This window comes from Canis lupus, unplaced genomic scaffold, assembly GCF_011100685.1.
Source record: "Canis lupus familiaris isolate Mischka breed German Shepherd unplaced genomic scaffold, alternate assembly UU_Cfam_GSD_1.0 chrUn_S1991H2190, whole genome shotgun sequence".
NCBI classification, from domain to species: domain Eukaryota; kingdom Metazoa; phylum Chordata; class Mammalia; order Carnivora; family Canidae; genus Canis; species Canis lupus.
In genome coordinates this window covers 1-58149 of record NW_023330863.1, presented here as the reverse complement: position 1 = coordinate 58149, position 58149 = coordinate 1, and the positions used below count along the sequence as shown (strand labels likewise).

General features: G+C 48.2%; 2 long non-coding RNA genes and 1 pseudogene across 5 annotated transcripts; 1 reads left to right on the top strand and 2 right to left on the bottom strand.

Moving 5' to 3' along the window:
* Window positions 1–1436: 1436 nt before the first annotated feature.
* Window positions 1437–3003, top strand: LOC119878853. Its single transcript, XR_005387190.1, has 3 exons — window positions 1437–1526; window positions 2110–2166; window positions 2876–3003. It is a non-coding gene; the product is annotated as an uncharacterized LOC119878853 (long non-coding RNA).
* Window positions 3004–25079: 22076 nt separating this feature from the next.
* Window positions 25080–55766, bottom strand: LOC119878854. 4 transcript variants are annotated; one of them, XR_005387191.1, is made up of 5 exons: window positions 55713–55766; window positions 53358–53434; window positions 45393–45469; window positions 31649–31807; window positions 25082–25102 (listed from the first exon to the last, which is right to left on the bottom strand). It is a non-coding gene; the product is annotated as an uncharacterized LOC119878854 (long non-coding RNA). The 4 variants fall into 4 exon arrangements; XR_005387193.1 differs by having other exon boundaries at window positions 31649–31798; XR_005387194.1 differs by lacking the exon at window positions 31649–31807 and having other exon boundaries at window positions 25080–25102.
* Window positions 39994–43237, bottom strand: LOC119864447 (annotated as a pseudogene).
* Window positions 55767–58149: the final 2383 nt, after the last annotated feature.

The following is a 58149-nucleotide window of genomic DNA, read 5'->3' as shown; positions in this document are numbered from 1 at the left end:
TGTGCACAGATTTGTAGGAATATCAGAATAGAGCCTTCAGGGGATGCCTGGTCGCCCAGTGGTTTAGCGCCTGCCTTCCGCCAGGCCCTGATCCTGGAGACCCAGGATCGAGTTCTGCCTGGGCTCTCTGAATGGGGACTGCTTCTACCTCTGTCTGTGTCTGCCCCCCCACCCGTGTGTGTGTGTCTCTCATGATAAATATAAAAACTTTTTTTATAATGCTTTCTTTTAAAATTTTATTTATTTATTCACGAGAGACAAAGAGAGAGAGGCAGAGACACAAGCAGAGGGAGAAGCAGGCTCCATGCAGGGAGCCTGATGTCAGACTGGATCCTGGGTCCCCAGGATCACGCCCTGGGCTGAAGGCAGTGCTAAACCACGACCCACCGGGCTGCCCATAAAAACTTTTTAAGAAGAGACATACCATGTCTCATCGCATGCGGTCTCCAGTAGTTTGCACTGTGCTATGCTTTCTCCTAACTGGTGCTCCCAGGAGGCCCCATTGGCCTGACGTCCTTCCCCACCTTCTCCAAGGCTTGAGCATGGTCCTGGTGAGTTGGGAGACTTTTCCCCAAAGGGACACGGGGCTCACTGTACTATGTCTATCGCTCTGCAGTTAGGTTTTGAAGGAGCGCATCCCTGCCCCGCTCCCGGGGTCGGGCACAGGGGCCTCGTGTGCTGCACAACATGTCAGAAGGCCAGTTGGTTCCCACAGCCACTGAGCCCTTCACTGATGCAGGACTTCGATGCGATTCCCTTCTGTTGCCAAATCACAGGGCGGTGCTGAACATCTGAGCCCTCACACCTGGGCCCTCCCACCCAAGGAAAGGTCTCGGTTGGCACCTCGAGAGAGGGGCGTGTGGTCAAATTCAAGGGGTGAAGCCGTTAATGCAGGGAGGTGCTGTCAAAACTCAGCTGACAAGCGGCCCTGGGATACTGACCCCTCCCATTTGAGATCCTTGTATTGATCCAAATTTTTTTGAAAATTTATCCTCTAAAAACTATTTCTTTATTGGATAGTCTGTCAGTTTAAGAGACAGACAGCAGGAAGCAGAAGAGGGAGACACAGGCTCCTCAAGCACACTCTGCCCCAAGCGCAGAGCCTGCCAGGGGTGGGATCTCAGGATGCTGAGACCATGACCTGAGCCACAACTGAGAGTCAGATGCTAAGTGACTGAGCCGCAGGCGTCAAGCCCCGTGTCCCTGCTGTGGGCACTCCTTCCCCCCCCCGCCCCCTGCAGCCACTGAGAGCTCGGGCTGTGGTCTGCGCTCCAACTCCCAGGTCTCCTGGAGGCTACAGTGCAGGCTGCACATCCCCTCTGTCCCACCTCAGGCTGAAAGGGCCTCAGCCCTGAGGAAGAATCGGATCTGCCCAACCACCCCCAGCCGGAGGGAGCTGCTGGAGCAGCAGGTAGAAGAACTGGTGCCCGCCTTGCTGCGCTTTGATAACTGTCCATATTTGAATTCCTTAACTATTTGGTGGAATATGGCACCCCTGAAGAGGTGCTGGACCTGCTGTTTGCAAAGTGAGCACTCTGACCCTCCACAGCCCAGTGGGATGGGCCACCTACTGGTTGGGAGTCTTGGGGAATGTTGCTTAACTTCCCGGCCCCTTGGGTGCTCCTCGACTGGAGGAGAGTCACACAGGGCCTAGTCGGGTCCTGTAGGGCAGCCCCGGTGCCTGGCCTGTGGCAGGTCGGCTAGAGGGGCTGTGCTTGTGCTCATCAGTCGTCTTCTCTCCCCATGACAAAGCCTGTGCCGCCTCCTCACCGTCACCAGGGTCTTGAGCTGGCCTGTTTTGCCATTGAAAGGGAGTTTTGAGTCCATCTGGGGTCTATATCCTGGGGCATTCGGAGTAGGGGTCCCTGGGGACACCTGGGCCCAGGCCCACTCGGATATCAGCCATGGGCCTGGCGGAGCCCTTTCATTCCTCAAGCATTCAGGAAGTGCCAGCAGGTGCAGGTGCTTTCCAGGAGCTGCCCGTGGCCACAGGCACAGAGCTGACGGCCCCCAGGGTTCTGGACTAGTTGGGGTTCAGAGGTGACAGCAGCTATGAGGAGAGATCGGGTCCACAGGACGATTCATGTGATGCCCCCTGCCCTCCTCTAGATATCGATACATCGTAGCTTCCTGCAAGAACGAAGGAATCCTGGACCAGTGGGAAATGTGAGTGAGCTCTGGACCATGCAGGGGAGCCTTCCCTCTCCAGGAGGGCCGCGAGGGGGCTGTGGGTTGGAGGGGCTGCTCGACCCTTCACCCCACACGTCTGCAATTCCTGTGACAGGGTAAGGGTCTAAGGCCCTTCAGGAAAAGAGCAAAGGAGCCGTGGGTGGGATGTGGGCTTTGTGGGAGAGCATGGGACACCAAAGGGTGACCTCCTCCATGCCCATCCCCCCAACCCTCTGTCTGCCCCACACCTGGGACCAGAGCAGAGGGTGTGGGGAGCATCGCACTCACCAATCTGGTGGCACCTGGACCCGGGTGCACGGCAGGTGCTCAGGAGAGCCAGTGAGGGCTCACGGACCAGACGGCCCCCGCCCCGTGGGAGATTAGAGTCAGTGGAAGGACACCCCTTGGGGGCCCCTCATGAGTGAGGCAGGGCAGACCCACGGGAGGGAAGTTTCCCCAGGAAAAACAGTGATGGTCACACTGCTGGTCATGGGCTCCCATGCACAGAGGCTTTGTGCCAGCCCCTCCTCAGCGAGCAGGGCTGTGGCAGACTGGACGCCAGGTGACAGGTGGACAAGGAGCAGCACTGGCCTCCGACAGCCCGCATGGGAGGCCGAGGGCCCCGGTTCCTGCAGGGCTTCCCCGGGACACCTCTGCGTGAGGGAGCTCTGTCTTCTGACGCCTCTGCCCACCTGTCCCTCCCCAGCACCATGTCCTCCTTCCTGACCATCTGGCTGGACTACTATGAGGAGGACTTCCACGATCCCCCAGAATTTCCTGCCCTGACAAAGCTGCTGAACTTCACGGGGCAGTACTTGCCAGGCTCAGTGCTCACTGTCGTGCCGTGTGTTACCTTTGGCGTTTCAAATCTCCATCAAGCGGAGTTTGTGGGTGGAGGTGAGGAGGACTGGGGTGGCCGAGTTGGGGACAGGGTGGGTCACACAGATCAAGCCTCCGTGTTGCTGGGCCGGAGCAGTGGGTAGGCTCACACCCCATCCCCACGGGCTGCAGTCTGGGGAGACCTCCCAGGGCTCTTGCACTCACACACATTGAGCGGTGGGAAGAGTGTCCTTGATTTGAGAGGGACGTGGAAAGTCCATCCTGGTGATGATACTTTGTCTTCTTGGAGATGATACTCTGTCTTTGGACCCTGAGCAACACCCTGAACCACCCCAGGAGCACGCCCGAGCTCCGACGGTGGGGCCTGCTGCACCTTAGGGTCTGAGGGGATGGAGCTGGTCCCAGCTGCTGGAGCTGAGGCTTGGCCCAAGCCATGATGCCAGCTGCTGTGTTCAAGCCAAGATACGTGGTCGGACCTCTGAATCACTGTCCTGACCTGGAAGAGCTACCTGCAACCCTAGGAGCCCTGGAGGCCAAATGGGCCCCACCACCGGCTATCGAGCTCATCGATGTGCCGGAGCAGCCGCCTCACTCAGTGGAGCAACCGGCTTCAGACCCCGAGCAACACCTGAACCACCCCAAGAGCCCGCCTGAGCCCTGACTGTGGGGGCTGCTGCACCTTCAGGGTCTGAGGTGATGGAGCTGGTCCCAGCTGCTGGAGCTGAGGGCTTGGCCCAAACCGTGATGCCAGCTGCTGTGTTCAGGCCAAGGTATGTGGTGGTCAGACCTCTGAATCCCTGTCCCGACCTGGAAGAGCCACCTGCACCCTTGGGAGCCCTGGAAGCCGAACGGGCCCCACCACCAGCTATCGAGGTCATTGATGTGCTGGAGCAGCCACCTCACTCAGGGGAGCAACCGGCTTCGGACCCCGAGCAACACCCTGAACCATCGTGGCAAGAGCCCCGCCCCGAGGCTGACTGTGGGGCCTGCTGAAGCTCCTGGGCCTGAGGTGATCGAGCCGGTCCCAGCTGCTGGTGCTGAAAGCTAAGCCTGGGCTGAGATGCCAGCTGCTGAGGTCAAGCCAAAGTACCTGGGGGTCATACCTTTGATTCACTGTCCCGACCTGGAGGAGCCACCTGCTTCTTGGCCACCCCAGAAGGAGGAGCATGTCCCGGTGCCGGCTCTCGAGTTCATCGAAGGGCCGGACTGCCACCTGCCTCAGTGGAGCCACCAGCCTTGGCCCCCGAGCAGCAGCTTGTGATGGCTGCAGCACAATTGAAGCCTTCCCCTCCCCTTTCATTGTGCTGTTTCTGTATTTTGTGTTTTTTGTAAACCTCTATAATTGCTTCATAAATTTTATTTGTAATAAAGGATAAGTTAACTTTGTAAAAATTGACTCTGTTGCTTTTAAATTATACATCGTGGTACTTTAGGTCCATTCATACTTCGAAACTCATTCTATGAGGCTAGCATCACCTTAATTCCAAAACCAAAGACCCCACCAAAAAGGAGAATTATAGACCTATATCCCCGATGAACATGGATGCAAACATTCTCAACAAGATATGAGCCAACAGGATCCAACAGTACATTAAGAAGATTACTGGCCATGACCAAGTGGGATTTATCCCCAGGATGCAAGGCTGGTTCAACACTCGTAAAGCAGTCAATGGGATGGATCACATCAACAAGAGAAGAAACAAGAACAGATGATCCTCTCAATAGATGCAGAGAAAGCATTTGACAAAATACAGCATCCATTCCTGATCAAAACTCTTGAGACTGTAGTGATAGACGGAACATTCCTCAACATCTTCAAAGCCAACTACGAAAAGCCCATAGCAAATATCATTCCCAATGGGGAAACACTGGGAGCCTTTCCACTAAGATCAGGAATACGACAGGGACGTACACTCTCACCATGGCTACTCAACATAGTACTAGAAGTCCTAGCTTCATCAATTGGGCAGCAAAAAGAAATAATAGGCATTCAAATTGGCAAAGAAGAGGTCAAACTCTCCCTCATTGCAGATGACATGATATTGTACCTAGAAAACCCAAAAGACTCCACCCCAAGATTGCTGGAACTCATACAGGAAATTCAGCGGCGTGGCAGGATACCAAATCAATGCCCAGAAATCAGTGGCATGTCTATACACTAACAATGAGACTGAAGAAAGAGTAATTAAGGAGTCATTCCCATTGACAATTGCACCCAAAAGGATGAGATACCTAGGAATACACCTAACCAAAGAGGTAAAGGATCCCCACTCGAAAAACTACAGAACACGTCTGAAAGAAATTGAGGAGGACACAAAGAGATGGAAAACTATTCCATACTCATGGATTTGAAGAATTCATTTATTGGGAAAATGTCAACGTGACCCAGGGCAATTTACACATTGAACGCAATCCCTATCAAAATACCATGGACTTTCTTCAGAGAGTTGGAACAAATCATCTGAAGATTAGTGTGGAATCAGAAAAGACCCCAAGTAGCCAGGGGAATATTAAAAAAGAAAACCAGAGCCGGGGCATCACAATGCTGGATGTCAAGTTGTACTACAAAGCTGTGGTCATCAAGACAGTGTGGTCCTGGCACAAAAACAGACACAGAGATCAATGGAACAGAACAGAGAATCCAGAAGTGGACCCTCAACTCTATGGTCAGCTAATATTCGACAAAGCAGGAAACACCATCCACTGGAACAAAGTCTCTTCAATAAATGCTGCTGGGAACATTGGACAGCCACACACAGAGGAATGAAACTGGACCATTCTCTCACACCACCGTACACAAAGAGAAACTCAAAGTGGATGAAAGATCTAAATGTGAGACAGGAAGCCATCAAAATCCTAGAGGAGAACACAGGCAGCACCCTTCTTGAACTTGGCCAGAGCAACTTCTTGCAAGATACATCCATGAAGGCCAGGGAAACAAGAGCCAAAATGAATCACTGGGACTTCATCAAGATGAGAAGCTTCTGCACAGCAAAAGAAACGCTCAACAAAACTAAAAGACAACCCACAGAATGGGAGAAGATATTTGTAAATGACCCATCAGATAAAGGGCCAGTGTCCAAGATCTCTAAAGAAACTTATTCAACTCTACAGCAAAGAAACCAACAATCCAATCATGAAATGGGCAAAAGACCTGAACGGAAATGTCACAGAGGAAGACATAGACATGGCCAACACGCACATGAGACAATGTTCCGCATCACTGGCCATCAGGGAAACACAACTCAAAAGCACAATGAGATCCCACCTCACACCAGTGAGAATGGTGAACATTAAGAAGACATGAAACAACAAATGTTGGAGACGATGTGGAGAAAGGGGAACCCTCCTGCACTGTGGGTGGGAGTGTGACCTGGTGCAGCCACTCTGGAAAACTGTGTGGAGCTTCCTCAAAGAGTTCAAAATAGAGCTGCCCTGCGACCCAGCAATTCCACTGCTCGGGATTTACTCCAAAGATACGGATGCAGTGAAACGCCAGGACACCTGCACCCCGATCATTATAGCGGCAATGTCCACAATAGCCACACTGTGGAAGGAGCCTCGGTGCCCATCGACAGATGAATGGATAAAGAGATGTGTTCTACCTATGTAATGGAGTATTACTCAGCCAATAGAAATGACAAATACCCACTATTTGCTTCGACGTGGAGGGACCTAGAGGGTATTATGTTGAATGAAATAAGTCAATGGGGAGAAGGACAAACATCATATGGTCTCATTCATTTGGGGAATATAAAAATTAGTGACAGGAAATAAAGAGAAAGGAGAGAAAATGAGTGAAAATATCGGTGAGGGTGACAAAACATGAGAGACACCTAACTCTGGGAAATGAACAAGGGGTAGTGGAAGGGGAAGTGGGTGGGGGGTTGGGGTGACTGGGTGATTGGAACTGAGGAGGGCACTTGGTGGGATGAGCACTGGGTGTTATGGTACATGGCAGCAAACTGAACTCCAATAAACAAAATCTTAAAAAAAAAAGGGTGAGGGATCCCTGGGCAGTTTGGCGCCTGCCTTTGGTCCAGGGCGCAACCCTGGAGACCGGGATCGAGTCCCACATCGGGCTCCTGGCGCATGGAGCCTGCTTCTCCCTCTGCTTGTGTCTCTGCCTCTATCTCTCTCTGTGACTATCATAAATAAATTAAAAAAAAAGGGTGAACCCACAGTGCCTGGCCCTGCATCTCCACAGTGTTGGGAGCAGCGTGGGGGGAGCGGGACACCGGCCACCCGCTCTCCTCCTGCTGCTACTGCGTGGGCTCTGCTTCCTTTCCTGTGCTGGGCCCGGGGAGCGGGTTCTGGGCCGGCTGCTTCGAGGAGCGGGGGGGGGGGGGGGGGCTCGGCTTCATCTCTCTTGCACACCCGCGCTTGTGCTCTCGCTTGGTGTGTGTGTGCGTCTGCCAGCTGCAAGGCCCTGTCGGGAAGACCAGACTGGGGCTCTTGGTCGGCGCTGCTGGATGTGGGGACACCTTCCCGAGTAGGCCACAGACGCAGCAGGAAACTGTCCTCCCACGTCCTCTGTGGGGCTGGTCCTTGTTGGGGAGCTGACCGGGTGCCCTCAGGAGACACAGCCACGGCCTTTCCTCCTGCCTCTCCTCTGCCTGTGGGGCCTGAGCCACCCCAGGCCCACAGGCCACATGCCCGCTGCTCTGTGGGGCTGTCAGCTGGCAGGTTTCCTGGGACCTTCCCTTGGTGGCTGTCCTGGAGGCTGAGGAGGACTCCTTTCTAGGCGATGGCCCCCTTCAAATGGCTTGAGTAGGTGGGAGCTGACTCGTCAGTCGTGTGGGGGCAGGTTTGTGGCTCGAGGTGGCCAGAAATGGGTGGGGATGCCCGAATATGTCCGAAGCAGCCCTGGGAAGCATTGGGTAGCTCTCGTGCGGTCGAAGGAGGTGCAGACACCAGATGGCTGGGAGGAGCGTCGCCAAGGGGGCCCAGAGATCTGCCCCATAGTTGGGCCGGAGCCTGTTGCTGGAGCTGCTGAGACCCATCCTCAGGGTCCCCAGGATTTGCACACCTGTCCCATGTCCCAGGGCTCTCATGGCATGCACGTGTGTGAGAACCGGTCTCGATGGTCTCGTCGGGGTCTCCTGGTGTGACGAGGTGGGGCATGCACCGTACCCCAGCTACTCGGGAGACTGGGGAGCCATGGACTCATGGTCCGTCATCTTCTCTGACGTCGTTTTCAGTGTTGTGTTTTGGCCCACTCCGCCTGCCGTGGCAGCGGCTCACCAGCGTCAGAGTGGCGGGCTGGGGCACTGGGCCATGCGGCCGATGGCAGGCCGTCCTCGTGGGTGTCCTCTGCCCATTGCTGCTGGCCTGGGCCCTGGAGCCGGTGCAGCCTGTGTGTTTTCTCTCTCCAGACGCGGCTGCCACAGATTGGCCAGTGAGCTCCATCAGCTGAGGTCCGCGGAGACCAGTGCCCACCCACGAAGTCCCCTCTCCAGTGTTGGTTTGCAATAAATCTGTATTTAAGCACTTAAGCATCTGTGTGTGTCTCTTGCTTCTGAGACTCTTCTCTGCATGTGTGCTTTTCCGGAACTCCAGCCATGAGGTCCCTGACTCACGGACAAAGCAGATGCCAAAGTAGGGGATTCCTCAGTGTCTTCTGAACTGTGTCTGCTCTAACCTGTGGTTTTCAGAAATCTGATGAGCTTTCAAGAAAAAAGAATTGTGGTTGCAGAGCTGACATGGGTTTCCAGCAGGTTCTGAAAAGCTGAAGTGAGCACAGGATCCCGAAGCTTCAGCCAGAGGACACCCCCACACCCCATGGAGCGAGTCTCGCCCTGCGGTGCTGGGCTCACCCATCTGCCTGCACCCTCCAGGGCACAGCACGTTGGCCGCACCCTAGTCCCGGGGACCGTGCTTGTGGTCAGGCTCTAGCGACGCTTCTCAAGTGAATGGAGGAGGGCGTGGTGGCATTAGCGCACAAGTGCCCAGGACCAGAGATTATCTGCCAGGGAGGAAAGGCCCCATCTTTCAACAGTTTGCCCCAAAACGTGTGGGAGGGAGAACAGTCTCCATGTTCTACGTAGAAAGGAAGTGTCCGGGAGGTGGCAGTTGCGGTGTGGAGAGGAGTGTGCCCAGGACTGCCCACCTGAGGACAGACCCACAGCCACCCGCGTCTGCCCCACTGGCAGGGTGGCGCTCCCGTGGGCCTCCCGCTGGCACCTGTCCCAGCTTCGGTGGGTGTGGGGGGGTAACACCAACATTTCAGGCTCTGCTCCCCACTCAGCTCAAGCCTCTGGTGCTCTCCCTGGGTGTGATTCTTTTTTATTTTTATTTTGGAACATCAATGGGAAAAATGTTATATCTTTAATTTTTGCTAATATCTAATTGGGATTTAGCCTTCCCATCAGTTAGGAAACATGTGTCAGTTCCTTTTTTTTCCTTTGTAAATTGACTTTTTATTGGTGTTCAATTTGCCAACATATAGAATAACACCCAGTGCTCACCCCATCAAGTGCCCCCATCAGTGCCCATCACCCAGTCACCCCCAACCCGCCCACCTCCACTTCCCCCACCCTAGTTCCTTTCCTGGATGTGATTCTTGAGGGCTGGCTGGCCTCCAGAGGTCAGCTTGTGTGCAGCCCGACAGCTGCCCTGGCCTGCCCTCTGCCGCTGAGCCCAGACATGGGTACGGCCTTGTGTGTTCCCTTGCCCTGAGGGGACCAGGCCCACGGACACTGGAGCCCAAGCTGGGGGGGCACATGGTGAGTCAGTGTCAACCCGCCTGTCCCGGCAGGCACAGCAGCCTGGCGGGGGGCTGTCCCGGCTGGGTGGCCTCCCATCTGGCTAGCATGGAGGACGAAACCAGGCCGGGCCTCCCGCCTTCTCTGTCATGCTGCTTCCCACGCTGTGTAGCCAGAGCCGGATGCACTCGGGGACGTTTCGATGCAAACACGGTGTGAGGGCCACAGAGGAAGGGATGACCCTGAGGCTGGAGCTGGACCGCCCACCCGCATGCTGCTCCAGTGGGGCCTCCCTGCCTCTGCCATCCGTGTGGCACAGGCCTGGTACTGGCAGACGCTCTGCAGGCGGGGGGTAGGCCCCTGGCGTCATTTGCCATCCTATCCCCAACAGCCCAGGTGTCTCCCCGAGGAGGAGTCCTGGTGTGGGTATAGCGGTGGGGCGGCTGGCAGTCTGGGGCAGGCTCTCCTGCAGGGCAGTGGTTGGGAAGCTGCCCAGGTCGGGGCCATCCTGTGGCCTGGGGCGGGGTCTCCTGGCAGCCCGCAGCAGGGGCCTAGGAGCCCTCCACCATGTGCCTGGCCTGCAGAGGGTCTGGGTTGGCAGGTGCCATGGAGGGGCTGCCAAACAGGAGCTCGTGCTTGAGCTCAAAGGCATAGGAGCCCCGGGGGCCACCTGTCAGCTGTCCGGTGGTCTGGGGGGCCTGGGACAGGAGACCTCAGGCTGGCGGGTCCCCAGTGAAGAGCTCTGCTGCAGAAGCAGCCACAGGGCTGCGGGGAGAGTGGCCAGGTGGGGCCCCACACAGTTCTGGGGTCCTCCTTCACCCAGGGTGCTCCGGATCCCTGCCATTTCAACCCCCAGGCAGTTGGGCATCTGGCGAACATGTTGCATGTAAGGTTTGGCGGAAGCCCGCTGTTGCATGTAGGGAGATGGCCTCTGGTGGGGAAGGTGCCAGCACTCGGCCCCGCCTCCTGACTCCCTGCACCCCTGACCTCAGCCTCCCACAGCAGCTGCTGTAAAGTCCAGGGGATACCTGCTGGCTCAGGGCTGCCCTGCGGCCGGGCGCCCTGTTTCTCTGGCTGGGTGTGTCAGCCCTCTGGGTCACTCATATGTGGAATTTAAGAAATGAAACTGATGGGCATGGGGAACAGAAGGAAAAATACAATGAGATAAAAACAGAGCAGGAGGCAAACCATAAGAGACTCTTAATCATAGGAAACAAAGTGACAGTCACTGGAGGGGAGGGTGGGTGGTGGATCAGGTACCTGGGGGATGGGCATTAAGGAGGGCATGTGAAGTGATGAGCACTAGGTGTTATATGCAACTGATGAATCACTACATTCTACCCAGTCTCATACTACACTATATGTTAACCAACTTGAATTTGAATACAATCTAAAAAAAAGAATGAAAAAAATCACACATTCTTGTGTACAGTGAAGAAAGAACTCTGCATCCAATTAAAAAAGCAGTAATGGGGCACTCGCTATGTGCATCATCAGTTACCAAGAACTTGCTCACCACCATCTTTCAGGTATTAACAAATCACAATTTCTAAGCTTTTTATTAAATCAGGGACTTCCACTTCCTGAGAAGATACATACATACATACATGGTGCAAGCCAAAGCCTCGATCCCAACAACCAGAAAAGATGTGCTCCTGGCGATAGTCAGGAAGCTGTCAGATGACCAGAGCTAGGTAAAGGATCCATGCAGAGGACAGAGAGCGCTTCACTGGGGAGGCTGATGATGGGGCACCATTTTGTCCCAGGCCACTTGCCGATTCAGGACATCAGCTCCACTGGGATAAGAGGACACCATCACCATACAGTGACACACTGGAAACTCAAGGAGGCCCAAATGCAAGGCTGACATTCCCACAGGACGTGTGCTTTGGGAAGGTGGGAGGTGAAGGGGACGGGACCGAGCGAAGCTTATCGTGGCCTCGCAGTACCTACGGGATGAGCCTCTGCTAGCGAGAACGGGTCTCCCACAAACACAGACCCACCCACGTGGGAGCTTCCAGATGACTAAGCTGCATGGGGCAGAAGAAGACCAAGTATGACACTCCAAATCCCTGAAAGGACTAGCGTAGTGCTTGTGAGGCCTTCCAGTGCTGAGGACAAAGAGCCTGCTTCTGACTAGTGGGTCTCAATCAAAACACAGAGTGTCCACAGGGGAAAAACAGGGAAAAATTACAGGGGCACTGAAGGCCAGCTCAATGCACCAAAGAGAAGAAGGGACTATCGACCAACTAAATAAACCATCTGGCCCTCGATGTTCTTTCATTCACTGTGTTATGCACACATCCAAAGAATTACCAGAAACATACACGGGAAGGAAAATGCAACCAATAATTCAGAATAAAAATAAGCAAAGACCGTGAAGTAAGTAAGATCATGCTGGTAAGAAAAACAGGTAACAAGATGGACAGAAGTGGATGCAACAAATGGAGAACTGAATGAGAAAAAGTGTAATTGCATATGAAGAAATCACATGGATATTCTAGACCTATAAATAACTATCTTTCACCAAGCATTCATCGATGGCTTAACAGAAAAACTCGGATGGCATAGGAAAGGACAAGATTGGTGAGTTCTGAGATAGAGCAAACAGACAATACCAAAACTGGAGAGCAAGCAGAAGAAGCAATGAAAAGAACAGAAGACACACGGTCCACAGCAAAAGGCCCATCATACTTGAACTTGAGGGTCCCAGGAAAAGAGGGACAGAGATAGAAGCAATATCCAGAGAGAGAACAGCCAAGGATCCCAAACTGCAGAAAGACACCAATTCCCACATTCAAGAGGCAGAATGAAAAACACATGTGCGCTTACAGGCACACACAGCACACGCGTGCACATATACACACAGGCACGCATCACACACAGGTCACGTGATCATCAAAATACAGAAAACAAAAACAAAAAGGAAATCCTAAAGCAGCTGTGGCTGGGGATGGGGGTTGGGAAGAGACACCCCCTTCAAAAGAACAATAGGTTGTGTAGAAACACAATAGGGGAAAATCAAGTTCTGGCCATTTGAGGTTTGGAGGGAGACTGGAGGAAAAGAGTATATTTGAATCAGATTTTTAAAAAAACCTTTTAGGTAACGTATTGAGTAGTTTGCTAAGTATTCAAAAATTTACAACATGTTATTTAAATTTCACAACTTTCTGAACTAAATATGATTACTTCCTTTTACACATAGAAAACTCTAAGCTTCTTGCCAAAGGCCTCACAATTCCCACGTCACAGAACAAAGACACAAGCCCAGAGCTGTCTGAAACGATGGTGATGCTCGCAGTTTGCTACCACAGTGCTTCATCCAAAGAGAAGGAGGCATGAGCATTAGTGGAATGATGTAAGAGTTATAATATGCAAAGATTAAGGAGCAGAAAATAAAGGGGTGGGGGCCAACTCAAAGTTGCAGGGGACAGAGAATAGAGCGGGTGTTGTTGTGTGTTGTAACAAAGTTAAAGTGACAAGTAAACAGGAAAACCGTGAACCACGCTTGCTTGACGCAGTGAGCGAGAGCGATGGAAACACGGCATTTGATCAAATCACACTATTTACTTTTTTTCTCACTCTGCTAACAGCTTAACCATGGATATAATGATACAATACGATTGAATTTTAAAACACGTATGGGGTTTCACTGCATAATCTTAATGAATTCTCAGAAGACAACTCAGTATATCAAGTGTGTGAAATCACTAATAGAAAAAATATAAATCTTTTTTTAATAGCTAAATTATACAACAAGAGAATAACTATGACAATTTCATCAACATTGCAATGGATTAAAAAACTACAAAACCATATACTGAAATACAAAAATTCTCAAATTCCCAAATGAGTAACTATGAAAGTTCATGATGCGCAAAATACCAACCGTGAAATTAGCATTTTTAAATACATAAAAGTAGAGGATAAATCATGGAATAAAGGCTTCATTATTTTAACCTACCTCCAAAGCCATAAACATGTAAGAATATGTTGGCAGGAAGAGACTGGAAAAACAGCTCTTACCGGGACCACCCAAGGGAAATAGTCCTGAAGTCACATAGCACGGCCTCAACCATCGGACCTAGGCACCGAACCGTCACAATACACAAGAGCAGGACACTGCAGGGGGTTCAAGATTCACTCGCACCCTAGTAACTCACGTGAGGAAACGTAAATGCGGCTGGTCCTGATTAACCTGCTCCATCCGAATGACCTGCAGACAGACTGGACAGAGGAGAGGACGGACACAGGGAAAGAGACTTTCGGGTTCCTCAGACCAGTAAAAGAAAAGTCCCAATGACCAAACCTCGTGGGACACGGCCCAGGCACCATCTGGACAGGTGGTTCTGACCATTACAGAACATCGGGGCTCAGGAGACGATGGAATCTCCCAAAACCATCCAGTTCAACAAACTCCAATTCAGACTCGCTACGAATGTGACAGCCTAAATCTGTCTTGATGTTACAGATAATCCTGGACACGAATATTAAGTCCCTCCTTGAAGCCCTTTGTTACTCAGAGTTAAGACGTCTGCAGTCCACCATTTGCCCTGACAAGCTGCCCTCTGGGATGCCACTGTGGCCTCTGTCCTTTTCACCTGACCTGCAGCAGGAGGACCGCCAAAGGCTTGCTCCTCTACCCCCGCACCCCCGTCTCCACACCCGCTGGAGGTGCAGGCGGCAGCTACAGGCCACCCCACCTCTCGAAGGAGTACCTTCAGGCCTGGCCTCTGTCTTTCCTTCTGCAAGTGCTTCCTTCCCCGTCACACCTCCACCTGGACATCTATCTGAGAGTATTGCCAACCCAACATCTCTCAGTTCCCGAAAGCTGTCTTCTCCACATCACTAAAGGTACCCGCATGCACTCAGCCCACTTCTTTCCTGATCCCTCCCCCTCTCCCATCCCACAATCCATCTTTCAGGCCGTGCCGTGGGCTCTGCCTTCAGGGGTTGACCGTCTGCCTGGCCACTCTTAGCACCCGGTTCCACACCACCATCATCTCTTCCTGGAACCAGATCTTTCAGCGCTCTCCCTGCTCCAGTGCGTTCCGTCTGCCACAACCTTCTGACTCAGACCATGACCTCCACACACTCTTAGGGCACGTGAAGAATTTTGAAAGACAGCAGTTAGGTCCAGATGGTTTATAGGTGTCGATTCCTGATCCCCTGGCTCAGCTAGTCCTTCCTGTCCCTGAAAGCTGACGGAAGCTCCTGAGGTAGCACCCGATGCCATTTCGCCTTCACCACATCCTACCCATCACTGCTTTTCTGTCACTTACCAGAACGAAGGCCTCCTCCTTGCTCCTCCTGTACTGTGCTCCAGAGTGAGTGGTAAAAGGCACTGGAACACCACAGAATCCCCTGTTAACCGCAAAGCCTTTCTAAAGTCAAGGCGTCACTAAGCCTGGGACAGAACATCCGGTCTTTCCTTCTTTGCGTTCATTTCCATAAAAAGAGAATGACATCAGACACACGCCACCTAGCCTAAATTCATCTGTCCTGAATTCAGGGACAGTGACGATGGGATCGTGAGAGGGGTGGCGGTTCCTGCTGATAGATCCTGCCTCCTCAATCCCGAAGGATCATCAGGGAAGGACGTCAAGCTGACTGGGAGCCACGCACAAAGAGAACAGGAAAGAAAGGCTGGAGACAGTGGAAACTCAACTCACTGAGGCAGAAAGCTCACGGGAAAGATCTATACTGTCTCTAAGCATGGAATTACCTCAGGTTTTGCTTTAAAAAAAAAGAAGAAATAATCCTGGGAAATAATTCACACACCCTATCTACAAAGTCACAATGCTGAGTCAGGAGCCAGAGCCCGCCCACTCACACATGCCTCGGTCTCAGTTATGTATTTTCTGTGATATTTCAAGGAGGAAGAGGTGAAAGATGCTACATGAATTTCCAGTAGACCAATTTTAAGTCAGTAAAAGAATCATTTCTCAGAACTGATATATGTATATATTATATATTATATAGTATATATATATATAAACACATATATATGTTCAATATTATATAACATAAGATATATCTTTTCTTAAACATTTATTCAAACTTAGAGGAACAGTATCATTAAGTTTTTACACAAAGAATATTGGGTACTATAAATTTTTACTAAGGACATATATCTACCCCCTCATCAGGAAGGTAAGCACCTTCCTGCTTATTCATTCCTAGCATGCCCTTGTTAACATTACATGAACTTCTAAAACAGTGTAATTCATCGACTGTAATGACATACTATAAACATATATAATATACAAACAACATACCTAATAATCATTCAAACGTCATTTCGAAGCCCCACAGCATATCATTTATGTTTACTATTAATTTCCACCAGACTTTACATCACCCTGGTCATAGTATTCATTCATGGGTACATGAACTGAAATTTTATAAACTCTCTCTCCATCTTGCTAAGAGAGGCATCCCAATGGCATTATATTTCATGTTTAAAAATTACCAATCATACTATTAATTTTGCCGTTTATATCAATTGTGCATCAGTACTATTTATAATAACAATTCTTTCTGACCGATTTTCACACTTAGAATACTGTAGCCAAAGACACTAAAACTTTAGAAACCTTACTTCCATGTGTGTATATACCAGTCTGTATATGTACACACATACACACAGAAAATGACAGAATACTTATTAAAACATCTTCCCATTATAAAAAGCATAAAATAAAATCTATGGAGGAAATGAAAGAGACAGGAGTTCAAGAAGAAAAGCAATATAATTGTTCTGACAGTGAAAAGAGAGAGCTCAGTCAGGTAAAGTTCAAAGGGATGATAGTGAGCATCAAATTATCATGGTAGTAACGTTCTATTGGATACATATTCAATAGTGAGATACAAAATACTTTTACAAGGTCAACTTTTCCCATACACTTGTAGAAAACCCCATCCTGTACTATTGATACTTGAGATGAAAATGTTTGAGGTCCAACTTAAAAATGGGGAGGGGGTGATAGTTTTGACAAATTATGGAGGGAGATCTTGAGCACTCTGCTGAAGCACAACTAGTGTGATTGCTTGCACAAGAACACAAGTGTCGCACCACCACCGTCATGGCCCTGCAAGACAGAGTGGCTGCTCAACCTTTCATAAAGCCCTCGTTCCCTCATGCAAGGGTCACAGCCACAGTGGCCCTGCTCAGTGAAGCCAACGTCCCCAATGTCTTCCCACTTCAGAATTGGCACCTCTGTATTCCCTCCACCTGGAATGCTCTTTGACATAACCCCTCTCATAATTCAAGATTCTACTCTAAATGCCTCAGAAAGAATGCTCGGACTTTTAGTTTGGTTATGTGTGTATTACGGTACTCTGCATGGTAATATTTTGTGTCATTTCTTACAACTGCATGGGAGTCTACAACTATCTCAAAGAAAAGTCTTTACAAAACCCTCTGGGGCTGCCTTCTGCAACAGATCTATCTGCAATGCTAACCTCTGCCATGACTCCCCCCACCCCTCGTCACTTCCTTGCCTGTCACCCAACATCATTCCTCCATAGTACCCACTGCTTTCTGAAATTACTGATTGGCTCACTCCTCTATTTCCTGAGACCCCACAAGGAAGTCATCTCCAGAAATACAGAGTCCTTGTCTTGCTCATCACTCTCTCCCAGGACTTAAAATGAGGCTGGGCCTCAGGAAGCTTTCACTAGATGAAAATGCACGAGGCAGAGGTGATACCCAGTGACAGGACAGGAAGACCTGACATCACTCTGCTGTGACATGTTACATACTTAACCTCATGTAGTTCACTCCTTAGGAGAATTCTGGAAGAAAGAGTAATTTTCCATATTTGTAGTTGAGTGAATGGAGCGTAAGAGGTTAAATAACTTGGCCGACGCTTGCATCGGCCATCAGGTTGGCCATTAGGAAGTACTGATGAAGTACTTCATCAGAAGTAATGGGTGTTTGTTCAAAGTCAGGTACTAGAGATTAATAAGCCTACACAGAGCTTTCCTCACCACAAGCCCCTCACAGGGCTTTCCATTTATTGCCTCAATTGATCCTCACGATAGTCTACATCTGATACATCAGGGGTTCAGACCACGAAACCAGGCTCGGAGAGTCAAGGAGGTTTGTTCAAGCAAGTACAGCTGCTTGTGGAACACAGGGAACTCAGGGGCTGCGACCCCAGCTCCAGCTCCCCCGGAATCCCACGCGTGCACAGACGACAGACAGAGATTTAAAGGAATGCACACAAGGTCACGCAGCTGGATGGACAAAAGGCTGAATTAAGAGTAGGCCAACGACCTATTAGGTCAAATGAGCATTTCCAGCCTGGCGTATCGTGCCACTGTCAAACACTTGAAAGTTTAATTTATTGCAGACTTTCAGAGTAAGATCAAGATTTTTATAATGAACATTAGCCATTGCTACTGAAAACATAAGTAGACCGAGGTAAGAGACAGCCGACACGGAATACATGTGCTTATGGCCACCGGTACACCATGCATACTCACTGCTCCAGAATATGACAAAAATCTAACTGCATGCATGTTGGTTGCTTTGATCTCTACAGGGTATAATCTTACTTAGGAATATTTAGTATTATTTCATAACATTTTCCTATCTATGGACAAACAGATCATTACAAATCAGGATGAAAACTGTTCATGACTCTGAAGCTCTACATCTCTAGGGGAAAGAAAATGCGTCAGAAACAGAAAAATCTTATACACTGTATGTATCCATGTGCTCTCTGATAAATACAAAAGATTTTCTCACCAAAAGAGCACGACACTTCAATATACTTGCACAAGGCTCACATATGTCTTAAAATAATGAACAATCAGAAACTGAAGAACAATAGTAAGTTCCAACAAAATAACAGATACAGCGGTGTATCTGACTTACTTTGTCTCTACCAATACTGGGGGGAACACTCTTTAATGGGGTGGCCGTTTCCCAGTTAACACTGTTCAAACCCGAACAGCAAAACTTTGGTTGAACAGCCAAAGTCAGGTCTCTACCCTAGAGGATCATACAATGTTAATGATAGGAAGTTTTCTATTTTCCTTCCCTCATCGCAGAAATAAAAGTTGTGAGGAAAAACAAAAGTTACCTTATGGTATCCAACACTCGGATAATGCTAGATTAACATATGTTTATGCTGCATTCTGCAACTAAAACAATTTGCATTGAAAATGTCGAGTAGGTATTTCTCTCTATCACTACAACTATAAACCGGACAGGATAAATCAGACCACTGTGACAGTTTCAAGTGGAGAATTTAGGAGCAGAAAAAAAGAAGATTTTCAGCAATATATGACAAGTTCAATTATTTTAGACTTAAATCTGGTAAAAAATGTAATTAAATTTAAAACATGCAATCACAATAGCATATATATATATTTTTTTCCCATATAGCACAAGATGATGAAAGATAAGATAATTTTCCTTATGGAGATTCCGATCTAAGCCCAAATGAAAAGAAAAAAAGAAACCTATCTCATCATGGCAGGGTGACTATGTCCTACAAAAAGATCCTTGCATCATACAAAAATGCAAACTCTATAACATAACAGAACTTTAACATGGGGGAAAACGAGGCATTTTTTAAAGTAAACTGCTGTTGCAAGGTAACTTTTAATTTGCGCACATAATGTAATTGCTACGGTCAGCGCACCTTGGGTCACGGAAACAACGGTAGCTGGATCCAGAGGTGCCCCGGCAGTCCGGGTGTTCAGGCAAAGTGCCGTGAACAGTGAGGATCGATGAGCTCCTCAAAGTGTCACGGCCAGATCCTCGGCAGGGTGGCTGGAGAATAATATTCAGAGAGCAGCACATGCTTAGTGTTACACTTTAAATTGATGCTGACATTTTGGATTGTGAAAAGAAAGTTTTTCCTAAGTAATATAGGAAACAACCCAGCTAACCTTCTGGAGGATATCAGATAATCATGGTAGGTTGTTGTGTAAGAGCTAACTTCTCAGAAATGTGAGCCCATGTGAAATACAAACAAGCAGCCGTTGCAGAGATTTACTATAGTGATCAACATTTTAATTACTTTCTGTTTCTTAGATGTACAGGACTATTGCGATGAATATTCGCTCCATCTACAAACAAAGCAGTATTTTTAGCCTGGTATTTGCATTTGGTGGCAAAAAAACTCCCACAAGGGTACGAATAACCACGAGTCATGTGCTGATTAATCCGAGACTCTCAAGTCACGGCATTAATTAAGGAATTACTATGATCTTTGCTGGTAACGCTACACATTTGTCACACGGCATGCAGAGAACGACTTATGGATGGTCAGATTTCAAACAAATCTCCAACCCTGCAAATACAGAGAGGATTTTTTCGAATCACTGCTGATGGTGACTCAATAAAAAACCGAGGGCCTAAGTATGAAAACAAACTCCTACCAGAAAATCGCTAGACCAGTCTACACATTGTGATGATTGACAAATAACTCGAGGTGTGCAAAGAAGGTTCTCCACATAAGAGAAAGGAGGACACAATGGAAGGTGTGCAATGCAGGCCAAGGCCACATCCTCAGCCGGCCCCGGCCCCCCGGCTCCAGGCCCCCCAGCCCCGAAAGGGGCGCGCCACCACTGCGGCCCTGCTGCTCCGTACTCCTGCCAATGCCCTACGCTCTGGACATGCAGCCTTACCTCAGAAGCCACGGACTATCTATCAAGTGGGTTAAATTGCTTCATGTTTTCAAGGCGTCTTATAAAGCATTCTCGGGAAAATGTTTTGCTCCGTCATTCCTGACCTTTTAGAAACGGTGCCCCAGCAAGTATTAATATGATGAAAACCACATGATCTCGGTCATTTACTGCCGACTGACACACACAGGCCCAAGGTAACACAACACAGCTTCCCTGGTTCTTAGAACGTATACATAGACCAAAGTTGAAATACTGAACTTTCTTTTTTCAGAAGAAGATCCTACATTTTTCTGGTTAAAACTGACCCATTGCTTAAACTCTGCCCTTTATTTTTATTTTTTTTATTTTTTATTTTTTTAGTTTCAGAAGCAGAATTTATTTATTTTTTTAAGTTTTTCTTTTTTTTGTTTATAATAAATGTATTTTTTATTGGTGTTCACTTTGCCAACATACAGAATAACACCCAGTGCTCATCCCCTCAAGTGCCCCCCTCAGTGCCCGTCACCCATAAACTCTGCCCTTTAAACATCTCTGATAAAATCGAAGATGTCAAAGAAACCACATAAGACATTTCAGAAAATCAATTTGAAAGGTGTTAATCTCTATATGGGAAATATTTTTCTGCCGCAAAGGAATCTATATGCATCCTTCCTTCCTTAACAAAACAAAGTGAATTTTGTCGTGTTCGGTTCTATAAAAAGAGAAGCCCCACAGCCCTATTCTGAATGTGTCAGCAGGTCTTCTCGTGTAGGGAGTCGAAGGGTACAAGTCTCCTCTTCCAGAAGTGGGCAGGCAGCAGCGCACTTACAAGCCACAGGCCAGAAGAAGAGGATTATTTCCACAACAGGCAAAACTGCCAGGAGGAACAAGCCACGACAACCGCGTGCATATTAAAGCCTTACAGTGGCTCCACAAGACCAAGGGAGCACCGAGAGCTCCCACTCATGCAGTTTAGCTCGAGATTCGGGGAAAGCATTTGACTATGGGGTTTGGAGGATGGAGCATGAACAGTACTTTTGTAAGACTTCTGCAGGTGGGAAAACTGGGCTGTGCTCACATAGCTATCACCCACCAAGACCAAGAAAGCCTCAAACGTTATTTTTAAACACTGGATTCTCACATCCATTCCTTATTTTTCATGCCTGAATTACAGATGTCATGATACCATGAGATACTTTAGGATGCCTACGCATTGCGAAGTAAAAACTTCTACCAGCAGCTGGCTGACCACTAACCCTAGGTCAGAACATGGGCTACTGTATTTATCACTAATCCTGATATGACAATTCACTATAAACTTAATTATTAAAGCTCTCCTAAAACATCAAGAGTCTGACACCATGTGTTTACATCAAAGCCAACAGACATATAAAGGTGAAATCGGAGTATATTAAGTATTACTCCTTTTTCCCCACTGGATAATCAGTATTTGATATTTCAAACACTCAGAATATTTCTCAATGTTTTTCTGTCAAAGTATTGTTAATGAAAGGAAAGAGGGAACGAGTTACAGAACTTTTAGAACTGAGCTGATGCAAAGAAAATTAGACATTTCTTTGAAATCTCACATTTTGTAACTGGCTACATAAAATATGGGTTTACTTTAATATAAAAATGACAATCTTCTCCATTCCTCACGTATACACAGTAAAGCAACTACCACGTTTGGTGGAAACATGAAGCGGAAGATGGGTCAGAGGGGAACGAGAGATGGATGCTTTAGCACCAGCTCTCAAGCTTAACAAGGAAAATAATAAGTTAGGAAAGATTTATCAACATAGCATTGTTTTCACAGTAAATATTTAGAAATATAAATTAAAGTAGCGTGAAATCGCAGTATCATGATAGGATAAACAACAGATTGTGAGGGTCATTAAATTATAATGTAAATCTGTTATCTATAAATATATGCAATGATGTCTATGATATATGGAGGAGACAGAGCATGCTGCAAAACATCATGATCAACAGATTCTCCTTTATACAAATCCTATATGTACATTTCTAAATATGCACGAGAACCACGTGGACCAGTGAGAGACATCAGCAAGAGCTAACAGGAGCTGCCTCTGAGTGACGAGATCTGCAATTCCGTTTACTTTTTGCACTTCTATATACTGATTGCATTTTTAACGATCATTTATCTGAAAAGTTCTTTCCAAAGTAAAATGTCTTTTTTTTTTTAAAGAGATTCTGACATGAAATGAGAAAAAAAACAAAGGGCTTTATTTTTAAAGAAGAAAAACTTCTAGCAAGGTCATGTGCTAGTCTACTACCCTGAAGGGACTGTGCACTTTGAAGACTTTGGGAATGTTCACTGTGCCTACAGAGTAGTCCCATGCTCATTCTGTCATTTCTGCAGTGAGTAGCACCAATAGAAGGAGGTATGGAGGGCAGCCCCGGTGGTGCAGCGGTTTAGCGACGCCTGCAGCCCAGGGCATGATCCCTGGAGACCCTGGATCGAGTCCCACGTTGGGCTCCTCTGAATGGAGCCTGCTTCTCCCTCTGCCTGTGTCTCTGCCTCTCTCTCTCTCTCTCTCTGTCTCTGTCTCTGTCTCTATGAATAAATAATAAATAAAAATCTTTAAAAAATAAAAGAGGTATCGAGAAAGAAGTGAAAGGTACTCACCCTCTGGTACAGAACGTGTTTTCATGTGAGGCTCAGGGACCAGTAGTGGGTTATTCTCGACTATACTGCTCTCAATGACATCAAGCACAAACCCACTAAGAGACTTAGGCGTGCCTCTGCTGTTATGACATTTTGGTCAAAATGGCAAAATGCATCTTAATTACAGTTTTGATAGGTATGTACTTATAGGTGTCATATATTCAACGACCTTTCAGGTTCAGGATATAACTGAGTACACTTAGGACATGTAAAGTTAACAAATTAAAACTCTGATAGATGATAGGAAAGAAAATTCTATCCAGAGTTTCACCGATACCATGAAATTATCATTTTGATGGCCCACATTTATGATGCTCTAAATATATGCACAGTGTAAAGTAGTCAATCTGGATTTCTACAAAAGGGACACTGAGCACAAAATGGAAACATAAAGACAGTTCTATGAAATGAATCTCATAAACTATCGACCGAAGACATTATATGTTTAAACTAACAGTTTTTGACTCCATGATCATTTATCATACTCAAGATAAAAATAGATAAAAATAGTTGATAATTGATGATTAAGACAAAATTCATATAACACTAGCATTATTCTTTCCAAGTATTCCAAGCAGAAATTCTTATAGGACACAACCAAAAGTATGGGCTATTTACTTGCTGTTATTTAATAAAAGAACAAAGAAAACTAAGACCTCACAAAATGTTGAAATAGCTATCTATCTACAGACATTGTGAATTTTTAGGAAGACACGCTGAAACATCAATACCATTGCAAACACACACGCATGCGCATATTCTGGTACGATGAACTTGAAAATTAACAAGCTATATTGGAGTTATGAATAATGGTCCTAATTATTCTTTTCCCAAAGTAGTAAACAGAAATACTATGTCAGAGTTTTCTGATCAGTGACAAAGTCATTAATAAATGAAATCAAAATGGCTAGCAATCAATAAAAAAACTGTATTTGTGAGGGAAACATTCACTGCTACACTAGGCTTCCATTCCGTATAGGCAACAGATTCATTTTAGTATGTAAAATGCTCTGGGTTGAAGAATGCTTTTGACAAGAAATGATAAAGATTTTTCCCTATCACAGTAACAAAAACATATATTCACGTTGTGTTTTTTGAACTGCTCATCTTCCTAAAAAAATTAAGTAATGAGGAAGGCCATAAGATGGCTAGGAAAACATAAACTGTAAGAAGCAAGAGGTTCATTTCCCTTAAACAAAATTCCCAGAAAGCAGGCAAGAAAAAAATAAAAGACCTCAACAATTGGAAAAGTTGGGGAAGGCGGGGAAAATCTGAAAGCAAGCAAGATGAAAATAATGAAAATACCAGCTGACATAAACAGGGATAGAATGCAGTCTAATCCCCAGACTCCTGAGCAAGGACATATGCAAATTAGCACGGGGAACACAAAACTACAACAGAAAGATGGTACGCGTAGCACCGGGACCAAGTATTAAACAAAGCATATCGAATTCAGAACTTGCTCATCAAACTGGATTAATTCTCCCTTTTGACGAAATGCATTTTGAGTTCAGGTTACGTCACAGGAATATTTTTATGGAATGACTTTAAAAATGTAGAGAAAGACTCTGATTCCTCTGACTCCCCTTAGTGAAAGAAAATCTTCGAATGCTGCTAAAGTTAATTAAAAACCATGAGGGAGGGATCCCTGGGTGGCGCAGCGGTTTAGCGCCTGCCTTTGGCCCAGGGCGCGATCCTGGAGACCCGGGATCGAGTCCCACATCGGGCTCCGGTGCATGGAGCCTGCTTCTCCCTCTGCCTGTGTCTCTGCCTCTCTCTCTCTCTGTAACTATCATAAATAAATAAAAATTAAAAAAAAAAAACCATGAGGGATCGATGAAATGAGAGATTCAATACAGACTGTGACATTCTGGGCCAAAACTGAAGTGTCATCAAAAAGTAATGGTTTTGGTAGACCCTGGCTAACAAACGAGAAGGATATCAAACACAAAGACTTTTTTTTGTCAAGAATGGTAACACTGATGAGAGAGAACCTCAAAGTGACATACATACATACGACAACTGAGTATGTATATTCAGCGTAAAGACTCACCAGAAGCAGGTGTCCATGCCTCTGTGGACAAAAAACAAAACAAAACAAAACAAAACAACTTTGGTTAACAGATCAACACACATATTAAAATCCAGACACTATAAGTTCTGGCACAGAGGCTGAAGCACACATTACATGAGAACACTGTTGCTGTCTCTATCTGGTGAAACACAAAGGAGTGTGAACCTCGTAAATGCGGTTTTGGGTATCAAAGTCCAACTGACTCTTTGTAATGTGCTCTGGCTTTGCAATTCTCAACATAGCAGGTGATAACCTGATATAGAAGCGAATACTACCGTGACTTCGGTTAGCTGCATGTGAGTTGTTTAAATATCAGAAGGTGAAGTACGACAAATTAGGAATAAAAACACAAATTTATGGAAAGGGTGCTTCAAAGAATGAAACCTGGATAAAACTCAAAAGCAGGAATCCTCCCAAGTGATCCTTTGCTACAAAATTAATTCACATTAGTGGAAGGCTTTGCTATGCCCAGTGCTGGGAATGTTTTTGTCCTGTCGGAAACTAGTTCACGCAAAATACCGAATTTCCAGTATTTCACCGTTATGTCCTGTTGTTTTGCTCAGAAAGAGCACCAAATCTCTGTGCTTAATTTAAAATGAATTACAATTTTGCTGGGGGTTTTAATTGCTAAGTAATTTGTTTGAACAGTTTAAACCACTTACAATTTTAGTCAACATAAAAATTTGTGGCAATCATACGGGAAAACTCATAAAACCACAGCTAAATTCCTAGGGATCAAAGTATTATAGACTGAAATAGCCTTTAACTAACAAATGATCATTATGATTGGATGTCAACTGCATTCCTATATTGTAATTCATTTCATATGTAAGAAAAAATAGAAAACCATTAGGCCAAGTAAAGGACTAAAAATTGCTTTTAAAGCAGCAACACTATGCAAATCTAAACAGAAATTCCAAACGTCCTGTTATTCTTCTGGGAGGTTCAGAGCAAAAGTCGTTCTTACGTAAAAACGGAATTAAGGTTGAGAGCCCACAAGACTTCCTGACGGTGCTTCGTAAGTTAGAAAATGAGCCCATAGATAGGAGATCGTAAAGACGCTTTTCTTCCAACAGAGACGGCTTCCTTACTGCTCACCCAGTTCCTGACCTCTGTCATGAGCTAGTGAACCCCCAGAACAAAGCTGAGAACAAAACCTGGGTTTCGGTACGACTCCACAGTTGAACTCAGAACCAGATTAAAACCAGGGCTTACGAGAGCTTTCCCGCTGTCAGATTCAACCGTGGGTCATCCCTAATCCGCCCCAGACCAGCGAGAAGACAGCAAGCTCCCATCCTTGCAGGAGTGTGCCGTGGAAGCGTCACAAGCCAGAGACAGAGGGGTTGTGTCCCTCAGAGTGAAGCTACAGGAAATGGTTTCCTTCTTTTCATTTTTTCGTTCTTAAGGAACTTTCATAAAACAGCTCTGAATCATGCAGTCTCCTTTAAAAATGTTCTCCTCATAAGGAAAACAGAAGAAAAATCAACCACCAAAGGTCACACTTGAAAACTGCAGAACTTCAGAACTTGTGGAAGAAACACCTGTAAGACCTCTTTCTTTGTACCACTTCATGCAAAGTTTCTCATGAGAAATTTATGTACTGGTTTGTGTTTTATGAATCAGACCTGAATAAAAAGAGAGACTTCTGCCATGAAACTTAAAGGGTAAGAAAATCTCCGTGTGCGTGCCACTCCCAGCATCATGAGTCAGGTTTTTCCCCTCCCCACGCAGACTGTTCCAGAGTCTCACCTCAATCCCCCCTACTGGTCCTTACAGATGCGCTAAATGGATTACCACTGCAGTGGTTTATCAGTCCTCCTCCGATATCCATAGAAAACTAAAGAAGACCAAGGAGGGTCCTCAAACTCCCATTCCCGACCTGGTGAAAATGGCATTTAAAGTCCTTAACACCCGAGAGGAAGTGGCTGAACTTAAGAGGCAGGCCAGGCTCCAGCAGAAGGTCCAACTCCAGACCCAAGCGTCGGTGGGAGCCCGCAGAAAGGGGGAACCAACCGAATCCCACCTGGGGCTTGCTTCAGATGTGGCACCGAGGGACAATGGGCCCGTCAATGTCCCAATCCCAAGGAGCCAACGCGGCAATTCCCTCAATGTGGAACGATGCGCCACTGGAAATCCGCCTGCTGGGTCTCGGGGGATCCTTGGCGCCTCCACACAGAGGAAACCCTGAGCCGGGAAGTCCAGCCTTTCAACTACTCGGATTGGATGATGACTGACGGGGCCCAGACTCAGACACCCCCTAAGCCAGGCCAAGCCAGGTCCTGCTCCAGGTAGCAGGGAAGCCCATCTCTTTCCTGTTGGGCACGGGGGCGACTGACTCCATTGTGCCTTCCTACTCGGGGGCCAGCTTCCCCTCTCCAGTAGCCGTGATGGGAACTGATGGCACCTCCTCTATTCCACGGACTGCCCCACTCCTCTCTTGCAGCCTGGATGGGTTCTCCTCCTCACACTCCTTCCTTAGAATCCCTTCCTGCCCAGCTCCTTTTCGTCGAAAATCCTGACATCTATCTATCAGCTTCTCCTCGGCTAAGTCCGGCTACCCTCCTACTTACCCCCTCTACTAACCCAGAACCCTCCCATTCCTGCTCTCAACTCCTGGAAGAGCTGCCCCCTCCACATCCAGGACTTTAGAATCAGCCCTTCCCTAACCCTGACCAAATTCTCTTTGTGGCCAGAGACACGCAGCATAGGCCATCGTTACCCTAGATGCCATCCTAGAGGCAGTTCCCCCCCTCCTCGGGACAAGCTCTCGGAAGGCAGAACTTAGAGCCCTCACCAGGGCTCTTCGCCTGTCCAAAGGGCAATGAGCTACCATATACACGGACTCCAAATGTGCCTCCATCATCACACATACACATTCTGTCCTCTGGCAAGAGCAAAGGTTTCTTACAACCAAGGGAAGCCCCATAATCTATGGGCCCCTCATTTCAAAACTACTAGAGGCCCTCAGCCTTCCCACTGAAGTAGCCATTGTCCACTGCCATGGACATCAATCCTCCATGGACCCGGTGTCCTGGGCCAACAACAAAGCTGACTCAACTGCCCAAGCCACTGCCTTAGGCTCCTCATCAGCTCCCCTCCTCTTCCTCAACACACCACATTCCCCCTCTTACACAGATGAGGAAACTCACACACTAAAAAAGATGGGAAGAATAGCCGGGGAGAAAGACTGGATATTCATTCAAAAGAAACTCGCTCTTCCAAACCATTTAGCTCCTGTGATCATTTCAGACATACGTCAATCCCTACACATTGGTCCCAAGGCCTTACACCAGTTCCCAGGATTCCACTATCCACATCTCCAAAAGGTAATTGGAGAGGTGTGTTAGTCTTACAAAACCTGCTCCACTGTAAATGCTCAAGGGGGAATTCGCAGGCCAGGACCCAATCACCAGCTCCATGGCTACCAACCTGGCAAGGACTGGCAGCTTGACTTTTCCCACATGCCGCGCCATAAATCCTTTCGCTACCTATTAACCTTAGTGGACACCTTTACAGGCTGGATAGAGGCTTTTCCCACAGCTCGGGAGATGGCGGATGTGGTGGCCACCATACTCATCGAACAGATCATTCTGAGATTCAGCCTCCTGGAGATCCTACAATCTGACAACAGCCCGGCTTTCATCTCCAGCATCACCCGGCAAGACTCCGAGAGCCTAAATATTACCTGGAAACTCCATATCCCATATCACCCCCAGTCTTCGGGTAAGGTAGAGTGGGCCAACGGCCTTCTCAAAGAACATCTCACCAAACTTACCCTTGAAACTCCACCTGTCCAGGCCAACCCTCCTCCCGCTGGCTTTAACAAGGCTCAGAGCCACCCCTAGAGGGCCATCGGGCCTAAGTCCCTTTGAGCTTCTCTACGGGGTGGCCCTTCCTGCTCACTTAAATCTTCCATCATCACCTCCTCCTCTCCTATCTTACTTACCTACCTTCCCTAACTCTTCTAAGAGCCCTCCTGTGGGCCCATGTGGATTCAGTCACCCCTACTCCAGGAGCACCCACCTACAGGCTAACCCAACTCCAGGACCAGGGCCCCTTCTCCTGGATAAAACTTATCCAACAAGGCACTTCCCTCGCCAGCCTTTCCTGCATGGGCAATCTGTCCCACTGTTTTATCTGTGCCGCTTTAGGCAAAACTCCCCTTGTGGCCATTCCCCTCCCCAAGTGCATTCAGCTGCACCAGCCCCGCACCCACACCTCCAGTGCCTGCCTCATCCCTCTCTCACTAATGTTGCCCTATTTACTGACCCTCTCAACCATCAATTCCCCTTCTGTTATTTCTGCCCCTAACTCATCCCTGTGCAACGTCACCCGGTCAAACGTCACCTCTCATCATGCTGCTATTGCCTGATTCTTTTGGTGCCATGGCACCCCTATCTCAATCTCTCAATACCTCTGCCTCGCTCCTGACTGTCTCCCTAGTTCCGCGATTAACTATCTATAGTCAGGCAGAAGTAGCCCTCCTCATCAGCCCCCTGGAAAAGCAGAAACGAGTGATCTTTCTCCCACTGGTTGTCAGGGTCTCCCTGGCCTCAACCCTGGTGACCACTGGGTAAGGGGCCCTTATTCTACTCTGTAGATTCCTCCAGGGACCTATCCGAGAGGCTTCAAATGGCTATCGAGGCTTTGGCAGAGTCTTTTGCTTCCCGACAACGCCAAATAAACCCGGTGGCCCAGGTAGCTCTTCAGAACCGACGTGTCTTGGACCTCCTCACGGCCAAGAAAGGAGGAACTTGTATGTGTCTCAATGAAGATTGCTACTACTACATCAACGAAACAGGTGTAGTTGAAAGCAATCTCCACGTCCTCGCCAAAGTTCGTGAGTCTCTCCAAAAACGGTATCACCCTGTCGACCCAACTACACCCCAATGGTGGCAGACCCCACTAACCATATGGCTCCTCCTCTCTCTAAGCCCACTCCTAATCATTGGCATACTATTAATGGTGGTCCCTTGCTCTCTCTGAATCATCAAGGAAGGAATCCGCGAAAGATCTCGGTTATCAGTCAACCAACTTGTTTTACACCCCTACGCTGGCCTGCCCACCTCCGACAGGCACCACGACGCCCCTAAATCAGCAGGAAGCAGCCGGATCTGAATCATCGCCCCATTATAACATAACAAAAAGATCTGAATGTTGGGCTGGGGAGACTGGGGACCTCAAAATGGCTGACCCCAGGCCAGCAACCTCCCAATAAGGCCGCCTTGCGGCCCTACCCTAACTGAGCACCCAAAGACCTGTAACCCTTGCCCTAATTGGAATGCCGCCCCGCCCCCATCTTCCAGAGGAAAACTCTTTATAGACCCCCCCTGCAGTTTGCTTGGGTGTGACTCCCCCCCCTCGCTCTCTCTCCCCTGCGGGCCTCAGAACCTAGCCAGGGAGCACATCCCATTAAAAGCCTGTTTCAAACAAAATAAATAAATAAAAATAAAAGCCTGTTTCCACCAACTTTTGCCTGGCCTCTCTCTTCCAGTTCACTACCAATCAGATTAAACCTGACAAAAACCATGGTCCTTTTGTACCAAACTGCCACTTAAAAACTGTGACAGCTAATCTCTATGTTGTTAGGAACTATATCATTTCAATATGTGTGAAACTGGCAGGGACATAAATTCCAGACATCATTCACTCTTGGCTTTGAAACAGGCTCATGGTATCTGGTATTAGGCAATGTTCTTTGGAATTTGTAGATGAATCTGACCACATCTAGCTTCAGACGTGGAAAAAAAAAAACATATCTTATTTAGCAAAGTGATAATGCAGTGTTTTAAATACATCCCAGCTTAGATGACACACGATACTTTTCTCAATGGTTCCGGGGAGCCTCAGTCATTGTGATTTGATAGCACGCAAAGTCAATGAGAAACAGACACGTGGAATTTGAAGCAGAAAGGTACGGTCTTTCTGGATCTTCACATTTGTTTCAATTTCTCACTAATGACTCCTCAAGGCCTTGAATACATGAGTCACCCTTTTAGGCAACTACTATGATTAAAAGTAAGAGAAGAGCAAGTAGGATGTTACCTATTCATTTGGCTGAGTCTTCGAACTCTAAGAGACGATGATGAGACCACCAGTCCATGGGGTGTCAAACTTAACAATGCAGCAGAGGCAACAAGAAACTGCTCGACCCAGGAGTAGATGTGAGTGAAGGCTCACCGGAGGAATCATTCTATACCATAATCGACAGTCTGTACACGTCACTGCCTCGGGCTTGGCTCGGCTTCATCTGGTGCACGTGTTGGTCTCACCCAGGAATTCAAGAAGGGCACTGAACACTAGTGATGAAACTGCTCTGCAAGGATATTCTGATTGTTCCATCACATGGGCCTCTTAACAATCCTAGCTTCCCAAACTGCATTCTCAGTGTGTTTCTCCAAAACAATGAGGTGCCACCCTTTATCTGAACTCTTGAATACCACCTCTGCCTGTGGCTGTCCTGTTATGGGGACACCTTTTGCAGCTGCATGCTTTCCCCATTTCTCATTGTGTCCCCTGCCAAGTTTGGACCCCTAGAATACCTACCCTGTCCTGTGTCCAGGCTTGCCGTGTCGGTGATTCATTCACATGGACATTCTGCTGTGGGCTTTGTTCTCTCGGGGCTCACGATATTTACATTCCTTCCCAAGCTTTGCTGTAGGCCAAATCCTTGCTCCTCACCTGGTCCCATCTGGTCTACCCAGACTCAAAAAAAAAAAAAATCACAACCAAAAGTCAAAACAAAGGAGGAGCAGGTGGAGATTTTTCCAAGCCGAGACCCTGAAGACGAGAACTGAGGAAGACGGACTCGACATTTACTGGTGTGAGGATGAAAAGAGATACTCAGGATGATGGATATTACACACCATCTCACAAGCTTTCCGTGCCTGAAGTGTCTAGCCTGTTGTTCATTCCACGCAAAACTGTGAGACTCAGGCACTCTTTCAGAGCCTTCTGGGACAATATGGGACAACATGTATAAAATATGGGATGATCATCAAAATGAACCCGATTAAACTCAAACAATGGACTTAATTTTTTTTATCATCTCCTTTTTTTAAAAAGATTTATTTATTCATGATAGATATAGAGAGAGAAAGAGAGAGACAGAGACACAGGAGGAGGGAGAAGCAGGCTTCATGCTGGGAGCCTGACGTGGGACTCGATCCCGGGACTCCAGGATCGTGCCCTGGGACAAAGGCAGGCACCAAACCGCTTAGCCACCCAGGGATCCCGATCATCTGCTTCCTAATCCCCATCTCCCTACAAAGGTGGTCAATGATTCATTATGTTATTATCTGTTTCTCACCCCAACATTTCTATCTACCTGTATCCATCCATTTGCTGATGACTGAAACCAGGCAGCCATATCTGTTTCTACATCTAACCCATGACCGTTCTAATTTAAAATATACTTTACATCCATCTTATTATTTTCTTCTCTATATTCAGCACCCAGGTCACATTTATATGTCCCATTGTCATCTCTCACTAGAACTAATATCATTGCATTCTGGCTAGCCTTCCCACTTGTAACTCAAGTCTTTTCGATTTTTTAAAGATGACTTTTACCTCTTTGAGAGAGACCATGAGAGAGAGTGCATGAGTCGGAGCGGGGAGAGGCAGAGGGAGAGGGAGAAGCAGATGCCCCACTGGGCAGGGATCCTGACCTGAGCCGAAAGGCAAAGGCTCAACCGACTGATCCCCCCCACACCAGGTGTCCCTAACTCTGTTCTTTTCTGAATCGTTCCCAAACCCACAACAGGTAGCCTAATAGTGAAAGCCCCAAACATCATTATGTTGTTACTTTGCTTATTAGTTCTCTTCAAAGTCTTCTCTTTGTACCTTGGATGAAATCAAAACCCTCTGAGCCAATAAATCCTGGTGTGATCTAGTCCATGCTGACTTTAGTCACATCTAATGCTGCTCTCCTATCTATCTATTCATTATGTTCCACCTTCCCTGACCATTTTTTCAATCTTTCTCAATCTTGGAGACTCCCATCAATATTTTTTTACATTCTTCAACATCTCAATGGCTATTAAGATTTCCTATGTAGGAACTTAGCCTTAGCCTTACAACGTTCATCACATATGTTACTTCTTTAACGGGGTCTTCCCTGAACCTCTAATTTAAGAGCTAGTTCTCTCCATTATGATATTTTATGGTCATTGTCATTTTCTTTCATAGCACCTTTCCCACGTTTCTTGTAGGCACTTGTCAGTATGAATATTTCTAAAGTGACTGTCCTCTGAGTAGGCCGTGAGAAAGCTCCATGGGAACATGGGTCTTTTGCTTTCTACTGTATGGCAATGCCTGGTACAGGGACTACAATCATTGGCACTCAATATATCTGTCCAATGAGTGAGTGGAAATTCTGTATCTCATAGTTTATTTGTTCAATTATTCAATAAGCTATTATCTTGTGTAAAGCATGGTCTTCACCTCATTGGGTACAGCAGAGACAAAGAGATGCAAAAGTGCCTGCTCTGGTGAAGCTTCTAGAGTGGGAAACCAGTAATTAGCAACGAATACAAAACATCACATCGCATTTTAGAAAGAGACATGTAGCAAAGAAAAAATGGAGCAGGACAACGGAAATGAGGGGGTGCCAGCGAGATGGGATTTACAGTTAGAATAAATGATCAATGTAGGCCTTCATGAACAGTTTACCTCTGGGAAAAGACTTGAAGCAAGTGAAGGCTCTCTAAGAGAAATTCAAGTCAAAGAATTTTCTAGGCAAGGGAATGAGCTAGAATGAGTCCAAGAGTGGGAACTTGTATGGGTTTCTGAGAAACAGTAAAGGAAGATGCAGAGTGGTCAGGAAGGCAGACATAGAGGTTGTGATAAAAGAGACAAGGAAGGGCAGACAGATCACGTAGGCCTTTTGACCACCATCCCCACTTTGGCTTTTACAGTGACTGAGCTGAATGAGCCTTCAAATGGTTTCAGAAGAGTTATAGGATCTTACTTTTGCTTTAAGTGGATCGAGATGGCTGCTCCATGTAGAATCTCACAGCGGGGCATGGGGAAAGGCAGGAAAACCCCACAAAAGGCTTCTGAAGAATTCAGGCAAGAGAAGATGGTCACTTGAATTAGTATCTAGCAGTGGAGATAATAGAAAACAGCTGGATTCTGGATCTATATTGAAGGTCAAGATAAAAGGTTTTTTTTTTCTGATGCACTGGATGGGGGTTTGAAAGACAGCAAGGAATTAAAGACAACTCTGAGGTCTGGAGGCTGAGTAACTGGGAAGACAGCCTTGCAGTCAAGTCACAGGGGTGAAGAATACAGAGGAGTATGTGTGGTGAGATCATGTTTATTTGCAGAAACTGGAGGAGAGGTTACATGAGTAGTTGGATATACAATTCAGTGGGAGAATGACAAATGTGGGAGGTGTCCACCTACAAACAGCACGGAAGGCAGGACAGGAGATGATCTCACTCCAGACCCGGCCCCCACCCCGGAGTGACTATAAACAGAAAAGACCAATTGCCATGCACCACGCCTCGTGCAAAGCCTCGTGCCCTTGCGTTCGGGTCGCGCTCAGGTGGGCCTTACTCCTCAACTTACCAGGATTATGGGAAATATTTCAATCTGACACATATAATAAGCATGATGCATAAGTAGGTAGCCATTTAGGACAGATCTCTCATTGTCAGACTCTTAACTGTGAAATGAATAAATTAAATTTCTTCTATCAGGTAACATTTTTATTATCATGTATATTTTCTACTTGCTAAGAAAGAAAGCAATGTGCAAATATTTTGTGGTTTAAGTAAGTATCTACAGGAATAGCCATATGGTGTGATGATGGCTAGAGGGCCTCACAGATCCTACTTTCATGCAGTGCACATGCCTCCCAGGCACAACCGTACAATCTACATTAGAGAAAATATAGCATTTGAATAACAAGAGATCACTGCGATAAACTGGGCCCATAAGGCTTATTATAAACATCTTCTAAATATAAATTGCTCTTCGAATTCTATCCTGTAGGAGGAATAGAGTTTTTCATGCAAACCAAAGAACGTCATAAAGCCGACTGGCAGACACCTAAAACCCTTATCATAGGAACTTAGTTTTTAGTGATCTCTAAATTATTACCCAGAAATACAGTTTGGATCCTAATAACTAACTCATTCCAGAAACATTCACCACGAGCTTCATGTGGTTTCCGACACGCTCTGACGCAGGCGCTGATGACACAGCGATGGGCAAAACACATCAGGCGACTGCCCCCATCCACAGGGTTTGGTCTTCCTCCGCAGGTGGAAGAGACAATGACTGAATAAATCTGTAACATGTCACAAGGTGGCGAGCACCACGAAGAGCGGGCACGCAGGGCAGGGGATCCGGGGCGGGGTGGCTGTCGTGTAAGTCCTGCGCTCAGAGATTTCCAACTAGATTATACTGTATGAGACTGGTTGACGACTGTCTGCTATTCAAGCACACATAACAGAACAAAGGCCCCATGGAGTGAGGAAAGGTGACCCAGCTTGGAAAGGGCAATCGTGGAAACAGACACCAGGTCTTCTAAATTGCCCTCAGAGATCTTTTCCTGCTAATGCAGTAGAGAGGGGCAGCATTCCTGTTCTGCAGACTAGGAGTAGGAGAGAGAGAGAAAAAAAAGCTCATTAGCCTTAGGGACAACTGCTGATGACTGTCTAATGATCACAGTTTAATAAGTGGGATATATATATATAGTAAGAGTACAGTTGTTACTTGAACAACATGTGTTTGCATTGTATGGGTCCACTTCTTTATACAGTACAGCACCATAGATGTCTTTACTCCCATGATTTTCTTTTTTTAAAGATTTAGTCATTTAAGAGAGAATGAGAAAGAGTGTGTACACGAGTTGGAGGGGCAGAGGGAGAGAATTCCAAGTAGACTCACTGCTGAGCATGAGTCCCGATGCAGGGCTTGATCCAGAGACCATGAGATCATGAGCTGAGCCAAATCCAAGAGTCAGGCACTTAACTGACGGCATCGCCCAGGAGCCCAATGGCTGCACCACCCAGGCGCCCCTCTTCCTTATGATTTTAATAACATTTTCTTTTCCCTAGCTCACTTCATTGTAAGATACATATTAATCTACTGGTTATATCATCGGTAAGGTTCCAATCAACAGTGGGCTACTAACTAACAGTCAAGTTTTGGCAGAATCAAAAATTATACGTGGATTTTCAGCTGTGCTGGGGGATGCTGTCGGGACCCCTAATCCCCACGTTGCGGGGAGGTCAGCTATATTCTAGTGAATTTGTAGTTCTTTACGGTATTACACTGTCCAATTTTGTCACTTCTACAAAAACCTGAAGCAGAGAATACAATGTTCATTGAAACCTGTTTCAGTAACTAAATTTGAGCTACTGTTGATGAAATTGAGTACTGTATATTTCCTGTTATGAGAGTATCTCATGCGCACGCATGCACACACACCATCCCTACAGAGCCTTGTGTGCCACTCGATGCCAGAGAAACTTCCCTGTTTTATCCACAAAGTTCACATTTCCAAAGCCAACCAACAGCACTGCACACATGGACTAGCGGTAATAGAAGTGAGGGATGTCTCGGTCCAGTTAGACCAGAGGAGTGGCAAACATTGTTGCCGCCAAAACCAACGGAAAACCCATTTACAAATATGACGGTCACAAATGACACTTCCCTACAAAACAAAAGTGGCACATCCTGCTGTCTTGTCCAAACTCTCTGTGGCCACAACCAATCGAGAGCTTCCAGCTTTCCTGCACTTGCTTGCTTCCCTTACGTTTGTCACCTCAGATACATGACTTTTCTTTTTTGCAGCTCAGGTTTTGATTTTTTGGTAACTTCTAAAACTTTCTAAGGTTTGGTTGTATTGATTTCTTCAAAGAATATTAAAACTTTCTAGCTAAGGATCTCCTACAAATGACTGTGTTGTCTTTACTTCAAATAATTAATAAACTTCCTTTGTACTTAAGAGTCATTAGGCACACACACACACACACACACACACAAGAGTCATTAGGCACCATGACAACCCACTGGTTAGTTCTCAACATTTTGCAATTCAGATCACTAGTCAGCTTTCTTCCTGGTCTTCAGACCTGCTTCAATACAACAGGGAAGTATAAAAACAACTTTCATCAGTGAAAAATCCCTAGGAGTTCAGGATTGTTGCACTCTAATGGATACATGGAAGCAAATGTGTATTTCTAGAAATCAATGAATTTATGACTATAAAATATACAGCACCTGTAAATTGAAGAGCTTCTTCCTCAAAAATATAGCCAATAAAAAAGACAGTGCATACATACAAAAAAGCCTTAAATAATAAGGGAGGAAAATAAGTAGAACATGTTAAAAAGCTGGCCAAATGAGAGAGGCATCCTGCCTCTCAGGATGGTTTCCTTATCTTTTACTGCATTTTATAAATGTCATAAAATAATGATGATTTTTTTATTGGAGTTCAGTTTGCCAACATATAGCATAACACCCAGCACTCATCCCATCAAGTGTCCCCCTCAATGTTCGTCACCCAGTCACCCCACACCCCCACCCTACCTCCTTTTCTTCCACCCCTTGTTCATTTTCCAGAGTGAGGAGTCTGTCATGTTCTGTCTCCCTTTCTGATATTTCCCACTCATTTTTTCTCCTTTCCCCTTTATTCCTTTTCACTATTTTTATATGCCCCAAAAGAATGAGACATTATAATGTTTGCCCTTCTCCGATTGACTTACTTCACTGAGCGTAATACCCTCCAGTTCCAAATGATGACTATTTTACAGGAGAAAAAAACACTTTTTTCTTTAAATTAAGAGGTATCACACTGGGAGAATCCTTTCAATGACTGGGAAAAAAATACGGTCACACAATACAGTTTGCGAACAGCAAACATATACAATGCCTGTTGTCAACTTTCTCCATCATTAACCCCATGACAAAACTCTTTTAAAAGTACAAGGGGAGGCTACAGAAGGAGTTGCTTCCACCTGTATTCCTGTTTGCAGTTTCTTCCTCATGTTTGTCAAGACAGAAAGAAGCATTTTTTTTTCTTTTCTTGCTTTTAAGTCTTTAGTTTAAAAAAAAAAAGGCAAACCTATAGGAGTTTCAATTTTTGGTGACAGTCATGGAAATCTGGAGACTCATGAGTTCTACGACTAGGGTTTCTGAACTGAAATTAAGAATTCAAGGATTACAGTTAAAGTCTCAGAGCAAAAGATATGAGGCTGAGTATTTTTCAACGAAAGCCCAAAGAGAAAAACAGAGGCTGACGACAGAGAAGAGCTGTGACATAAACCACAGATGATGTCGGAATTGTGATTTCTGTTAAATCTTGCCATGTATGCATGGATGTATGTACAGATACACACACATAGATCTCCGACAGTTCTTGTTCCTCAACGGTTATGCTCAAGGTTTGGTGGGGGGGAACCATCATTCTTTGTCTTGGGATATTTTGCTTACTTTTTGCTATGAATGGACATAGAAAATTAAGTATAAAGATAATTTACAGATTTCAATTATAAAAGAAAATATCAGCTTTTTAGTCCATAAAATCCAGACACCTACTGATAAAGCATCCTAGGAGAATCATCACTAGAAAAGTCCAATGGGACACACAGAAAAACTGCACGTTAACTACTTCCAAAGACAAAATTATTTTCACACTTTCTAGAGGTATTCAATATTTAATGTTGATGCCTGATGGAAAGGTCTTAAGTACTACAAACACTCAGACATTGTAGAAAAGGATGTAGTACTGCCACGTCTACCATCAATTCTATCTAAATAAGTGCTATTTTATGGTGTTAGTTATTACTGTATATAAAAGTATTGAAGACCAAGATTCTTTGGACATATTCTTACAGTTTCCCCAAATGTGTAAGATGGCAATAGGACTTTTTTGAGCATTTATTTTTTTCCCTCCTGATTCACTAGCACCTCTCAAAAATAAGCTCTAGAGAATCATGAAGTCCATTCAATAATTTCCTACTAAACACCCTAAATTACATATAAGACCACCATGATGATATAGATCTACTCAGATTGTCAAGGAATTATTTAACTTAGATTATGAGCAGCTACATTTACCAGTGCTTCCAGTCTGGGACCTCATTTCTAAGTGTGTGAGTTGGTTCTCCTGTTTCCATAATAACCAATTTAACAATCAGCTTGGCAGTCAACTACTTTAGAGGTAGTTTCATTAATGTTAGCCCTCTTCTCATTTATACATGAATCGACTGATACTGTGGGACTACTTATTTTTCTAATATACTTGTAAAAGGGCTCTGAATTCAAAGTAACAAACCTTCTGGAAGAATTAGCTCAGGCTCTTTTGTTTAAACTCAATCTTTTCCTTGTAGAACCTCAATGTATATTTTAGAATTTTCTTCCAATACTTTAGGACTCACTTAAAGTTCTAGTCCTAATATGACAATCTCCTTTTGTTGCTGCAAGGACCTAGAAATGCAACAAAGTTATGAGCTAGAAGTTTTTCAGTTTTTGAATGTCAGTAAAAACCAAAAAGAAAAGGAAACAATTAAGAAATTCAAGAAATTAAATTGGAATACAAAGTGGTCTTCATTTCACAGGACTAAGCTACTCCCTTACTGTATAATGAAAATCGTGATTTTTGTAATGCTTTTTCCAAATCAAAAAGCTCTCAAAACTAGTTCTTTCTCTCTCCTCTTTCCTGGTTTTGGGTAAAAGACTATTCTTAGTAGATGATCTGGTACATAATGAGCACTGCTGGTTGGCTGCACACACACGTACAACAACATGAACCCAACAAGTAGACAAACATCACTCTCCTTTCATGGCATTTGTCGTTTCTAATGGCTGAGTAATATTCCATTGTATCATAGACCACAGATTCTTGTTGTTGTTGTTGTTGTTTTCTCAACTTTATTGAGGTGGTGGGGGGAGTCAGGGAAGGAAGAGGTGTGGACTTGAAGGTTTTTGTTTTTTTAATGCAAAATAATTTATTTTGTGTTTGATACCAGATGAGACGATAAGGGTGATGGTGCTCATGCCCATACGCCGGCTCCAGGTGAAGTGCTCTAGGCTTCGGGCTCACTCTGCTACCTAAGAAGGTCTTTCTCAGCTTTAGCTCTACACAATGCTTGTGACTCAGCGCCTTGCAGGTTTGGGCATTATGGAAACTTTCACAGACTTGCTGAAGGGGATGGTGCCCTCGATGCTGGTTTCCACCTGGGGTGACACTTCGCCACCGTCAATCCAGGGGGATTTGGGAATGCGGGAATTGGAGTTGTAGGCCAGCAGCAGCCTCACATCCACCTGGCATGGTTCTGTCCAGGCAGTATGGGAGGGGTACACCTGAGTGATAAGCCGGTGGCGCCCTGGGCCAGGATTCTGCAAGTCTGCCGGCTTAGGATGAATCATCTGAGCCTGGCCATCTGGATAGAAGACCTGGACCTTCACAGCACTCTGAGGGTCCTGGACATTTTCCAGGGTCACATCGACATGCAGGGCCACAACCAATCCAGATGTAAACTGCAAGGGGTTGTCTGACTCACCTGCTGGCTCAATGATGCTGGCTGAAGTGTGTGGATCTGCTCTGGAAGGGGGAGGTGCAAGAAGGTACTCTGCCTCAGCATGGTCCGTAGAATTTTGACCACTTCCACAGGTTTGGATGTCATGAGTCGGGGCATAAGGTCAAGAAGTTTGTCCACAAAGCTGTCCTTTAGGTGGGGCAAATCCGCAATAAAACACCTCTGAAAAAAGTCCACTTCCTGTAAAAAGTTTTGACACATCCCAAATAAGGGGTCAACTCCTCGAGTAGTCCGTGCTGTTACTATAAGTTGCAAGGCTTTGGCCTGCAGCCTCAGGTGATGTATAATCACCACCTGTTTATTCTCCACACCACTGTACATGAACTCCATTTGGTAGGTCTCTTCCATGATCTGTTTTGCTGCTGTGGAGGCCAAGTCACTCTGCTTCAAATATAAAGGGGCAGCCACATTCCAGAGCTTTTCTTGCAAGGCCTTGAGGAGAAGAAGCTGACACCAAAGATAGGTAGCCGAGAACTCCTAGCAGCGACTCCTGCTAGTTCAGACTGAAGTTCTCCACGTTTTTGAAGATCCTGGATGGTGAACTCCAGCAGCTTCTGGGTTCCCTGAGGGTTCCGGTGCTCTGAAGACTGTACACCCTTTCAGAGCTCTGCTGCAGGAACTGATGGGACGGGTCCTCATGGGGCGCAATACCGGGAGAAATGGCCGATGACACTAGTTTTCTACCTGGTAACCTTAAGGCAGGAACAAGATGAGAAAGACTGTCTCAGAGGTAGGCATAATGCCTGAAGGTATGATCTGAGAACAGTGCTGGCATTGTTGAACAGGTTTTAGCAGCATTAAAAATAAGAACCAAAACTGCAATGTAAGCTGGTTCATCCATGTCTGGTTCAGCTGTGTCAAAAAATGGATGGGTGCTCAGGAGCTCTGGCACCAAGGGAAGCACCAGGGTTGGATGCCGACTTCCCAGAAACTTCAAGCACTTCCATATAGAGTCCCTATCAGTAGGGTACTTGGTTAAATTTTTCAGCAGCTCCGCCAGTGCAAGATGAATCCCTTCTTTAGTCGAAACATTAGTACAGCATAAAAGTTCATGAAGAGCCTCTCGAATATCTCTGGATGAATCCTCTAACACAGCCAGGACAGTGTCAAGCTGATCCTCTCGGAGAGTGATATTATTAGAAATTTTTCTCATGCTGTGTATGGGCTGCAGATGTACTTCCTCAATTTCATCATTAAACATGTCAACCAGGAAATCAGGGCGGCACTTCTCCGCAAAAGAAGGTGAAGATTGGGCCAGCACGCAGAGAGCCTCCACAGCAGCAATGAGGACCTCATACATCTCATCTTCCAATCCCTGAACAAAGGCTCCACAAGCTCCTGACTCAATCAAGTTCACAGCTCCTGTATCTATTTCTTCTTTGGGAGCATCACCTCCTCACTTTCTGCCACTGGAAAACTCTCCTGACCTGTAAAGTTCCTTGGCATGTTCATGTGCAGTGCATTTTCTCCTGAGATCGGACATGAGCTTCTTGTCGAGTGTTTGCTCCAGGAAATGAGAACTGACTTGTTCCATTGAGCCCAACAGCTTTGCAGCCTGAACTCGAACCACCCAGGAGCCATCATTGACCATGGGGCAAATTTTTCCAAATGCATCACCAACTAAGCGAATTTCTTCATTAGAAGAAGGAATGGGGACAACGCTTTCAGGATAGAGCTGACTGACAACCCAGATAAGTTGGACTGCAGCACTGCGCCCTTGTTCATAGTCATCAGACAACAATTTACAGGCCTGATTATAAATTGCTTGGTGTAATTTCAGTCCTCTCTCATGAAGCTGCAACATGGCTTTTATAGCTGCTGTTCTGACACGTGGGTCTTGGTCACTGAAGTAATCCCCTATCATCTTCTGGACATCTCTGACAGCTAGGCCTTCTCCATCTTTTGTGACACTTTTCTCCAAAGAGCCAAGATTGCCAAGTAATTGCAGGCACTTATTTCTTCCACCATGAGACGTATCTGTGAGGTGCTTGCAGGCTACATCAACTAATCCCATCTGGATAGCTTGATTCTCTGGGAGTCTGGTGCCAGTTGCAAGCAAGCTGTCCAACAGTTGAGCAAGGACTTGATGAGACTTTTCATTCTGCAGGATGTTAATGGCATCATCCATAATGCAGTCTGGTGAAAATCCTGCAGTCTTTGATAATAAACCCAACAATGATGCAATTTTCAGTCTCACAGATGGATCATTCTCCATAATAATGTTCCAAGAGAATCCTAACTACTCCTTCCACACTTTCTGCTTCAACAGGCTTTCTGGCAAACTGGAGTAGATACTGCAAAGCATCCGCTGGGAAGGGAGCTTTACACAGATCTACGTGGAGTGCTGCAGATTTACTTGGTTTTGTCAATCGCAGTTTCTTGGTTGCAATTTCCTCCTGTTGTTGCTGGACCTCCTTAGTGAATTCGTCGTACACTCGTTTCTTTAGGTGAGCCGCCATGACTTCCCGCCAGACCACAGCTTCTTGATCCATCATCTTTCGATGGACACCGAGGTTCCTTCCACAGTTTGGCTATTGTGGACATTGCTGCTATAAACATTGGGGTGCAGCTGTCCCGGGTATTATGCTGAGTGAAAACAGTCAATCGGAAAAGGACACACATTATATGGTCTCATTCATTTGGGAAATATAAAAATTAGTGAAAGGGAATAAAGGCAAAGGAGAGAAAATGAGTGAAAGTATCAGTGAGGGTGACAAAACAGGAGACACCTAACTCTGGGAAACAAACAAGGGGTAGTGGAAGGGGAAGTGGGTGGGGGTGGGTGACTGGGTGATGGGCAATGAGGGGGGCACTTGGCGGGATGAGCACTGGGTGTTGTGCTATATGTGGACAAATTGAACTCCAATAAAAAATTAAAAATTCTGGGGATCCCTGGGTGGCGCAGCGGTTTGGTGCCTGCCTTTGGCCCAGGGCGCGATCCTGGAGACCCGGGATCGAATCCCACATCGGGCTCCCGGTGCATGGAGCCTGCTTCTCCCTCTGCCTGTGTCTCTGCCTCTCTCTCTCTCTCTCTCTCTCTCTCTGTGACTATCATAAATAAATAAAAATTTAAAAAAAAATTAAAAATTCAAAAAAAAAAAGAAAATGGGCCCTTTATGTAAAATAAGCAAACATTTAACTGATGTATTCAGTAGGTCCAATAAATGGAAATGTATGACACTAAAAAAAAAAAAAACACCAGGGAAATCTTCAGGGTTCTAAAGTATGTCATTGTTTTTCAAAAGATATCCGAGTGATATAAACAGGAACACCACAAGTACAGAAGTAAAAGCTGCTGAAGGCACAGATACGAACAATTTCACTACTATGTTAAATGCCGTAGATCATCATGAGAAAGATTTAAATGCATCAGTAAATAAGAATCTTTAAGTTTTGGACACAGTTTTTTTTTTTAACATAAGCAAATATGCAATAATGTATTTCAAATGTGAAAAAGTACCTGTACCCATGGCCACCCTGGAGGAAGAGCATGCCAAGGGGCATGCTATCGGGATCCCCCACATGACAGAGCAGCCACCTGCCTCAGTGAAGCAACCGACTTCGGCCACTGAGCAACATCCTAAACGAAATCAAGAGCCCGCCAGAGCTACTACACTGGGGCAAGCTGAAACTTATGGGCCTGAGCAGTTTGAGCCGGGCATGGCAGTTGGTGCTGAGTGCATGGCCCGAGCCGAGAAGCTAGCTGCTGAGGCCAAGTCAATTTACAAGGCAGTCACACCTCTGATTCACTGTCCCAACCTGGAGGAGCCACCTACACACTTGGCCACCCTGCAACAAGAGCTCCCCCAGGTGCCCACTATCAATGTCCCCGGCATGCCATGCCAAAGGAATCACCTGCCTCAGTGCAGCAACCAGCTTTGGCCCCTGAGCAACATCATGTCAGCAGCCCACCCCAGCTCTGAAGGTGGGGCCTGATGAAGCTTCTGGGCCTGAGGTGATCGAGCTGGGCAGGGCTGTCGGTGCTGAGTGCTTGGCCAGAGTAGAGATACCAGCTGCTGAGTTGAAGCCAATGCATGAGGTGGTCAAATCTCTGATTCACTCTCCCAACAAGGAGGACCCACCTGCAATCTTGGCCACCCTCGCAGTAGATCATGTCCCAGCGCATGCTATCAGGGTCTGCCACATGCCGGAGCAACCACTCGTCTCAGTGGAGCAAATAGTGTCCACCCCTGTGCAATATCCTGAACCACCTCAACAACTGGCCCCAGCTCCTACCTTGGGGCCTGCTAAAGCTTCAGGGCCAGAGGTGATTGAGCTGGTCATGGCTCGAGCCGAGAAGCCAGCTGCTCAGACCAAACCAATGCATGTGGTGGTAACACCTCTGACTCACTGTTCCGACATGCAAGAGCTACCTGTACCCGTGGCCACCCTGGAGGAAGAGCACGCCCAGGTGCATGCTATCGGGTTCCCGCACATGCCGGAGCCGCCACCTGCCTCAGTGGAGCAAATGACTTTTGCCACTGAGCAACATCCTGAACCAAATCAAGAGCCTGCCAAAGAGACTACAGTGAGGCCAGCTGAAGCTTCTGGAGATGGAATACTTCCAAACTCGTTCTATGAGACCAGCATCACCTTAAGTCCAAAAGCAGACAAAGACCCCACCCGACCAAAAAGGAGAGTTATAGACCAATGTCTCCGATGAACACGGATGCAAACGTTCTCAACAATATACGAGCCAATAGGATCCAACGGTACATTGAGAAGTTACTCACCGTGACCAGGTAGCATTTATCCCCGGGATGCAAGGCTGGTTCAACACTTGTCAAACACTCCATGTGACTGATCAGATCTGCAAGAGAAAACACGAGAACCAGATGATCCTCTCAATAGATGCAGAGAAAGCATTTGACAAAATACGGCATCCATTCCTGATCCAAACGCTTCAGAGTATAGGGATAGAGAGAACATTCCTCAGCATCTTCAAAGCCATCTATGAAAAGCCCGCGGCAAATTATCATTCCCAAGGGGGAAATGCTGGGAGCCTTTCCCCGAAGAAGATCAGGAACGAGACAGGGATGTCCACTCTCATCACTGCAATTCAACATAACACTAGACGTCATAGCCTCAGCAATCAGGCAACAAAAAGAAATAAAAGGCATTCAAATCGGCCTAGAAGAAGTCAAACTCTCCCTGTTCACAGATGACATGATACCATACACCTGGAAAACCCAAAAGACTCGACCCCAAGACTGCTAGAACTCATACAGCAAATTCGGCAGTGTGGCAGGGTACGAAATCAATGCCCAGAAACCAGTGGCCTTTCTAGACGCTAACGATGAGACTGAAGAAAGAGAAATTAAGGAGTCAACCCCATTTGGGATGGCACCCGAAAGCATGCGCTACCTAGGAATAAACCTAACCAAAGAGGTCAAGGATCTCTATCCGAAAAATGACAGAACACGTCTGAAAGAGACTGAGGAAGACACAAAGAGATGGCAAACTATTCCATGCTCATGGATCCGAAGAATGAATATTGGGAAAACGTCAACGTGACCCAGGGCAATTTACACAATGCAATCCCTATCAAAATACCATGGACTCTCTTCAGAGAGCTGGAACAGATCATCTGAAGATTTGTGTGGAATCAGAAAGGACCCCGAATGGCCACAGGAAGAGTAGCCAAGAAAACCACAGCGGGGGGCAGTACAATGCCGGATTTCAGGTTGCACTGCAAAGCTGTGCTCACCAAGACAGTGTGGTACAGGCACAAAAACAGACACATCCATCAATGGAACAGAAGAGGAATCCAGAAGTGGACCCTCCACTCAGTGGTCAAGACCACATATTCGACCAAGCAGGAGAGACCATCCACTGGAAAAAAAGACAAGTCTCTTCCATAAATGCCACTGGGAATGCTGGACAGCCACATGCAGAGGAGTGAACCTGGACCACTGTCTCACACCAGACACAAAGATAAACTCAAAATGGATGAAAGATGTAAATGTGAGATGAGATTCCATCAAAACCCTAGGGGAGAACACAGGCAACGTCCTTCCCGAACTTGGCCACAGCAACTTCATGCAAGATACACCCACAAAGGCCAGAGAAACAAAAGCAAAGATGAACTATTGGGACTTTATCGGGATGAGAAGCTTCCGCACAGCCAAAGAGACACTCAACAAAACCAACAGACAACCTCCAGAATGGGAGAAGCTACGTGCAAATGACCCGTCGGGTAAAGGGCCAGCATCCACGATCTCTAAAGAACCCATTCAACTCAACAGCAGAGAAACCAACCATCCAATCCGGAAATGGGCAAAAGACACGAACCGAAATGGCACAGAGCAAGACGTCGACGTGGCCGACAAGCCCATGAGAAAATGCGCCGCATCACTGTTATTTCCATCAGGGAAACACACGTCAAAAGCACAACGAAATCCCACCTTACACCGGTGAGAATGGGGAACATTGGCCAGACAGGAAACCACAAATACTGGACAGGATGTGCAGAAAGGGGAACGATTTCAAAATTCAACAATTTCAGAGGTAGCATATTCACCTGAAAGGGACCAAGGGGGAGGGGGGCATGCTGCCGGCCAGGCTGGGGAGCTTAGGGAGGGACCTGAGAGCGGGGAGGGGGTGGGGGGAGGAGGAACACCAAGGGCCTTGGGGGGCCTGGGGGGGCCCAGCAGCCCAGGCCCTCAAGCCACCACCCCAAGGCCCTGCCCTGACATCGCAAGGTGCCTGCATCCTAACCCCTCTGAGCAGCCGCGGATGGGTTCGGCGGCACCTCCCCGAGCCCCGGTGGAGGGGCCCCACACCCTCCCTGAGCCGCTCCTGTGAGACCTGACCTGACACGTAGGAGGCCCCGCCGCCGCCCCCCTCCGAGAACAGGTGCCACCACTCCTCCCCCGCGCAGCCCTCTGCCCGGCACCCTGGCGGCCCAAAGGGTGTCCGCCGGGCTCGCCACGGGGGCGCCTCCATGCGGCCCCCAAGACTCACTGTCCCCCTCCGGTCCCTCCCAGGCACCCGCCGCGCCACCAGCGAGGGCCAGATGCCTCTCGCACAGCCACCCCGGGGCCCGTCACGCCTCCCGGGGCCCACGCTGACCTGCGCGCCGGGGGCCGAGGCCTGCAGAGCCGCTGCCGCGAGCCCGGAGCGCGGGGAACCGCGGGGAACCGCGGGGAACCGCGGGGAACCGCGGGCCTGGACTGGGGGCGCGGCCGCGCAACCTCCTGCCGTGCCCAGGTCGCCGCATCTGCGCACAGCTCCTCCTGCGGCCACGCCCCGGCCCCCTTCAGGTCACGCTCGGGCTCAGGCGCCTGGGCAAGCTCCCGCCCCGCCCCCGCCACGCCCCCCGCAGACCTGCCACACAGAGGCCCGCCCTCCGCGGAGCCTACAGGGGACCCGAGACCGCCTCTGCCTCCCCCCCGCTAGTCTAGTCGGGGCGCCGGGGCCGAGGCCTTGCGCCCCGGCTCAGTCCCGAGGGACACCTGCTCACGGAGGCACGGAGCCTCTCTCTGGCTCTGTGTCTCCATCCCTGTCCCTCCGTCCCGGTCTCTGTCTCTCCCTCACTGTCTCCCTCGCTCTCCCTCCCGGTCTGGCCCTGTCTCCCTCCCAGTCTCTCTGCCTCTGCCCCCACCCCCATCTCTCTCTCTCTCCCTCGCCCTCCCAGTCTCCGTGTCCCTCCCAGTCTTTCTTCTCTTACTGCCTATCATGGCCTGTCCCTCGCTGTCTCTCTCTCCCTGTCTCTGTGCCTACCTTCTTGTCTCTCGGACTCTCACTTGTCTCCCTCCCTGTCTCATTCTCTCCATCCTGTCTCTGTCTCGCTGTCTCCTCCCTCCCTGTCTCTGACTCTCCCCTCCTGTCTCTCGGTCTCCCTCCCTGCACCTTGGTCTCTCCCCTCTGTCTCATCTCTCCCTCTCTGTCTCTTGGTCTGTCTGTCCCTCCCTGTCTCTGGATCCTTCCTTCCCTGTCCTGTGTCTCTCCCCCATCTCGATCTCTCACCCCCGTCGTCTCAGTCACTCCTCCCTGTCTCCATCTCTCTCTCCCTGCCTGTCTCTCGGACTCCCCCTCGCTTTCTCTCCGTCTCCCTGCCCACCTCTATCTATCTCTCCCTCCCTGTCTCTGTCCATCCCTCCACTTCTGTCTCTCCTTCCCTGCCTCGGTCTCTCCATCCCTGTCTCTCGCCACCCGTCTCCATCTGTCCCTCCCTGTCTGTGTGTCTCCATCCCTGTCTCTCTCTCATCCTGTCTCTCGGCCTCTCCCTCACTGTATCTCGGTCTCCCTCCATGGCTCTGGCTCTCACTCCCTGTCTCTCTGTCTCCCCCTGCCTGTCTCTCTGTCTCCCCCTGCCTGTCTCTTGGTCTCTCCCTCCCTGTCTCTGGGTCTGTCCCTCCCTGTCTCTCGGTCTCCCTCCCTCTCTGTCTCTCCCACGGTGTCTAGATCTCACCCTCCTTCTCTCTGTGTCTCGGTCTCTCCCTCCCAGGCTCTCGGTGTCTCCCTACCTGTTTCCCTGCCTCTCCCTGCCTGTCTTTCTGTATCTCCCTCGCTGTCTCTGTCTCTCCATCCCTGTCTCTCTGACTCTCCTTCCCTGTGTCTGTGTCTGTCTCTCCCCGCTGCCCCATCTCAGTCTGTCCCCGCCCTGCCCCCCACCCCGTCTCCTCTCCCGCCCTCTCTCTGACTCTCGCTCCCTGTCTCGCCGACTCTCCCTTCCTGTGTCTCTGTCTCTCTTTGCGTCTCTGTCTCTCTGCCAGTCTCTGTGTGTCTCCCTTCGTGTCTCCCAGTCTCTCACTCCGTCTCGTTCTCTCCATCCTGTCTCTGTGTTCCCCTCTCTGTGTCTCAGTCTCCCTCCCTTTCTCTCTGACTCTTCCTCCCTGTCTCTCAGTGTATCCCTCCCGGGCTCTCGGTGTCTCTCTGTCTCTGTCTCTCCCTCCCTGTCTCTCTGACTCTCCTTCCATGTCTGGCTCTCTCCCTCCCTTCCTCATTCTTCCACCTTGTCTCGGTCTCTCCCTCACCATCTCTCTGTCTCTCCCTCCCCATCCCTATCTCTCCCTCCCTGTCTGTGTCCCCCTCCCTGTGTCTGTCCATCCCTCCAGTTCTGTCTCTCCTTCCCTCTCCACGTTAATGAAACAAAGGATGAGAACCGTAGGATTCTCTCAATAGATGCAGAAAAAGCATTTGACCAAATAGACCATCCTTTCATGATGGAAACCTTCTGCTGGGTACGCATACTGGGAAAAAAACCTCAATTATCATAAAACCCATGTACAAACGACCCAGAGAGGGAACGTGCTCTTCATTGGGAAAAACCTGGAGCTTTTCCCTTAAGGTCAGGAACACGACAGGGTGTCCACCCTCAACACTCTCGTTCGGCAGAATAGTAGTGGTCCTCGCTTTCCCAGCGACATTCCGAAACAGAAAAAAAAGGCATCCGGATCGGCAAAGAAGTCACACTCTCACTCTTCACAGAGGACATGACACTCTATGTGGAAAACCTCACACAATCACTAGACTAGATCGTACGTAAGGGATCTATCCAACAAGACGACCTAACTAACGATCGTGGGTATCTATGCCCTGAATGTGGGAGTTGCCACGGATATCAATCAATCGCTAAGCAAAGTTAAGACATACTTAGATAATAATACCCTTTTACTTGGAGACTCGAATACGGCGCTTTCTGCAATTGACAGGTCTTCCAGGCACAGCATCTCCAAAGAAACAAGAGCACTAAAGGATACAGTGGACCAGGTGGATCTCACAGATATTTACAGAACTTTACATGCAAATGCAACTGAATTCACATTCTTCTCAATTGCACGTGGAACTCTGTCCAGAAGAGACCACATACTGGGTCACAAATCAGGTCATAATCGATACCAAAACTTTGGGATCGTCCCCTGCATATTTTCAGCCCATAATGCTCTGAAACTAGAGCTCAACCACAAGAAGTTTTCAAGGATTTCAAACACGTGCAGGTTAAGGACCATCCTGCTAAAAGGTGAAAGGGTCAACCAGGACATTAGAGAAGAATTAAGAAAATTCACGGAAACCAATGAGAACGAAGATACGACCAACCGTTCAGAATCTCTGGGATACAGCAAAAGCGGTCCCAAATAGGGGAAAGACATCGCAATACAAGCATCGATCAAAACACTGGAAAGAACTCAAACACGAAAACTAACCTGGCACCTAAAGGAGCTGGAGAAGGACCAGCAAATGAAACCTTCACCCAGCAGAAGACGACGGTTAATAAAAATTCGAGCAGAACTCAATGAAATAGAGAGCAGAAGAACTGAGGAAACACATCCACAAAACCAGGTGGTGGACCTCTGAAAGAACCAATAAGAGAGAGAAAAACCATGAAGCCAGCCTTATTAAAAGAAGAGAGAAAAGACTCCAATTAACAAAAACACGAATGAGAAAGGAGAGATCACCACCACCACGTAGGAAATACAAGCGATCTGAAAAACTCATCCTGAGCAGCTATACGCCAATAAATTGGGCAATCGAGAAGAAACGAACGCATTTCCGGAAAACCACAAACTACCAAAAACGGAACAGGAAGACACAGAAAACCCCAACAGGTCAATATCCAGGGAGGAAATTAAAGCAGTCATCATCAAAGACCTCCCAGGACACAAAAGTCTAGGGCCGGGTGGCTTCCTGAAACACTGTGGAACACGTCGGAAAGAAACTGAGGAAGACACAAAGAGATGGAAAAGGGTTCCACGCTCCTGGGTTGGAAGAATTGATATTGGGGAAAATGTCAACGTGACCCAGGGCAATATACACAACTAATGCAATCCCTGTCAGAAATAGCACGGACTCTCTTCAGAGAGCTGGAGCAAGTCCTCTGAAGGCTGGTGTGGAATGCGAGAAGACCCCGAACGGCCACGGGAAGAGTCGCCAAGAAAACCACTGCGGGGGCAGCACAATGCCGGATTTCACGTTGTGCCACGAAGCTGTGACGGGCAAGACAGTGGGATACTGGCACAAAAACAGACACGCCGATCAATGGAACAGAAGAGAGCATCCAGAGGTGGACCCTCAACTCTATGGGCAACTAATATTCAGCCAGGCAGGAAAGACCATGCACGGGGAAAAAGAAAAGACAGTCTCTTCAATAAATGCTGCTGGGAACACTGGACAGCCACACGCAGAAGAATGAAACTGGACCATTCCTCTCACACCATACACAAGGATAAACTCAAAATGGATGAAGGATCTCAATTTTGCAAGACAAGAGTCCATCAAAATCCTAGGGCAGGACAAAGGCAACAACACCCTTCTTGAACTGGGCCACAGCAACTTCGTAGAAATGACATCAGCCACGAAGGCCAGAGAAACAAGAGCGAAGAAAAGGATTGCTGGGACTTCACCAAGATGAGCAGGTTCCACACAGCAAAAGAAACACCCGACAAAACTCAAAGCCAACCCACAGAGTGGGAGAAGACATGTGCAAATGACCCTGTCAGGTAAAGGGCCAGCATCCAAGATCTCTGAAGAACTTCTGCAACTCCACAGCAAAGAGACCAACGATCCAATCCGGAAGACGGGCAAGAGACATGAATGGAAATGTCACAGAGGAAGACTAGGCATGGCCGACAAGCACGTGAGACAATGCTCCGCATCACTGGCCGTCAGGGAGATATGGGTCAAAAGCACCACGAGATCCCACCTGACACACCAGTGACTGCGGTGAACGTTAACAAGATAGGAAGCAGCGAAGGTCGGCGAGGATGTGGCGAAAAGGGAACCCTCTTGCACTGCTGGTGGGAATGTGACCTGATGCAGCCACGCATGGAAAACCGTGTGCAGGTGCCTCAGAGAGGTAACAACGGATCTGCCCTGCGATCCAGCATGGGGGTGCACTGGTGGAGATGTACCCCAAAGATACAGATGCGGGGAAACACCGGGACACGTGCACCCTGAGGTTTCGAGTTGCAATGCCCACGATAGCCACACTGCGGAAGGAGCCTCGGTGCCCATCGAAAGATGAATGGATAAGGAGGGCGAGTGGTCTCTGTACACGATGGAAGATTACTCAGCCATCAGAAACGACAAACACCCACCATTTGCTTCGATGTGGATGGAACCAGAGGGTATTATGGCTGAGTCAAAGAAAAAGAAGGCAGTCGGCGAAGGACAAACATTCTATGGTCTCGTTCTTTTGGGGAGTATGAAAAAAATAGTGAAAGGGAACAGAGGAGAAAGAAGAAAAAAAATGAGTGGGAGATGGCAGAAAAGGAGACAGAACAGGAGAGACTCCTAACCCTGGGAAATGAACAAGGGGTGGAAGAAAGGGAGGAACGCGGGGGGGCGGGGTTGACTGGGTGACGGGCACAGAGGGGGGCACTTGATGCGATGAACACTGGGGGAGTTACACTCGATGTTGGCAAAATGACCTCCAATAAGAAAGAAACCTATAAACAAACACCACAACCTCCCAAGACACAAAAGTCCAGGGCCAGATGGCTTCCCAGGGGAATTCTATCCAGCGCTTCAAGAAGAAAGACTAACTATGCTACTAAAAAGCTGCTCCGAAAGATAGAAAGAGATGGAATACTTCCAAGCTCGTTCTTGGAGGCCAGCATCACCTTAACTCCAAAACCCAAGACCCCAAAAGGGGACAATGCTGGACCGATGTCCCTGATTAAGGCGGACGCACACCTTCTCCACAAGATATGAGCCAACAGGATCCGACGGGACATGATTAAGAAGTTACTACTCACCACGACCCAGTGGGGTTAATCGCCAGGGTGCAAGGCTGCTTCAGCACTCGGAGAACACTCGATGGGCTTCATCAGATCTGCAAGAGAGAAAACAAGAACCAGATGATCCTCTCAAGAGACGCAGAGGAAGCATTTGACAAAATACGGCATCCATGGCAGATCCAAACCCTTCAGAGTACAGGGATAGAGGGAACGTCCCTCAGAATCTTCAAATCCATCTACGAAAAGCCCGTGGCAAATTATCATCCACAATGTGGAAACACTGGGAGCCTTTCTTCGAACATCAGGAACGAGAGACAGGGATGTCCACCCTCACCACGTCTTCTCAACATTCTTCTAGACATCTCGGCCTCAGCAATCAAGCGACAGAAAAAATAAAAGGCATTCACATTGGCAAAGAAGTAGTCAAACTTGCCCTCTTCACCGATGGCATGCATGGTACTGTACCCGGAAAACCCAAAAGACTCCACCCCAAGATCGTAGAACTCATACAGCAAATTCGGCAGCGTGGCAGGATCCTAAATCTATCCCAAGAAATCAGTCACCTCTCTATACGCCAACGATGACTCTGAAGAAAGAGAAATTAAGGAGTTCGGTTTCCAGTGACAACTGCACCCAAAGCATGAGATACCCAGGAATACACCTAACCAAAGAGGTAAAGGATCTCTACCCCGAAAAACCACGGAACACATCTGAAAGAAATTGAGGAGGACACTAAGAGATGGAAAACTAGCCCCTGCTCCTGGATTGGAAGAATTCATATATTGGGAAAATGTCAACGTGACTGACCCAGGGCAATTTACACATTGATTGCAATCCCTATCATCAAAAATACCAAAGGCTCCCTTCAGAGAGTCGCCACAAATCATCTGAAGATTAGTGTGGAATCAGACAAGACCCCGAATGCCCAGGGCAATATTAGAAAAGAAAACCACAGCTGGCGGCATCACAACGCCGGACTTCAGGTTGTGCTACAAAGCTGTGCTCATCAAGACAGTGTGCTACTAGCAGAAAAACAGACACACGGATCAATGGGACAGAAGAGAGAAATCCAGAAGTGGACCCTCAACTCTACGGTCAGGACCATATATTCGACCAAGCAGGAGAGACCATCCACTGCAAAAAAGACAGCCTCCTCACTAAAGGCTGCTGGGAACGTTGGACAGCCACATGCAAAAGAATGAAACTGGACCATTCTCTCACACCATACACAGAGATAAAACTCAAAATGGATGAAAGATGTAATGTGAGATGAGATTCCCTCAAAACCCTAGGGGAGAACACAGGCAACGTCCTTCCCGAACTTGGCCACAGTAAACTTCTTGCAAGATACACCCGTGAAGGCCAGAAAACAAAAGCAAAGATGAACTATTGGGACTTCATCGGTATGAGAAGCTTCCGCACAGCCAAAGAGACACTCAACAAAACCAACAGACAACCTCCATAATGGGAGAAGCTACGTGCAAATGACCCGTCAGATAAAGGGCCAGCATCCACGATCTCTAAAGAACCCATTCAACTCAACAGCAGAGAAACCAACCATCCAATCCGGAAATGGGCAAAAGACACGAACCGAAATGGCACAGAGCAAGACGTCGACGTGGCCGACAAGCCCATGAGAAAATGCGCCGCATCACTGTTATTTCCATCAGGGAAACACACGTCAAAAGCACAACGAAATCCCACCTTACACCGGTGAGAATGGGGAACATTGGCCAGACAGGAAACCACAAATACTGGACAGGATGTGCAGAAAGGGGAACGATTTCAAAATTCAACAATTTCAGAGGTAGCCATATTCACCTGAAAGGGACCAAGGGGGAGGGGGGCATGCTGCCGGCCAGGCTGGGGAGCTTAGGGAGGGACCTGAGAGCGGGGAGGGGGTGGGGGGAGGAGGAACAGCCAAGGGCCTTGGGGGGCCTGGGGGGGCCCAGCAGCCCAGGCCCTCAAGCCACCGCCCCAAGGCCCTGCCCTGACATCGCAAGGTGCCTGCATCCTAACCCCTCTGAGCAGCCGCGGATGGGTTCGGCGGCACCTCCCCGAGCCCCGGTGGAGGGGCCCCACACCCTCCCTGAGCCGCTCCTGTGAGACCTGACCTGACACGTAGGAGGCCCCGCCGCCGCCCCCCTCCGAGAACAGGTGCCACCACTCCTCCCCCGCGCAGCCCTCTGCCCGGCACCCTGGCGGCCCAAAGGGTGTCCGCCGGGCTCGCCACGGGGGCGCCTCCATGCGGCCCCCAAGACTCACTGTCCCCCTCCGGTCCCTCCCAGGCACCCGCCGCGCCACCAGCGAGGGCCAGATGCCTCTCGCACAGCCACCCCGGGGCCCGTCACGCCTCCCGGGGCCCACGCTGACCTGCGCGCCGGGGGCCGAGGCCTGCAGAGCCGCTGCCGCGAGCCCGGAGCGCGGGCGGGAACCGCGGGGAACCGCGGGGAACCGCGGGCCTGGACTGGGGGCGCGGCCGCGCAACCTCCTGCCGTGCCCAGGTCGCCGCATCTGCGCACAGCTCCTCCTGCGGCCACGCCCCGGCCCCCTTCAGGTCACGCTCGGGCTCAGGCGCCTGGGCAAGCTCCCGCCCCGCCCCCGCCACGCCCCCCGCAGACCTGCCACACAGAGGCCCGCCCTCCGCGGAGCCTACAGGGGACCCGAGACCGCCTCTGCCTCCCCCCGCTAGTCTAGTCGGGGCGCCGGGGCCGAGGCCTTGCGCCCCGGCTCAGTCCCGAGGGACACCTGCTCACGGAGGCACGGAGCCTCTCTCTGGCTCTGTGTCTCCATCCCTGTCCCTCCGTCCCGGTCTCTGTCTCTCCCTCACTGTCTCCCTCGCTCTCCCTCCCGGTCTGGCCCTGTCTCCCTCCCAGTCTCTCTGCCTCTGCCCCCACCCCCATCTCTCTCTCTCTCCCTCGCCCTCCCAGTCTCTGTGTCCCTCCCAGTCTTTCTTCTCTTACTGCCTATCATGGCCTGTCCCTCGCTGTCTCTCTCTCCCTGTCTCTGTGCCTACCTTCTTGTCTCTCGGACTCTCACTTGTCTCCCTCCCTGTCTCATTCTCTCCATCCTGTCTCTGTCTCGCTGTCTCCTCCCTCCCTGTCTCTGACTCTCCCCTCCTGTCTCTCGGTCTCCCTCCCTGCACCTTGGTCTCTCCCCTCTGTCTCATCTCTCCCTCTCTGTCTCTTGGTCTGTCTGTCCCTCCCTGTCTCTGGATCCTTCCTTCCCTGTCCTGTGTCTCTCCCCCATCTCGATCTCTCACCCCCGTCGTCTCAGTCACTCCTCCCTGTCTCCATCTCTCTCTCCCTCCTGTCTCTCGGTCTCCCCCTCGCTTTCTCTCCGTCTCCCTGCCCACCTCTATCTATCTCTCCCTGTCTCTGTCCATCCCTCCACTTCTGTCTCTCCTTCCCTGCCTCGGTCTCTCCATCCCTGTCTCTCGCCACCCGTCTCCATCTGTCCCTCCCTGTCTGTGTGTCTCCATCCCTGTCTCTCTCTCATCCTGTCTCTCGGCCTCTCCCTCACTGTATCTCGGTCTCCCTCCATGGCTCTGGCTCTCACTCCCTGTCTCTCTGTCTCCCCCTGCCTGTCTCTCGGTCTGTCCCTCCCGGTCTCTCGGTCTCTCCCTCCCTGTCTCTGGGTCTGTCCCTCCCTGTCTCTCGGTCTCCCTCCCTCTCTGTCTCTCCCACGGTGTCTAGATCTCACCCTCCTTCTCTCTGTGTCTCGGTCTCTCCCTCCCAGGCTCTCGGTGTCTCCCTACCTGTTTCCCTGCCTCTCCCTGCCTGTCTTTCTGTATCTCCCTCGCTGTCTCTGTCTCTCCATCCCTGTCTCTCTGACTCTCCTTCCCTGTGTCTGTGTCTGTCTCTCCCCGCTGCCCCATCTCAGTCTGTCCCCGCCCTGCCCCCCACCCCGTCTCCTCTCCCGCCCTCTCTCTGACTCTCGCTCCCTGTCTCGCCGACTCTCCCTTCCTGTGTCTCTGTCTCTCTTTGCGTCTCTGTCTCTCTGCCAGTCTCTGTGTGTCTCCCTTCGTGTCTCCCAGTCTCTCACTCCGTCTCGTTCTCTCCATCCTGTCTCTGTGTTCCCCTCTCTGTGTCTCAGTCTCCCTCCCTTTCTCTCTGACTCTTCCTCCCTGTCTCTCAGTGTATCCCTCCCGGGCTCTCGGTGTCTCTCTGTCTCTGTCTCTCCCTCCCTGTCTCTCTGACTCTCCTTCCATGTCTGGCTCTCTCCCTCCCTTCCTCATTCTTCCTCCTTGTCTCGGTCTCTCCCTCACCATCTCTCTGTCTCTCCCTCCCCATCCCTATCTCTCCCTCCCTGTCTGTCCCCCTCCCTGTGTCTGTCCATCCCTCCAGTTCTGTCTCTCCTTCCCTCTCCACGTTAATGAAACAAAGGATGAGAACCGTAGGATTCTCTCAATAGATGCAGAAAAAGCATTTGACCAAATAGACCATCCTTTCATGATGGAAACCTTCTGCTGGGTACGCATACTGGGAAAAAAACCTCAATTATCATAAAACCCATGTACAAACGACCCAGAGAGGGAACGTGCTCTTCATTGGGAAAAACCTGGAGCTTTTCCCTTAAGGTCAGGAACACGACAGGGTGTCCACCCTCAACACTCTCGTTCGGCAGAATAGTAGTGGTCCTCGCTTTCCCAGCGACATTCCGAAACAGAAAAAAAAGGCATCCGGATCGGCAAAGAAGTCAAACTCTCACTCTTCACAGAGGACATGACACTCTATGTGGGAAACCTCACACAATCACTAGACTAGATCGTACGTAAGGGATCTATCCAACAAGACGACCTAACTAACGA